This window comes from Arachis ipaensis, chromosome B10 (assembly GCF_059453495.1).
Source record: "Arachis ipaensis isolate K30076 ecotype BB chromosome B10, ASM5945349v1, whole genome shotgun sequence".
NCBI classification, from domain to species: Eukaryota; Viridiplantae; Streptophyta; class Magnoliopsida; order Fabales; family Fabaceae; genus Arachis; species Arachis ipaensis.
In genome coordinates this window covers 144,091,072-144,163,160 of record NC_142435.1, presented here as the reverse complement: position 1 = coordinate 144,163,160, position 72,089 = coordinate 144,091,072, and the positions used below count along the sequence as shown (strand labels likewise).

General features: G+C 34.1%; 3 protein-coding genes and 2 pseudogenes across 3 annotated transcripts; 3 read left to right on the top strand and 2 right to left on the bottom strand.

Annotated features, from left to right (window-relative positions):
- The first annotated feature begins 5,879 nt into the window (after positions 1-5,879).
- LOC107621333 (putative RING-H2 finger protein ATL71 pseudogene) lies at positions 5,880-6,613 on the top strand (annotated as a pseudogene).
- A 10,660-nt stretch (positions 6,614-17,273) lies between these two features.
- LOC107621334 (uncharacterized protein At5g39865-like) lies at positions 17,274-18,126 on the top strand. Its single transcript, XM_016323365.3, has one exon. The coding sequence runs from the start codon at positions 17,365-17,367 to the stop codon at positions 17,908-17,910; it is 546 nt and encodes a 181-aa protein (XP_016178851.2). The 5' UTR covers positions 17,274-17,364; the 3' UTR covers positions 17,911-18,126.
- Positions 18,127-27,574: 9,448 nt separating this feature from the next.
- Positions 27,575-31,300, bottom strand: LOC107624170 (uncharacterized). The gene is made up of 4 exons (XM_016326644.3): positions 30,754-31,300; positions 30,097-30,252; positions 29,328-29,987; positions 27,575-29,057 (listed from the first exon to the last, which is right to left on the bottom strand). Exons 1-4 carry the CDS (start codon positions 31,093-31,095, stop codon positions 27,873-27,875), a joined length of 2,343 nt encoding a protein of 780 aa, XP_016182130.1. The 5' UTR covers positions 31,096-31,300; the 3' UTR covers positions 27,575-27,872.
- Positions 31,301-45,522: 14,222 nt separating this feature from the next.
- Positions 45,523-47,213, bottom strand: LOC148581999 (uncharacterized; annotated as a pseudogene).
- A 16,815-nt stretch (positions 47,214-64,028) lies between these two features.
- LOC148581998 (uncharacterized) lies at positions 64,029-64,379 on the top strand. Its single transcript, XM_088494895.1, has one exon. It carries the CDS (start codon positions 64,029-64,031, stop codon positions 64,377-64,379), a length of 351 nt encoding a protein of 116 aa, XP_088351021.1.
- The last annotated feature ends 7,710 nt before the right edge of the window (positions 64,380-72,089 follow it).

Below are 72,089 nucleotides of genomic sequence, written 5' to 3'. Positions count from 1 at the left end.
TAAGGCATTTAGATAGATAGCAAGTAATATGCAGTCAAATAGGCAATCTCAAACAATTCGCATAGTATGCATATGATGAATGCCTGTCCCTAATGGCTGATGATATCATCTGTCGATTATAGAGCCAACCCGACAAGTCCTAGTTGCTAACCATTGGACTGTCCCTCTGTCGTGTCTCCCCAACTCGAGTTATACTCAATATAAATTTGATCATAATCATGATCCATATCCATCACCTTCACTGGTGAATATTTATGGCGGTGAGATCATCCGGGGCTTTCATAGTGCCCAGCCACCCTGACGACATAGGGTCAAAAGAGCTTCGAGTCTCAACCTGGAGCACGTGGTGGCTAGCCACTGCTTCCTCCCAGGGAAACTCTCATCTCCGATAGTGGAAGTGCAAACATTCACAATTCATTCAACAGCATATATGCATTTATACTTAGCCATAATCATGGCTCCGCCGTAACACGACAATAATCCAGTCATCCGGCTCACGGTTAAATCCATAACCATCCAATTCATTAACAATTACGGCCCTTCGGCCCATGGCATAACAAGCACTTCCACCGCCATCCTCCGCATTTCACATAATCATCTTTGATCCTCATTGATCACTCATTTTTCCATTGCTTCACTCGCAAGTTACCATATTCACTAGCTCTTTGTCTCATTGCTAGGCATATCATAATAATTTAAGACATAAGTGGTGATATCGGAGGCTTAGAAGTATGAAATTTAACTTTTAAAACTCAAAAATCAACTTTAGGATGAAAACAGGGTCACGCATACGCGCACTTCACGCGCACGCGTGGATGGCCACAACACTCATCGACGCGCAAACGTCATACGCGCGGACGCGCGGATTGAAAACTAGCCAAACGACGCGTATGCGTCAGCCGTGCATACGCGCGGGTACATTTGTGCCCCAGGCACAAAACTGACACAACTCTCGTGAAAATGGCTGGGCATTTGGTGCAGCGCATCGACGCGCCCGCGCACACCACGCGCACGCGTACGCGCCAAGTGCGCCTACGCGCGGAGGGTCATTCTGCTAAAAATTTTCTAAGTTAAAAGCTGCAGAATTTATAGATTCAACCCCCAATCTTCCGACGGACATAACTTTCTCATTTTAAATCGTTTTCCGCCTGTTCTTCTAACGGCATGGACATCCCGGATCCAATTTCATTTTTAAATAAGTTTGATACAAAATGGGGATCCATAGTCCAAGTTATGTCTCGTCAAAATATGCCCAAAAACCATGTTTTCATACAAAACCACAAGGTGCCATTTTCAAAACAAGCCATTTTCAACTATTTTCAAAATCAACCAAAACATGCCAATTTCAACCCTTTTTGAAATCCATCAAAATGTACCAAAATCAACATCAAGCCATCCTCAGCTCACACATTGACACTTTACCAAAATTCCCAAAACCACCATCCAACCATTTTAACACTTCTCAATCAAATGGCTACAGGACAAACACAATATCATGTCATACATCCTTCCTCATCCCAATTTTCAATAATACCATTTTCAATCAAACATCATTATACATACTCGTCATCATACTCACCATCAACATGGTACCACCCACCAATTCAACCTCAGTCATTCATCAAGCATATATCACAACATGTATTTTCTCATATATCACACAATCAAGGCATCAATATTCATAGTCACATATATGATCACATCATATATCTCAACCATTCAACAACATCATCAATTCAATGCCTATCTTAGGGCCTCTAGCCTAAGTATTTCCTACCACATTACATATTAGATACGAGAAACCGAGACTATACCTTAGCCGATTTCCCAAGCTCAACCGGAGCACTTCCAAACCACTTGTCCACAAGTCCTCTAGGTCTCAACACCTCCAAGAACAGATTTTTACCACTAAAAATCCCTTTTTCAAGCTTTCCAAGGTCTCAATCAAGCCCCCAATATTCACACATACACAACCTAAGCCACAATCATCATACCCATACACAACATCTCAATACCCAAACATCATAGAACAACAAATTACACTAGGGTTGAGAATCTTACCACATCCAAGGTCCAAGGAGACAAGATTAACCTTCTCCTTCAAGAGAGTTGGGTCCTATAACATCAAAAAGCTCAAAATCTCAACATTTTTGCTCATGAAACTCGAAATCAAAGCTGGACATTCGAAGAACAAAACGTGGCTTACCTCAAAATTGATTGTATGGGTTTTGTAGAGCTCTCCGTGGTGAACGCGTGTCCGTAAACAGTGCGGCAATCGGAGCTCTAGATCAAAAGTTATGGTGGTTTGAAGATCAAATGAAAGAAAGAACTTGAGAGAGTGTTCTTTCCTCCATGGCCTCCATTTCAGCGTGTTTCTTGAGTGTAGTGAGGAGAGAGAGTGCTGAAATGAGTGTATTAGGTTTAGTTTAGTTGGGCCAAGGGCCCACTTTGGGTTCGGTTGGCCCGGTTTGGCCCGTTCGGTCCAATCTTGGTCCGATTTCTATAAAATTGGTACCGAAATTCTCATCTCAATCTCCTCTATCATATTTAGCCATAAAAATCATATTTTTGACTTTCTAGAATAAATTCTCATTTATGGGTTAATTGGCCATTAATTAACCGGGTCTTACAATTAACGAGCCGAAGGAGAGAGAAAGAGCTCGTAGATAGAGAAACTTGATAGGGGAGGAGCCATTTCTCTGCCGCTGCTGCTTTTATCGCCGTTGAGGCTGCCACCATCTCTGTTGGGGAACCGTCGTTGTTGAATGAAAAGAGAGAGATTGAGCTGGCCCGAAAAGGGAGGAAGAGAGAGTCGTGATGGAGGAACCGTTCACCATCGTCGCGGCTGCTGTTGCCATCAACGAACACTACTAAGAAACTATTTATTACAGACGAATATTTTCGACAGATTTTATCCCACGGAAATATAGACAGATTTTGCGAGAAAATTTCTGTCGAAAATGAAGGAAAATGAATTAGCATAAATTATAAATAGAAAAGAGAATCTGTCGATAATTCCGTCAGAAAAATTAATTTTTTTCGTGAAAAATGGTTACCGACAGAAAATCCGTCTATATTTAAATGAACAAAAATACTGCATTTTGTTAAATTATTACAGACAAAAAATATGTCTGTAATTTAAAATGTTCCGTCTGAAAAATTGAGTTAAACATAACATTCCCTTACCCCACCCTATCGAGCTCCATTCACACCATAGAAATCAAACGAGCTTGTTCCTCTCTTTGTCAACGAGCTACTTCTTCTCTCCGTCGCATGAGCTTCTTCTGCCGCTGCCACCGCCGCTCACATCGCACGTGCCCCTCCGCTGTTGCTCTCGTCGCGTCTGCTCCTTTAGTCACCATCATCGCAGAGCCTTCTCCGCTGCTTGCTTTGGAGCTTGCCGTCGGGGGAGCATCACTGGCGTCACTACTAATGAACCGTCTCAGTCGTTGTTTTGGTCTTACTCAGTCCCACACTCCCTTCATTCTTGTCTCTAAGTGGTTCGGTCTCATGGGACTAAGTTTTAAGTAAGTTTTACATTTATAATTAATTGACTTTGCATCTATAATTATTTTAATATATGCTGCTTGAATTTATAACTTTACTTACAAAGTTACTACCAAAGGATTTGAATTTGATCTTAATAATGAATTTATTAGAACTAAATATTTATTTTTGTGAAATTCAGATTTTCAATATGCACATGAGACTGTATATATGTTTGATGAAGTTTTGCATTATTTTAAAATATTAGATTTTATTTGAATATGTGTTTTTGAAACATTAAAGTATTGTTGATACTCACTTATATATTCTGAAATTGTAAAATATATTTATTTCTTATGATTGAAACAGTATAATTGAAAAGGATATTCGATGAGAAAGTATTATTTGATTTGATTTGATTTGATACCTTATATATTTGAAAGATCAAAAATTTGTTTGTATTTAAAATTATATGTTTTGAATTGGTTTGGGAGGTTCGTATTAGAAAATTGTAGTTAACGGCAGTCATGACGTTAACTTAGATGCATTTAACTCATATCTCAGTCAGCAGGGCCGTTGCTAGCCTAACGTCTAGGTCATGCGTTAGATCTGTTATTCTATTTGGACACACAAAAGAAAAGAGCTACCTTTAGAGGTGGAGCTACCAAAATGTGAACTATTTGATTTGATTTCTGTACTGAGAACTCCCTTATTGATTCACTTATTAGTATCAACTACTATTTCTTAATTAAAATTACTTTGATAATAATTTATATGGTCTCATATAGATTATAGATGTATTGTCTAATCACTGAATTATAAAATTTATTCCTTTTTTCTCAAAAATATTTTTCAATAATAAATACTCGAATAATATCTATTCAAGAATATTAATTTACAATGAGTATCTAGTCATTGTCGAATTTGTAGATATTATATGCTCTATATATTATAAGCATAATCTAACTATATTGATTTATTTTATATTTTTATTAAAAATAATATATAATTATTTATTTTAGTACTTATAAATTTATTAAATATTAATATTTGTAACTTTTTCATTTAATTTATATTCGAATTTATTAAGCCCTTCTTAGAAGACATTTTTTTAAAGGCCGTGACAGTCTTCATGCACGTATTTGACTATTTGTATGTTGTGCATGCAATCTTGTACTGAATGAATTATCTTTCAAATTTAAGGAGGGCATTTGTTGTTAATAATACTCACTCACAGTAAACTCATCAAATTCAACCAGCTTATTACTTTTTAAGTTAGATACATATAAAGTTTAATAAATTGAGAATAGTGAATAATAATAAAGGCAAGAGGCAGAAGGAATGAATATATAGATGGAATAAGATGAATTTAAAGTGATTATTTACAAAAAAAAATGGTTAAAGTCATGCAAAATTTATAATTGTTAACATGTTTAAATAAATTTCTTACATATTAATATTATTTTAAATATTATTTATAGTTGAAAACAAAGAATTTACCATGTTTAGCTAAATTGTTTAACATATCATTATTAACATTTTAAATATTAATTTCACATAAAAAATATTTTAATCAGTTTTACGTGAGTATTATTCATGTAATTAGGCGGACAAATGGAAAAATAACATAAGAATTAAATGGGCTAATGATGCGGATTGAGCAGTTACTTATTCATAGTCACATGTTTTGTGTTGCTCTCTGTATTAATATATCTTCTCTCCATGCTTCTCGCGTGACCCTTCACACATGCATCCCATCCCTTATCCTTATTTTCCTTTTTAGTTTCAGTGATGACCCTTTTTTTCTATTGGGGATAACATCGTTGAACAAAAAAAAGTCAACTATCTCCATGCCATTTTGTTAAATCTCAACTTAATTATAATTTGACTTTAAATATTTTAATATTTAATTAAATTATAACATAAAAATGTTCAGTTATCAATATATTCACGTGAAATATAAAATATCTTATAAGTATCTACAGTAAAATACAGATGCATTTATCCTTATAAATGTTTAACATTGTGCTGACTCGGCGTTATATTATTTAACAAAGAAAAGTTTAGGGAGCTAGCAATTTTTTCAAATTCTGGCTAACCAGCAAAAAAAAAGTGAGTCATTGAATGAAATTTCACACCTCACACAATTAAAATCATTATTAATGACTATTTAATGGCTATAAATGTCAAAAGTTGCTGTCCCTAACACTCCTCGTTTAACAATAAATGATACAATATTCAACATAACATCTGAAACATAAAATATTTACATAACATTTTTGTAATTTTTTGTTTGGTTTTCTTCTTCTTAATGTATATAATATGCTAATGCTACAACATACAAGTGGCAAATATATAAAACCGCAATTGCTTCATCAATTTCATGGCTTTCTTCCACCATGACACCAATCATCAGTGGCTATCCCAATGGATCCCAATGGCTTTCTTCCACCATGTCCAATCAAGAAATGAGCAACACAACAAGTGGGGGGTACATTGGGTCCAGCAACATCACCGGCTATGGGCTATGGCTATGGCATAGGAGTCTCCATTGGGATCCTCTTTTTTATCACCACCATCACCCTAACCTATTACTTCTGCACCAGACACCATCAGCAACACTCCCTCCTGCAGCTCCTAATAGGAGACAGAATGTGCTTGAAGTTAGAATAGATGAAGAATCACTTGTGAGTTATCCAAAGTTGTTGTACTCTGAAGCAAAAAAACTGAAGAAGAATGATTCAACTTGTGCACGCTGTTCTATATGCCTTGCAGATTACAAGGGTAGTGATATGCTTAGGGTGTTACCTGACTGTGGCCACCAATTCCATATCAAGTGCATATATCCATGGCTGAGGCTTCACCCTGCTTGTCCACTCTGCAGAACCTCTCCCATTCCGACGCCTCTTTCAACTCCCTTGCCTCAGGTAGGGCGGATGGCAAATTTTTCCGGCGAGATGAATATCCAGAGAGATTTATCCGCGGTGGAGCAGACTTCGAGAGCATTTTTTTCCGCGGCCCGTGGGTGGGGGAGAGGGGTACGGATGACCGGATAAACGGGACGGAGACGGAATAAAAATACATGTCCTATGATATCCATTTAATATTAGTAAATATAAAATTACAAAAATAATCTCGTATATATATTATGTTAAGAGGAGTATTAAGATACAGCAGATTTTGTGATTTGTAATTATTATTATTATTATTTTTAATGGTATAAAATTATATCTAATGATATAAACTTATTCACTCTTCTTTAATTGATAAAGAGTAAAGTATTGGCCAAATTTTAACAAAAATATTAACCCTTACACGATCTTCTTTCTCACTCACAATTTCATCACTTCCTTCGGTCCTTTTCCGTAGTAATTCATTTGTCATATATATAACCGTAGTAATTCATTTGTCATATATATATATAGGTGAAGTCTCTGGTGGCCAAAATACTAATGGCTAAAGATGGCTAAGAGTTGACTTTTAAATAAAATAGTGACACTTGGTGGGTTTGGTTTTATAACTTTTTAATATTCTAAAAGATTAAGTGAGTGTACAATAATTACTAAAAAGTTACCTTGTGGATAGAATTGTCATTTGAGATTATCTCATGTGTTGTTGGATCTTAGACAAAAATATTATTGGGCCATTATACAAAATAAAATCAAAATTCCTCAAATATAAGGTCCAATAATTTTTTTGGTTAGATTGTAAAATAAAGTTTATTTCTTTAATAATTTGTTCCTTAATTTATTTGTATTTCTCTAAAAAAAGATAACCGTAAAAAATATTATGATACCCTAAAAATTTTATTAAGAGAACAAAATTAGTATTTTTTTTACGAGATATATTTGTAAGTTTTATTTTTTATATTTGTTTAAAAAATTGTTGGATTGTGAGAGTGTTCGTTTTTTTTTTAATAATGATACAAAAAAATAATAATGAATTAATATAAATATATAAACATTTGTAAAATTAAGTATATTAATAAAATTTTAATAACTTAATTAACATATCAAAAAATTTAATAATTAAAAAGTATCTTCTTGCTATTTTAATATGTTGACAATATTGTTTATAATATATTTAATAATAGTGTCTTCGTAAATATTTTGTGTCATTATATTTTATTGGTTATCTTTTGTATAATATAAAAAAAAGTACATGTCAATATATAATTGTGTAAGAGAAATAAAAAAACATAAATTTAAAAAAGACTAAAATTCAAACTAAACAATCACAATTTTTTTTTTAAATTTAGGTTCAAATAATGAAATCTTTTTCTCTTTATAAATTAATTATTTAATAAATTTTTGTGATTTGATTGCATAATTGATTCTGTATAAAATTTACAGTAATTTTTTTTTAATGAAATTAACCATTCCATGCAAGACTAAAACTTCACTAAATAAAGAGTTATGCTATATATACATTAAAATTAGTCACTAAAGTCAGCCACCAATATAAAATATATATTAAAATATAAATACACATGTATTATATCTATTATATACTATTAATTTTACAACCAAAATGTGTCACATGTCAATTTCTTATTGCAATTAAAATAAAATTTTTCTTTCCAAAATTAATGAATTCTTCCCTCATCTCTCACCCTTTCTCTATCTCTCTCACTCTATCTCTCTTATATATCATTATTAATTATTAATTATAAATTTGACAATCAAAATATACAACATGACATTCTCTAATTACATTCAAATAAAATTAAAATTTTAAAATTGAATATAGTTATATTATATATTGTATTTATATATTACTAACTAATTTAATAACTAAAATGTGTCATATGACACTCTCTTATTAAAATTTAGAAAAAAATATTTTCTTCCAAAATTACTAAACCTTCTTTTTACATTCTCTTATCTATCTCTCTTTTTTTCTATTTCTCTCTATCATTCGCATTCTATATATAATTTATATTTTATATTAGTAATTTGACAAATCAAAATATGCCGCCCAATATTCTTTTATTGTAATCAAATAAAATTTTTCTTTAGCTTCCAAAATTAACAATAAGTTTTTTAGTATTTCATATGAAAGAGTTTAACTTTTTAATAATAATTAATTTTAACATTCCTTATCTAAAATTTGAAAGAATTTATAACTTGTATACTCTTAAATTTAATTAGGTGTTAAGTTTGTTATACAAATAAAAATAATTAATTTTATACTTGTTATTTAAAAATAATATTTGTTACTCTATATATATAAATATAATTAGATATTAGCATAAAAAAATTTATATCAATTCTAACTTTTAATCACAGTATTAGTATTTTTTTTAAATTATATACAATAAATATTTGAAAAAAAAATGAAAACATAAATTAGAAAGATAATAAGTAGAAAAAATTTAAAGCTAAATAAAAAATATGTATATAATAAAAATTTTTATTTAAATTATATTATGTTGTTAATTTTATTTTTGGTAGAACAAAATGGTAGAGAAAGATAGACAATGAGAAAAAAGAGAGAGAAAGATAAAAAAGAAGAATGGGAATAGGAGTTTGTTAATTTTGGAAGTTAAAAAAGTTTTTATTTTAATTATAATAAAAGAATATTTGGTGGCACATTTTTTATTTGTCAAATTTCTAATATAAAATATAAATTATATATATAGTGCGAATGATAGAGAGAAATAGATAGAGAGAAATAGAAAAAAAAAAGAGGTAGATAAGAGAATGTAAGAAGGAGATTTAGTAATTTTGGAAGAAAATATTTTCTTTAAATTTTAATAAAAGAGTGTCATGTGATACTTTTTAGTTATTAAATTAGTTAGTAATATATAAATATAATATATAATATAGCTATATTCAATTTCAAAATTTTAATTTTGTTTGAATGTAATTAGAGAATGTCATGTTGTATATTTTGATTGTCAAATTTATAATTAGTAATTGATAATGATATATAAGAGAGATAGAGTGAGTGAAGGAATGAGAGAGATAAAGAAAGGGAGAGAGAGAGAGGAAGAGAAAACTCTTTAATTTTCGAGAAAAAAATTTGATTTTAATTGCAATGAAAAAGTAACATGTGGCATATTTTAGTTGTAAAATCAGTAGTATATAATAGATAATAAATATATATTTATATTCTAACATATTATACTGGTAACTGACTTTAATGTTTATAATGTGTATTTTACAAATATTAATATATTTATATTAATTCATTATTATTTTTTTGTATAATTATTAAAAAAAACCGAACACTCTACAATCCAACAATTTTTTAAACAAATATAAAAAATAAATCTTACAAATATATCTCGTAAAAAAATATTAATTTTGTTCCCTTAATAAAATTTTTAGGGCATTATAATATTTTTTACGGTTATTTTTTAGAGAAATGCAAACAAACTAAGGAATAAATTATTGAAGAAATAAACTTTATTTTATAATTGTGCCAAAAAAATTATTAGACCTCATGCTTGTGCAGTTTTGATTTTATTTTGTATAATGGCCAATAATATTTTTGTTCAAGATCCAACAACACATAAAGTAACCTTAAATGACAATTCTATCCACATGATAACTTCTAGTAATTATTGCACACTCTTAACCACCCTTCAGACTATTGAAAAGTTGTGAAATCAAATCTACCAGGTGTCATTATTTTATTTGAAGGTCAACTCTTAGCCATTTTTAGCCATTAATATTCTAGCCACCAGAGACTTCACCATATTCTAGCCACCAGAGACTTCACCATATTCTAGAGGTAAAAATTCAGGTGCAGTCAACTTTCTTAAAATTCAAATTAAATTTTTATTTAACGACCATCAATTATTAAACTTTACGTAAAGTTAAATGCACCTAAATTTTTACAGTATATAAAAGCATTTGTGCTCGCAGAATTATTCAATAAGATTCTGATTTTTATCCACTTCTATATATTTGTTTATAGTGTCCAATTTTAATATACAAATTAATTAGTATTATTATTGAGTTTGAAAATCTTTATTATTATAACCAATTTTAGATCTTGTAATAAGAGTTTAATTTTAATTTATAATATAAAATATTTTATATAATTATTCAATTACATTTTTTTTATGATCATTTATATTGTTAATATAATATTATGTAATTGAATATACGCATAAAATTATTTTATACTAATAATATATCAAAATTACATTCTCTAAAATAATATACCAATAATACTAATAACTATAAATTTCTTGCTATAATAATAATAATACCAATTTCAGGTCTAGTTTTCATGTTGCTGAAGGCAAGAACATATGACAATTACTTAAATTGATCAAATATAATAAGGGGTGCTGATTTTTTCTTGATGATCGAGTACATAGCTAGATATAAATAAATAAATAAATATATTTGTTTTGCCATGACGTATCAGTTTATAATAAATAATAATGTAGTCAACCATGGCCTTTCAGAGCTTAGATTAGTCATACATATATAGAATTCAACAAAAAGAAATTGCAAATGCTAAAAATATATCTATGGCAAGATCCCATTTCTTCACCAAGTGGCAATCTTACAATGAACAGAAATTATTTTTAATATGAAAAGAGAGATTGTGTTTTGGTTGAATATTGATATTTGAAGTATATTACAGTAGTATGGAAATCATTCAACACGCCCCCCACGTGTTGGCTAAGAAGCTGTCACGTGTCCAACACGCCCCCACGTGTTGGCCAGAATGCTGCTACGTGTCCACCACGCCCCCCACGTGTTGGCTTCTCACCCAAAAAATCCACCCATCTCTAATTACACCAAATACTCCCATTTTCAACAAAAACACCAATATTTTTTCCATACCAAAAAAAATTAGCCTACAATGAAAGCCAATAAAAAATAAAAAATTTGAAAGTAACTGAAATGTGACTGTGTCTATCAATATTGAAAGTTTAAAAGTTTAAAACAACCAATTAAAAGACATGCATACCCAAATTAACTTGACCTTGAATTGAACTAATAATAAATTAACAGAAATATTTGATAAAAAAAATTAAAAATAGTCAAAATTTATTTTATTTAATATTTATTAATTATTATAATAATTAATAAATAATAAATAAAAATAAATTTTAATTTTTTTTATCTCTTAAATATTATCATAAATTAACAAGACTACAATTTAAAATTTTTTGAATAGTTTATGATAATAATATTTATTTATTTTTATTAAATTATTAAATTTGATTTTACAATAATTTTTTACTCAACTTTTGGTACATAATAATTTATTTAAAAATTTTATATTAGATATCTATTAAAATAATCAATTCTCAATTTAAATGAGAATAGTGTTCTTTCTTAAAAATCAACTTAAAAAAGTATTATTTATCTTCTTTTAAAATTAGTTTTAATTATTTTCATAGCAATTGTATTAATTGAAAAAACTTTTTTAACTATAAATATTAGTAAGAATTAATTTTTAATTGTATGAAAAGTAAATTTTTAAATAATTATTTAATAATATATTTATAAAAAGAAAAATATTTCGATTGTATTATTAAAAAAAAATTACTCAATTTTTTAAAATATAAAACCTAAACAATAAAATTTTAAATTATATGTTATTGTTTAAATTACTATTTTAGTATTTTAATTTGTAAATTAGATATTTTAAAAATTAACATATTTTACAATAACAAAATATAATTATAATAATTATGGTATATGTTCGTAAAAAAAATTACTTGTATAAAATATATATTAAAATATAAAATATAAATTAAAAATAAATTAAATAATATATATATATATAAATACATAATAATTAATAAACAATTTAATAATTAATTTTTATATACACATAATAATTTTATTATAAAAATTATTATTATATTATATATATTTTACCACTGTTGTCAAAATATTTTAGATTTGTCACTGTCTCACTGACTATGAATACATGCATTAGCCAAAAGGTAAGTGACACAATTAGAAAAGGTCAATACTGTAGCATATTCCACATATTACTAATTAGCGGTAAACTTTTATTTATTTTGGAGAAATTATTAAAAAAAATGGTTATGTTACACCACGGCAACAGTGCCATAGTAGCTAGAATCTCGATTTAACTCTTAAAATCTTTCGATATTACGATTTTAAATGAGTTTATCGATTTTACGAAATTTATACTAAGTCTGACGATTTTACGATTTAAATCTTGTTAAGATTTTACGTTTTACGTTTTTTATTTACTTTTTCGATTTCACGTAAAATCTCGATTTTCTCTACCTTACAGTGCCACTCCCACCTAACGTTCTTCATCAATCTACCATTCAATCAACCCTTCTTTTCTATAACATATATCAAACAATAACTTTGAACTAATATATGTTTTATTGTGTTACTCTCTGTTGCATTGCAGAAGAATTGATGGAGATGGAGAGCATAAGATTCAAGCTCATCTTGCTCTTTTCTGAATGGCACCATTTCTGCAACCACAGGTATACATGCCTTTCTAAATTGTGTTACTTTTATCTGTATTCACTTTTTTCTCAGCACAGAGAGCCAAGTGTTTTTGGTTTTTGATATTTTGCATTCCATGATGAGTCAGCGGAAGCAATATATGGTGGAGAAATGGTGATTGATGTCTCATATTTTGGAAGGTACATACACAGTGAGACTACGGGTGGCAATGGTCGAGTTTTTGTCCTATTCAATTTCATCTCATCCTATAATAATTAGCATAATCTGTTCTACTCTGATTCGTAACTAGTAAAAAGTTGAATCCTAATCTATTCTGTTCTTATTTACTTTTATAATTATTAAAATTCAACAAATAAAATTAAATTTTAAATTTTGTATAACCATCACATGTATAATATAAATTAAAATAAAAACTTAAAAATATACACTATTAATAATTATTTGACTAATTATTTTATATATTATATATATATATTAAAATTATATATTATATATATATAGCAAGTCAGATATCACCTAAATTCGTCCTCGCTCTCGCCCAAGACCCCGCATTGAGATTGATAATTACCCCCTTGGTAAATAGAGACAGGGTAGATATTTGAGAATTCGGATAGTGTCATTCCTAAGTAAGACCCATGAACTTTGTGCGGAGACATCTTGTCCTGTTTCAATTGGTGATTTTAATGTTGTTTATACTCAAGTTCTACCTGGTTTCACACCTCCGGTAAGCTATTACAATCATTCTCAATGCCTAAGAATTTTAGATGAACTCTACGGTTAACTTTGTTTCCCAGAAAAGAAAAATGTTGAGTATATATATATATATATATATAGGAATCTAATAGTTAGCAGTAAGTGTATTTAATTTTTTTTCATTTTGTTTTCATCAAGCAAGTGTTTTCAATTTTCTTTTTTTATTTATTTTTATATAAATCTTAACATCTGACGAAGTCCTGAGTCATATTATTATAACTGTATTTTTCAGCATTAAAAAATTGTTCTACAATGATAATAACACTAGGCTTCTAATCTTAAATGAAACTTGCTATAATTTAGCTGAAAGAGATTTAGATTTTAGATTTATAATAGCCAAAGGGCATGTTGCAGTTATTAGCTAGCGTGTTATTTTGATTTGGTTTGTAGGGTTCATATTCATTGAAGATGAAGATGTTTGATGGAAGCAAGAATGAAGTGACGTACTTGCATTGAATTTGGTTTCTATATTGGGTTTGTTACTTTGTTTCCACCTACCATTGCTGATATATAGCTGAGTGAACTTTGGTACATGTCATGAAATCTATTATGATCAGTTCCACATAAATTAAACTGCAGAAGACCCCTTAATATTTATTCCTTGTATGATTAGCTTGCAGATACAAATAATTACTAAGGTAGCGTTTGGTGGAGAGACAGAGACGGAAAGACTGAGACTGAGAGACAGAGACTAAGAGTCAGGGATTGAAATAAATTTCAGTATTCTGTTTGGTGCAAAATGGGAGACAGGAATTGAAACAAGAATGAAACTCTAATTTAATTTGCACAAAGGGTAAAATTGGAATTAATTAATTGAAATGAAAGTATTTTAGGTATAAAATGTTATTAAAGTTTCAGTCTCCATCTCTAAAAATTTCAGTCCCCTGTGTCCCTACTTTTTAGAGGTACTGAAATACTGAAATTTTAGAGACAGAGACAGAAATTTTAGTACCAGTCTCTGAACTGACAAACACGATACTGAGTTTCAGTCTTTCAGACTCTGTCTCAGTACCTCAAAACAAACGCTACCTAATATATTTCTATTGCTTAAATTAAACTTGGTGTTTCATTCATATAGATATATATCATATGGTAGAAGATTGTATAGACACAGTTATACATACATGTAAAAAATCTCTTTGAACATATATAGCATTATTTAATTTCCTTCTTATTTTTCAGAACTATATGTAATATAAAAGCTAAGGTTACATCCATTATGAAGCATTTAAGCTTATCATCAAATTCTAAAGATAAAAAGTGGTCTGAGATGTCTTAATAACATAAAAGTTTGATGGTGAGTATGAAGGTGAGCTGTAACTGGTTCATGTAGCATAGTCCAGAAAGTTGTAGCTAGCAATGTATAAAGATGAACAAGGACGTAAGAGTTGTATGGGAATCACAAACAATGCACCCTTGGGAATGGACATGTATATAATTGGTCCCAATCATATAATGCTTTTACTTAGTATTTTTTTTTTCTCTTTCTTTATTTGCTTTCTACAATCCTGTTGGCTTCTTCCACAGTCTTTCACTTTATGTGTTTTGCGCGATAACTGCATTTGATTGCGGATTTTTTTAGGATTAAAAAATATGTATGTAGTCACTTTGCATTGCAAGAAAAAAGATCACTAATAGTAATAGCAATCTCACTAGGTAATCGATAAAGGTTTAGCCATCAATAAGTTAACAAATATTTTTAAATTAAATTTTATATTAATTAATTATCATTAATTAATAATTATTTAAATTTTACTTTTTAAAATATAAAATTAATAATTATTTAATAATTATTTAAAATTAACTTATTAAAAATTGTTTACCTATACTTTCTCTTTCCTAATAATAGTACATCAACTCTTTTAAATGGATAAAATTGCAAGAACGAATGAATGATACAAGGAAAAACATCTAAATTCATCCTCAATAATAAAATATCAGATTTGATAGTTTAGTTTTTAATAATTTTTTATTCTCAAAAAATTCTTAAAAATTATTTCTATTGAATATATTGTTCTATTTGTTATTTTAAATGGAATCAATTGTCTTGTAATAAAATTTGTTAGGAACTTATTTGTATAATATGCATATTAAAAAAATTTGTTTAAAAGCAACGAAAAGGCAATTTTTTTTAATAAAAATAATTTTTTAGGATTTTTAAAGAATAAAAATTTGTTAGAGATCAAAATATTCGATTTAAAATTCTCTAGAGATCAATTTAAGTGTTAAATTAAAAAAAAAATAAATGATGCTTGATATATAATAATACACGAAAATATTTGGTAACTAAAGAAAATCAGCCAAAAATAGCCATAATTTACCTTATTTAGCATTCATTAATTGTTACGACATTTAATTAATGCTAAATAAGGCAAATTCTATCTGTTTTTTTTTTTTTTATCTAGCATTACTCAATAATACACAATAGCCTAGGTCAATTCATATATACAGTGAGTGTGAGTAGTATAGGATAAGGTTTTGTTGTTTATATTGAAAATGTAATTGTATAATTTGTGTAGTGGTTTTGTTGTGTTGTTCCGAAGAGAGTTATACGTAGCAAATTGAATATTTACGTACACGAGTGGTGTCTAATAATGATGGGTATTGGCACACTTTGTCTCCTTTGGTGTGGTCCAAGTAAGGGCACCCCCTTAGCAACATTGGAGTAGTCTTAACCAACTGAACCAGCCTCGACCATCAACCATGTGCCAAACAGAGATTAAGGCTGGCATCATAATAAAGGGGATGGATGAAATTTAGCCACTTTATTTGGTTCTAGTTGACAATTATCCTTCCATATTATTATTATTATTATTATTCCACATCCATGATTGAGGCACCTAATGGTAGGTAATGGGTCAGTCCACTCTTAATCCATCATAAAAGATTTACGAGTGGAGCCAACCATAAAAGTCCAAAACATTTCATACACAAAAATATTTCAATGAAAAATCACTCGTTATGGGTTCATCCATCGCAGAACTGATATGCACAATTTATTATTTTTATCAATAATATTTAAAAGTATTGGTTAAAAGAATAATATTAAACAATTATACTGGCCATGAAGGTAGCGTTTGGTGGAGAGACAGAGATGAAAAGACTGAAACTAAGAGACAGAGATTGAAATAAATCTCAATATTATGTTTGGTACAAAATAGGAGACATAAATTGAAACAATAATAAAACTCTAATTTAATTTGCACAAAAAGTAAAATTAAAATTAATTAATTAAAATGAGAATATTTTAGGTATAAAATATTATTAAAATTTCAGTTTCTATTTCTAAAAATTTTAGTCCCATGTGTCTTTATTTTTTAGAAGTACTGAAATACTGAAATTTTAGAGACAGATACAAAAATTTTAGTATCAGTTTCTAAACCAACAAACATGATACTAAATCTCAGTCTCTCGATCTCTATCTCGATACCTCAAAACAAACGATCTCTATCTCGATACCTCAAAACAAACGCTACCTTAGTGTTTTGGTAAATTAAAATTGTTGATTTTAGTTTTTCAGTTATTGGTACTAGAAAGGTTGTCCCCACAGCATGCAGCAAAGAAACGAAGATGGCAGAGGATTTGAACTTTCCCATTCATCACTTTATATAAGGACGTTGATTTGGAAGCTAAAAGATGGACGCAACTTTAATTTCTTAATTCTTATACATGAGATCACAGCTAGTATAGTCTGATGACAGCAATGAAGGTCCTTCAACTCAATCACAAAGGCATGGATCTGGAGAAAGAAGAAGAAGGAGGAGGAAAGCATTGGATCATTCTGTACACGACGAGCATGAGAGGGATAAGGAAAACATTTCAAGACTGCAACAGAATCAGGTTCCTTCTGAGAAGCCTCCGAGTGAAGTTTGATGAGAGGGATGTGTCCCTTCACATGGACTACAGGGATGAGTTGTGGAATCTATTTGGCGGCAAAGTCACCATCCCTCCCAAGCTCTTCATCAAGGGAACCTGCATTGGCGGCGCTGACGAGGTTCTTGCCTTGCATGAGCTCGGCTGCCTTAGGAACCTTCTAGAAGGTGCTCCCACTATCACTACCGATCATGATCACTGCCCTTGTCTTGGTTGCAACAATTTCAGGTTCTCTATTTGCTCTTTGTGCAGTGGAAGCCGCAAACTCAGCACTATTCACGCTCATCAGGATCATGACTTCTTCTTTGTTAGGTGTCCAGAGTGCAACGAAAATGGTCTTGTCAAATGCACCATTTGCACCTCCTAATAGATTTTTAATTATTAGTATCTAACTCAAAATTAAGTAGTACTACTTCTGCATCATGTTGCTTAATTAATTAGCTTAATTAATTTGTATGTCTTGCATGTTTGGTCTTTTTCAATCTCATGTATCATCATAATAATAATGATGTGCTAATAAACTTCATTGAATGTAAAAAATCATAAGCTAGCGTGCCTAATGTTGAGGTTAAGCTAATTAAGTAGTGTGAGATCGTCTATTGGCTATTCATTATTGTCGGTAAATATTAGTGAGGAATGAAATGAAAGATTGATAATCATATGGCTTAATTTTTGAGGCAGAATTTTGTAATTTTTTTTTTGTTTTTTAAAGCTAGCTAATTAATTCCGTCATGCATGAAGCATATGAAGCATGATGTAGATTGAAAAGGAAAGAAGCAATATCGGATGGGTGGGGTATAATTAGGGAGATCACAGGGACATGCACATGGCTTTTTTCTTCTTGGAAGATAATAATGAAATTAGGAAAGCAGCAACATCTACTTTAATTTGTGTGTGAAAATTAAAAAAGGTTATTATGTGTGTGGTGGACACATCAAACTAAGCCATGTAGATTTTTTTTATTATTATATTGTTATATTTCAAGAGTTATGAGTAGACTACGTCTTCATTTATATATCTAATTATCTATCATACAAATATATATATAATACATGGAGTGATACTGTAGTAATGAAATAAAGGAAAGGAATGAATACCTCATGATGTCCCTTGGAAGTTGCTCGTTTACCAAAAAGAAACAAGTGTGGTTGTAAAAGGTGATAGTCTATGTGCTAACCAACTAAAGCTCATCTAACTAATCATGTCAATGATGCCATATATAGCTAGATAAACGGCGTAATTTAATCCTGTATGCTTTCACTATTATATAAATTAGAGTAAATTTCTATTTTTCTTTTATTTTTTCAATATTTTTCAATCGTCAATTATTAATTTGTCACATATCTGAGTTTTATTTAAAATTTTATGATTGGCTAACAAATTGTTGTATATATAAGATAAAATTTGAATGTCAGACTTTTATTATCTAATTACAAATATTCTTTTATTTGTCACGAATTCCAAAGAATGAGATCCACCATATAACCCGATGAGATTAAGGCCCAAAAATGATGATATCCACCATAGGATTTTGCCATGGGATGGATGAAACCCTAAGAAAATTGTGGCTAAAATTGTGATTTGGAACTAAGGATGAAACTTGTACTTTTTATTTTATTTTATGTTATGCATTTTTCTCATTATTCCAATTGGTTTTAAAAAGTTGAACTTTTACCATGGGTGAGTTTTTTTTTTTTTTGGTAGATTGAGGGGCCAAAGGCCCACGACAAAGGAAAAACTAAACGGTTATATTACGAGGCATAGAAGCCCCAAAAACATCATCAAAAACTATGGAACTAAATAAGGGTGAAGGTGAATTCCAGTATCTAATCTCCAGGTTCTGTTCCAGGCTATGGGTAGCAAGCCAATCTGCACATCTGTTCGCTTCTCGTTAGACATGTGTGAATCTAATTTTTCAGTCTCCATCGATAAGGGTTCTTATTCTATGATATAGCGCTGAACCCGAACCCGTCTTCTCCTTGTGACTCAAAATGCTCTCCACCACCGCTTTTGAATCGCATTTCACCCACACTCTTGAAAAACCCAGCGTCCTTGCCGCCTCCAAACGAATACACACTCCCTAGAGCTCAGCTATGAAGGCTGTGCAAAAGTCAATATTTTTAGAAAATCCTATTATCCACTAGCCTTCACTATTTCTAATCACTCCACCACATCCTGCCTTGCCTGGGTTGTTTTTTACCGCTCCATCTGTATTCAATTTTACCCAACCATCAGGGGGTCTGTCCCACTTAATATTCATGAGAGTATATTGCTTAGGGTTGGATCCATTTCGCCTAAAATTTTTTTGAATTTTCAAAGCATCTTCTTGAATAATCAAGTGTGTCATTGGAGGTCTTCTATAATGATCCTGGAAGATTTCCATTTCCTCCAACTCCATAGTTTGAAACAAGCCACCATGAAAGTGTTAACCCACTCCACCTGAACTGAGCTACCCTAATCGAAGTTTAAACTCTGCTGAATCCATTCCTTCCCCTGGATATTGAAGAATAAAGGCAGGGCATCTGGTTTGACCAATCTCTTCCACACCTTCTTGGCTTCAATACAGTCTCTGAGAACATGAATTGTATCTTCGATCTGATTGTCGCAATTACAGCAATTAGGGGAATTTCCAAGCCACTTTTGCCTCCTTGAGTTCGTTGGTAGTTTCCCATGAGCAGCTATCCACATAAAATTTTTTATCCTCTGAGGTCCTTTCCAGTGCCAAATCTGATTCCACATACTGTTCTGACAAGTTGGTAGATTTGCCAGAGCTTTATAAGCCGACTTGACCGAAAATTTGCCATCCTCCGAATGTCTCCAAGCTATATTGTCATGAGGGTCAGTTTCCTTTGGAGCAGGGATCGCGTTGATTCGAAGGATGAACTCTTTGGGCAAGTACTTTCTGAGCTCCTCCATATTCCATTTGCCATCCTGAGTAACTAAATTTGAAACCCACGCTTCTTCTTCAAAATTTGGGCCATTTGTATTTGCATGCTCAATTAGACATCCATTCATGTTAAGCCAGTCCTCCTTCCAAAATCTGGTGTGTTTGCCATCTCCAACTCTGTGAACGGTACTTTCACCTATAAAGGGCCAAATCTATTGAAGAGCTTTCCATAGTCTCGAACAATTTGCTTTGGCATAAGGGTTGAGCGTTTGATCTCCTGAATTGTATTTATGCCATAACACTTTGGTCCATAATGAAGAGGATTCTGTTATCATTTCCCAACACAACTTTGCTAGGAAATCTGTATTCATAACATCTAATTTCCTTAAACCTAACCCACCAGCCTCCTTGGGAGAACACAAAGTATTCCAATTTATGAGGTGTGCCTTTCTCTTATTTTGATCGTCGCCCCAGATAAAGCGTCGCTGTTCTTTCTCCACCTGATTGCAGATAGACTTTGGGATCTTGCTATGTTGTATCGAAAAGAAGGCTATAGGTATGATGGCTGATTGCGCTAGAACCACTCTCCCTGCCATCGATAAGCTATCTCTTTTCCATCCCTGCAAACGACCCTTCACCTTATCAATAATATGATTGTAGCTTCATTTGGTGCCTCTTCCTTCCAAGATGTATGCCCCCAAATATCTACCGATTTCCCTCATCTCTTTGAAACCAGCAAGATCAACAATTTCCTGTTTCCTAGCTGGGTTAACCTTCTTGGAGAAGAAAACTTGCATTTTTTGGCCATTCACTATTTGTCCTGATGCTTCACAAAATTTATCCAAACAGGATTTAATAACCTCCATTTGGGTGCAAGAAGCTTCTCCAAAGAGCATCAGGTCATCTGCAAACATCAAATGTGAGATGGGCAGACCATGCTTACCAATCCTGAAAGGCCTCCATTCGCCCACGACAACCTTATCCTCAATCAAATGTGCTAATCTGTCCATGCAAATAACAAAAATATAGGGAGACAAAGGGTCCCCTTGCATAATACCACAGGATGGTGCAAACTTCTCTGAAGGCTCCCCATTCCATAAAACCTGGAAACTAGTTGTCCGAATACATTGCATAATAATGTGAATCATTTCTGGAGGCAGACTGAATTCCATAAGGCATTTTTCAACAAAATTCCAATTAAGATAGTCATAAGCCTTCTCTAGGTCTATCTTTATAGCCATGGACCCTTTTCTCGCATTGGATCTTCTCATACTGTGAATAATCTCTTGGGTAATTACTATATTATCTTGTATTCTTCTACCTGGAATAAAGCTCGATTGAGTGGGAGAAATTCTTTTATCAAGGACAGATTTTAGCCTATTAGAAATTACCTTAGTAATCGTTTTGTAAGTAACGTTGCATAAGGAAATAGGCTTGAATTGAGTAACGAATTCTGGTTGATCATTCTTGGGGATCAAAGCAAGGAAAGTGTTATTGGCCTGCTTAATATTACTAGGGTTGGACCAGCAATTCATGACGAAACTCTTCGAACTGCTACCTACCAGCTCCCAATTAGCTTTATAAAAACCCGCTGGTAATCCATCTTCACCAGGGGCCTTGAGAGACCCCATGGCAAATATGGCTTGTTCAATTTCATCTGCCTCTACAACTCTTTTCATTTTGAGCATGTCACCTGGTTCCATCTCCGGATAGGTAGTATGCGTATGAAGATTACAATCTCTGTTGGGATTGGTTTCCTGGAACAGATGCTTGAAATAGGCACAGACATGATCTTTGAGATTGTCCAGGTTATCTATCCAGCTACCACCAGAATCTCTTAGCTTGAAAATCTTATTTCTTATTCGGCGAATAATGGCTTTGGTGTGATAATATCTTGTATTACGATCTCCTTCAACCATCCAAGTCTCTCTGGATTTTTGTATCCAGAACATTTGTTCTCTATCCAAGATTACCTCCAGCTCTTTGTTAAGATCATCCTCCAGATTGTCCAAGAACTCGCTTCTCTCATATCTAGGGAAATTCTGAATCCCCTTCAACCTGCTAAGTAAAATCCTCTTCTGATTGAAGATATTTCCAAAAATGTTGTGGTTCCACTGCTTTACTTTCTCCACAAACACCTTTATAGATTCATCAAGGGCCAAATCTCTGTTCCAGTTATTCTTGAGAAAGGGTTGAAACTCTTTGTGCTGCATCCACATGTATTCGAACCGAAATGGCTTATTTTTCAGAACATGACTGTTACCTGTACACTTAATCAAAATGGGATGGTGATCGGATTTTATCCGCGGTAGAGTCTCTACACAAGCCTCATGAAAACAGATCCTCCAATCAGGATTGGATATGGCCCTATCCAAATGCTTGAAGACTCTTTCTCTGCCTTGCCAAATTGGACCTCTCCAGGTAAAGCGCGTACCTTGGAAACCCAAATCCATGAACCCGCACGAGTCCATCCAGTCCCTAAAACGCCTTATCTGAGCTAAGTTGGGAGGTGCTCCTCCTTTCTTTTCACTTATGTCACTGATATTGTTGAAGTCCCCGCAGAGCATCCAAGGGCAGTTCATTGTAGGGACCAGATTAGCAATATAATTTCTCAACTCCCTTTTCCTATCTTCATTTGGATTAGCATAGACGATAGTAAGGAACCATTTCTTTAGATTGTATGAAACTGAGATGTGCAAAGCTTATTCGTTTCTACTTATCTCTTGAATTGAAAGATTGGGATTATTCCACATGAGCCATATTCCTCCTGAAAACCCATGAGCATCAATCACCAAATTGAAGTTAAAACCTATTTTTTTAATAGCATTTTGTGCAACTATACCACTGCACCTCGTCTCCTGTATCGCAACTAAGTCCGGCTTGTATTGAGACATACTCTTTCAAAACTCTAGTGAAATTTGGGCTGGCAGCCCCTCTAGCATTCCACGAGAAAATAATCATCACTATAGCAAGAAAAGAAGGAAGCTTAAGGCTTCAGTGTTCAAAGGTGTACTCTGAGAACATATAGGCCCGTTTAGGCCAAGTTCATATCCTCCCCTACGGGAGCAGCATCTCTATTACCCCATTCCATCACAGCCAAAGTGCCTTCTGCCATAACCTCATCTAAGTCTGATCCAGAGAAGCACGGAACAGTTGGGTCCGGAGGTTTTGGGTTAAGGTTTGGGTCCATAGGGGTCTCCTCTATCACTGTTTCATTTGAGAGAGTGGGTTGAGATTGAAAAGGATTTGGTATGTTTGAGGAAGGCATGGGGGAAAAGTGGGCCAAGGTTTCTTTTGGTTGATTGGCCCAGGAGACTGGACCAGGCTCAGAGTTGCTACCCTCCTGATAGTTACTCGGTTTTCTCTTAGGTGTTTGGGTTGGATTACCTTAGGCCAAGGGAATTGGCTCCACAAATGTTCTTTCCGTGGACGCTTTAGTTTTCCTCATTTGACTCCCATTAAGAAACTCTTTTGGTGCGCCGTTTGGGATCACGTTGCATGAGGACACTTGCTGACGAGGACCTTTCTCATTGTCGCATCTGGCCTGCTCATAATCTGTGCCTTGTGCCAGAACCTCGTATCTTGTCGTATTCGCCATCTTTTCCATATTATTCTTCTCCCCACGATCCTTATGGCCACTATCTCCACTCTCCTTGGCAGCATATTTTCTTGTCCTTTTTTGCTTTTGTACTATCATCCATGCACCAAAATTAGGATTCTCATTAATGACATTTTTGCCCTTATCAACCTCCTTCCTCCCTGATTCCTCCTGTCCCGCCTGAGCTCCTACCTGTGCATTCTTCTTCTCCGTTTGGGCTGAAGTCGATGGCCCCGCTTGCATACAGCCTTCATTAACATGCCCAAATTTACCGCACTTGAAGCAAACCATATGTAAGCCCTCATATTCAATGAAATAGTTTTGGCCATTCACTGAATACTTGGCATCTAGAGGCTTGTTCAGATCAATCTCCACACACAGTTGATGAGCGGATAATTTATACGCTTTTTGGCATTATTTTTACATAGTTTTTAGTATGATTTAGTTAGTTTTTAGTATATTTTGATAAGTTTTTAAATAAAAATCACATTTCTGGACTTTACTATGAGTTTGTGTGTTTTTCTGTGATTTCAGGTATTTTCTGGCTGAAATTGAGGGACTTGAGCAAAAATCAGATTCAGAGGTTGAAGAAGGACTGCAGATGCTATTGGATTCTGACCTCCCTGCACATAAAGTGGATTTTATGGAGCTACAGAACTCCAAATGGCGCGCTCTTAATTGCGTTGGAAAGTAGACATCCAGGGCTTTCCAGCAATATATAATAGTTCATACTTTTCCCGAGTTTAGATGACGCAAACTGGCGTTCAACGCCAGCTTCCTGCCCTATTATGGAGTTAAACGCCAGAAACAGGTTGCAAAGTGGAGTTAAACGCCAGAAACAGATTACAAACTAGCGTTCAACTCCAAGAGAAGCCTCTACACATGTAAAGCTCAATGCTCAGCCCAAGCACACACCAAGTGGGCCCCGAAAGTGGATTTCTGCATCAATTACTCATTTCTGTAAACCCTAGTAACTAGTCTGATATAAATAGGACCTTTTACTATTGTATTAGACATCTTTGATCAGTTTTATGCTATCTTAGACCTTTATGGGGGCTGGCCATTCGGCCATCCCTGGACCATAATCACTTATGTATTTTCAACGGTAGAGTTTCTACACACCATAGATTAAGGTGTGTAGCTCTGCTGTTCCTCATGAATTAATGCAAAGTACTATTATTTTTATATTCAATTCAAGCTTATTCCTATTCTAAGATATTCATTCACACCCAAGAATATGATGAATGTGATGATTATGTGACGCTCATCACCATTCTCACCTATGAATGCGTGCCTGACAACCACTTCCGTTCTACATGAAGATGAGATAGAATGAGTATCTCTTAGGTATCTAATACAGGGGACCCAGTCCGAGATATTAAAATCTTCGTGGTATAAGTTAGAATCCATGGATGGCCATTCCTGAGATCCGAAAAGTCTAAACCTTGTCTGTGGTATTCCGAGTAGGATCTGGGAAGGGATGGCTGTGACGAGCTTCAAACTCGCGAGTGCTGGGCGTAGTGACAGACGCAAAAGGATCACTGAATCCTATTCTAGTATGATCGAGAACCGACAGATGATTAGCCATGCAGTGACAGCGCATTGGACCATTTTCACTGAGAGGACGGGATGTAGCTATTGACAACGGTGATGCCCAACATACAGCTTGTCATGGAAATGAGTATGAAGGATTGGATGAAGACAGCAGGAAAGTAGAGGTTCAGGAGGAACAAAAGCATCTCTATACGCTTATCTGAAATTCTCACTAATGAATTACATAAGTATCTCTATCTTTATTTTACGTTTTATTTATCTTTTAATTATCAAATCTCTAAAACCATTTGAATCCGCCTGACTGAGATTTACAAGGTGACCATAGCTTGCTTCAGGCCGACAATCTCCGTAGGATCGACTCTTACTCACGTAAGGTTTATTACTTGGACGACCCAGTGCACTTGCTGGTTAGTTGTGCGAAGTTGTGACAAAGTGTGATTCACGTTTGAGAGCACCAAGTCTTTGGCGCCATTGTTGATGATCACAATTTCGTGCACCAACAGTCTTGCGAATTTTCCTCGTGATTGATTGGTCGTGTTCATATCAACCTTGAGGGTTTTTCCTATCTGGTCTCCGACTGTCCCCAGAAATCTCTTATCATAGTACTCAATGGGCAAGTCAGGAAGACGGACCCATGCCGCTATCTTATTAATTGACACACCGAAGGGATTAAAGTCTGGCGTCCATCGGCGGATAGTAAGGTAATGATCAAAAAGCATCCATGGTCCTCCTTCCAGAACATACCAGTAGTCATCTTCATTGAACAGCCTGACCACAAAGAAATCGTTTCCTAGATCAATCAAGTCTAGCCCTCCAGATTTCGCCCATATTGTGTCGAGCCTTCTCTTAAGTACCCCGTAAGAAATACTCCTTCCCAGCAGCTTGATAATCAAGGTGTGTTTCCATGGCCTTTCTAGTCTTTTCTTCTCAGCTTTATTTACCTGGATGTTGAAAATGCCATTCTGTAAACGGTTCACAGTGATGGAAGGGATTGCTCTCTCCTCCTTACGTGCCTTCCTGTAAGCCTCTCTCTGTGCTTGGCTCCACTCCAACATTTCTTCCATCATCCCCGATTCCTCTTCCTCAGAAGACTCCCCTTCGTTGGTCATTTCCTCATCCAAGTCTTCAAAGTCCTCATTATTCTCTGTGCTGCCATGGATTACCAGGTCTGCATATGTTCTCCTTCTTCCATTGGCTCCCACAAAAGTGGTCTTATCATACATCCAGTCCTCTTCTCTGGGAATCCTGGAAGTCTCTCCGATATAAGTGCCTCCATCATTTCGAAGCTTTTTCTTACTCCTTTGTAGCTGGTCAGCCTCCTCCACAGTCGTTTCCGACGGGTTCATAAGGAAAATGGGTTGTCAATACCTTAACTAAGATTTTAAATTTACCATGGGTGAGTTTATTTTCCTCACATAACCAAGGATGAAAGTATGGGCATCCTTTGGTCTCTCGAAAGGTGGAGAAAAAAAAACTAAAATCCATCAAAGAGCACACTTAAGACCAAATCCACTACTTTTTTTTTTTTTTTGGTCATGAATCCACTACTTTATCATAGCATAGCCACATTCATCAACAATGGATCATACTTATATTCAAGGACTGCTCAATTATTTTTCGTAACTATTAACCAATATGGGCCTCATACTATCATAGAAACACATGCTGAATGAAACTTGACCAAAAAAAAAACTCTGAATGACACTAAGAAAATTGGCATGATATACCCTTACACACGCACACCCCTTCCCTTTCCCAATGGGTTTCATATATCAACTTCCTAGACATAGCTAGGATTTGAACCCACTGCACCTCCTAGTAAGGCAAACATAGTTGTCACTAAACCAAACCTTGCTGGATGTTGTTTAAGAACTCATAATATGTATCCATGTAGTGTGTGTGGGTGTGTAATACATGGATATAATGTCTAAAATTGAAAACTGTCCAATCCACTTAACCAAAAAAAAAAGATAACGAATCAATTATAAAAAGTTTTTGGTCAAGTAGAATCTTTTGAGAACTACATTTATCTATCAACTGCCAAAAGTTTGTGACCTCTTGAAAATGAAACTACACAGAATCATTTACAAAGATACCCTTCACAAGAAATAAAATTAGACTAAGACACAAACCTAGCACACCACATTCATTTTTATGTGGCATCAAGAGCCTTGAGTCAGTCATAATTTGTTAAACTAAAATTTAACTTCAAATCAGAAAAAACAAAAAAAAGTTAAAATTTAAAACTAGTGACACGAGTTAGAATCACTGCAGTTTCTCCAATTTACAGTTAAGATTGCATAGTAACATCTGTTACTGTAAGAGTAAGAGTCTCATATTCTTGGATTTCTGGAAGAGCAAAAGCCTCAGGTGTCTCGGTAACCACAAGAGCGAGGGTCTCAGTAGTAGCCGCCATGGATAATGTTTCAACTGATGAAGTTGTTTCAACTGCTGAAGTTGAAGTAAGGGTATCAGGAGTAGCCATGGATGATGTTTCGGTTGCAGCATGAGACTGTACCAGTTGAGTGTAGTTAAACTCAAGTTGCAGTCTATGATGAAGAGGTGTTGATGATAAGAGACCTTTCTTGAGATCAGCTTGCAGTTCTCTTATAGGGATTGCAGCCAGGAAGTTTTTTATGTACGCTTTGCATGCTTCCTTCCCTTTACACAAGAGTTCCTTTTCTGACTCACTCTTTGACTGATCATCCATCTCTTTACCATTAACTTGTACTGCTTCAACAATTTGCTGCTCACCTTTTGGTTTCTCAGCATCATGCATCTTGTATATTAGTGTATTACTGTCAAATTTTAAGATGTAAGCCTGATTACATCCTTCATAAAGCCTCTCTCCCAATGTGTCAATGATGTAATAAGCATCATCTTCAACTTTCAAGATGAAAAAATGGTCATTCCAGCTAACAATATAAACTTGGGGTTCCCCATTGCTTGGGCACTCCTCTCCAACTCGAGTGATCTCATCCCAAATGTTATCAAAAGACATAGCACCATGCAGGAAGTCAAATCTCTCCTCATCCATCCCTTCAGGATGGAAAAAACCGATAAAGGACTTCCCTGGAACCACAGAAAGGGGGCGTATCTTTGCTTGAATGACAGTTTCCAAATCAAAATGCTTGTCAGGGAACCGCTCCCTATAGGTTTCACTGTCACACAGTTTTCTCCATTCTGATGAGCCTTCTCGAATTAGACTGTCAAACTGTGACTTTATGGGCATAAGATCATGATTGTTCTGGAACCAATCAGCAATTACAGCAACAAGAGCTGTACATGCACTCTCACCAGCTGCACGTTCACTCCGTTGATCAATTGAAGCAAAGAAGACCTGTGTCTGAAGCTTCATGTGACCATCACGACTCAGTACTTCTTTCTGCTCCCAACTCCCTACAGCAAAGTTGTCATCACCAAACTCAGACACTGATGAGCAATTTGCACACGAGTCATCCTCAGTCTTGTACAACTGGAAAACAATGTGAAAACATTAGTGTTGAATATTAGTCAAAAAAAAAAAAGAATAAGTATAAAAAATCTTCCCAGGTTAATGCCACTAATTCTTTAGTGAACATATGGCTCATCGTAAAACATTTACATTCCCAAACAGGACAACAGGACTGAGCTAAAACTGTCAAAGAAGAAAACTACTGTAGAGACTAAAGAGTTGCAACTTGCAAGTAAAACATAGTGCACATGCTAGAGGTGCAAAAGGAAACAACTGTGAGATTATTCTTACCCGAAGTGAAAAGGATTCATCAGAGCTAAGTTGCCGACGATCAAAATCTATGTCATCACCACCTTCTTCTGCATAGGCCTTCTTTAATAATGGCTCTCCCTTGTGACCTTTGGGAGATCTGAAGCTCAACTTCCTCTTCCTCCACGGTAATATGCTTCGCTTTGACATTTGAGACAAATAAGGCTCAGATGAACACATAGTTGAATCCTCCATCTGTGAACACCCATCATCTGACTTCCTGTAGCTGTAGTAAATACAACTTTCATCTTCACAATTTACCCCAGCATTTGCGTATGCCAGACTTTCATAACTAAATGACTTCCTAAAGCTGGAAGCTTCCTTCCTCTCATCTGATTCTCCTTCTTCAAAATCATCCAGTGAATCAGAATCCATGGGGTAATCTTCACTCCTAGAACACCTACTTTCGCTTCCCTCTAGCTCATTACACGCTGTTTTTGCTATTTTTTCTTTCCTAGAGGATACATACTCTGTAAAAATCTTGACTTTCCTAAGGCCAGCCTTGATTGCAGATAGCTCATCCTTTTCTGTCAAGTTTGTCTCTCCAGACTGAGTAGAGGGAGATGAAAGGGGAACTACAGATCTCTGAACTACGTCAGCACTTTCCTGCGCCGATCTTAACTCCACTAAGCTAACCGATATCTGCATAAGGGCAAGAGGTACTACGATGAATTCAAAACAAGGATTGATAAGCTTTAATGTTAATAACTATGACTGCTAAAAAAGATAAAACAAAAGAGAGGGGACATACACAAAGTGAGGGAGAAGATTCGGTAGAAACCCCAGGAATGGTGAGAGGAATGCTTAAATCAAAATCCTTTTGATCAGCTAGAGATGCAAATTCAGCAATATTCAACAGAGCAGTCCCAAGAACAGGAACCTTACTCTTAGGCCCTTGATTCAGTCCCTGCAATCCAGAAGGAAAAGTGCTGTTTAGCCAAGTAACAATGATAGATACCCTTGTCAATTGACATATAAAAGTGCAGACAAAATATATTTCAATTTGGCTAAGTATTATTATTTTCTTCAAAAAGGAAAAAAAAAAGTCAACTAAAACATAAACATTCTGATAGGAAGGAAAGTTGCAAAATTTCGTCCATGAAGGTCACCGATCATCCATCGGAAAACAATAAGTCAGTAGAGATGTTAGCAACACAAAAAGTTAAAAACCAACGCAACGTATTCAACATCAGAGTTAAAATTAATGGACACGAACCACAAAACAAACAATGATCAGTGGCGGAATTCCCAAACAGAACATGTTCTCCAAGAATTAAAACAGAGTAAATGAAATAACTTGACCAATCAAATGGTAATTCACAGGCCCATGAGTAAACAAATTTCAAATAACAGGATACATTCTCTAAACAAATCCCACAAAGGCACAAGTAAAAGGGAGTAGACTGACATTAAAAAGAGTGAGAGCGATCTCCCACGGATGGAAGGCATTGTCCTTGTTGACATTGAACGTGCAAACAGTGTGAAACTCCTCGTCCCATTGAGCCAAGGTTCTTGCAGTGTCAAGGATATCCGCTTCTCTAGTGAAGTTTCTGGAGAGTGGAGTCCTCCGTAGAGAGCCGAGAGTGAGTTTTGGACCCTTCCACCTAATCTCCACCGTCAATCTAGGAGACTCTTGGGAGTCAAACTGCAGCAGATCGCAGCCCTCTAACTTCCTAACCACCAACCGAACCTCATACTTCCTCGCAACAAGAGGCGGCCAAGGCCGCCACCTCATCATCTTCACCACCATTCCCTTTCTCCACCCTTGTTCCTTTATATTCCAACCAAGAAACAGTAGAAAAGAGAAAGAGTGAGGACAGTGTTTAAGGTTAGCTGTTTATTTATTTAAGGATAAGGGGTAGGTCACCGGATTCTCAGAGAATGGAGAAGGAGGGAGAGAATGCAGTTGAATTGGACAATTGGAATTGAGAAATACAGAAAATATGCCGTTATTTGGGTGGTTCCGTTGGAATGAAAGAGGAGAAAAACTGAAAAAAGGGAGATATGTGTCTTTTCCCAACTTAGCTAATAATAATTTTTTTTTTTTTTACCAAAGATAGAAGACTCGAACCCGCAACCTCTTAATTGAGTACGGGGAGACTATGTCATTTGAGCTATAATTCATTGACTTTTACCAAAGACAAGAGACTCGAACCCGCAACCTCTTAAATGAGTATGGAGAGACTATGTCATTTGAGTTATAATTTATTGGCCAATAATAATAAATTTAATTTACTAGAAAAGAAGCTTAAATTTTGTATAATTTTTTTCTAAAACACAAAAAAATATTTTTATATATAAATAATGTATAAAATAATTTTTAAAAATTAATTTTTTTTTATATAATGTATCATAAACTGATAAAAGAGTTAAATTAGGGTTAAAATACTGCACTGCTTGGTTGGTTTCTTAATTTAGTTAGTTAGGTGGATATTTGGATAGGATTGGATCAGATGAATAAATTTAGGATTGAGTTTTTTATTTGTTGTTTCTTTATTTTCTTTAGCAATATCCGCATGTATTGACTTTTTAATTTTTACTGTTTCACACCATATTTTTTGGATTTATTTTCTCTTTTTATGGTCTTCCTTCATTTTCTAACAAACATGTACATAGTCAGAAATTAATCCTTTTATGATGTCCATATTACTCGCATTGTTTTTATCCACATCTTCACATGGATTTATGGGTGGATAACTTCAAATATTTTCTCATTTTTATTGAATAAATTTATGAAACAATCAAAGTTTTTATCAATAACAATGAGTTGAAATCTATTTTACCCTTAAATTTTTGACCGACCTCAATTTTGATCCTTAAATTTATAGTTATCCAATTAACCCCTCTAAATATTAGATTGTGTCCACGCTTGTCCACGTAGCTATCTCCGTTAACAAAGATCTGATGTGGCACGTTAAGTTAATAGAGTGTATATGGTACCCAACTTGTTAGAATGGATGCGTGATGAATGAATAATATGGCAAAAATTAAATGAACTTAATTTGCAACTCTCTTTTTTCAATATGTTCGAGATTTTGCTAGAGAAATTGAGTTCATTCAATTTTTGCCACGTCATTCATTCATCACACATCCATTCTGACAAGTTAGGTGACACGTAGATACACATTTTATTAAACAATTAATGAGATAACAAAAATATTATTTATATATTAAAATTAATTATTATATATTTTTATATAAATATATGTATATTTTAATTTATTTTTAATAATTAATTTTACTATTAATCTAGCATAATTGATGACACAAAATATGACTTTCATTGCAACTAGCATAATTTTACTATAATTTTATTATTAATGTAGCGTGGACTTGCATAGTTTTCATATGTGTATAGCTCAATACTAGCTGCTATATAAAGTCAGCGTTTGAATAATCTATACCATAGATATAATGAACATTGAATTGGGGGAAAATTGATATACAACATTTTTTTTTAAAAAAAATATCTTTTATTATACATTTAAATATCTTTAATTAATTAATTAATAATTATATATTATTTAAATAAAGGAATATTTTGTTAATTTAAATAATTAAACTCATAAACTTTTATGATAATATAACATCATTACTATTTTATCTAATCCTAAAATTGTTATTCTTATTCATATTTATAAAAAAAAAGTTGAAGTAATAAGTATATTAGTGCATATTAACACACTAATAATATATAAAGCGTAATGTAATGTACAAGATCATTCTTATTATTGTTTTTGTACTTTTATTTTTAGCATTAAAAATAGTTGATAAAGAGTGAAAAAAATAAAAATTAATTTTTATATCATAAAAATATAAAAAAAATACAAATATTGTTTCTCATGAATAAAATGCAGTAATATTTTAATTTTGTCTTGTTGGAGTGTAGAAAGAAACTATATTTGACTTCATCTTCATAAATTGTGGGACAGGTCTACTCGTGGCATTTGACATCAACTATACCAAAAAAAAATATTATTAAATTAATTATTTATATAAAATATATATTAAAAATTAGTCAAATAGTATATATATTTATACACGAATATATAATAATTAATTTTGTGTGTACATACATAACATTTTATTTGTCAATTTGGATTGGTGTTTGCTTCTAAAGTTAAGTTTATAATCTTTTATTATTATAAAAAAAAGTATATGTATATAAAAAATAATAATTAAATTAATAATTATATATTTATATATAATATATTATTTTATATCTTTTAAATATTTAGTTTATACTTTAATATATATTATATGCAAATAATTAGTTGAATAGTTAAGAGCAGTATAAATTAACTTTAAAATTTGTCTTGTATTTAAAATTCAATAAAATCTCAAATTTTAAACTATTTAAGACGTGATATTGATGGTTTTATTGATGGTTTGATGAATTAAAAGATAGAGAAGTAGAATAAAGGTTGAGAAAGAAAGAAAGTGGGCTCTTTTCATTTTTTGAATATTTTTAAGGTTTTTTTTTTTGGTGACCGAATATTTTTAAGGTTTAATTACTCTGTTAGTCTCTCTAATTTCGCGAAATTTTTAATTAGGTCTCTATACTTTTTTTTTTAATTGGGTCCCTACACTAATTTTTTTTTTTAATTAGGTCCCTATTAACAGTAATTGTTTTAATTATATAGGAATCCAATTAAAAAAAATTGGTACAGGGACCAAAATAAAAGGAAAAAAAGTATAAGGACCCAATTAAAAATAAAATTTGGTGCAAGAACTCAATTAAAAGGAAAAAAAGTATAAGGACCTAATTAAAAATTTCGCAAAACTATAAGGACCAACAGAGTAATTAAACCTATCTTTAAAATAAAAACCTAAAAAAGTATTTGTTAGGTGATTAACCTTATGTACTCTTATTACAAAATTAATTATAACTATATATTAAATAACTAACAAACAAAATTCATTTATAAGATATGCTAAATTGACTAATTAATTACAATTGAGTTTATATGTTTATTAATAAAAAATAATCTAAATAACAGAAAATTAAAAAAAAATATTTGTTAAATGGTTAACCTCATGCATGTACGCTTTATAAAATCTATTTAGAAAACTTAAATTGTTTTTTTTAACAAAATTCTATATGAAATTATTTGTGGAAACGTTCATATGTTTTTCTATCACGTAGGAAAGTTGGCAAAGATTCGGCGGTCACCCCTAGGGGGTCACTCCTAGGGGTGTCCATGGATCGGATCGTATCCGCAAATTCGCAGTAAATATCCGCATCCGATCCGAAAATTGTGGATACAATCCGATCCGCAAATTGATCGGATCGGATCGCGGGCATCTGCTCTACATCCGCGTATCCGATTCGCGGATCCGCAGATCCGCACTATAATAATTAAAATATATATATATATATATGTTTGGTATTATATTTACTTGCTTGTATGTTTTAGTTAGTAATTATTATTCATATATTGTATTATTTTATTTTTGTTATTTAGAGAGAGTTTGATTAAAAATATTTTAGGAATAAATAAATTTAAAAGTATGAAAGAAATATTTTTATCGAATTCTTTTACATAGAAATATGATTAAAAAGAGAAGGTTTAATTATGCGGATATACTCGATATCCGATCCGATCCGCACATTTGCGGATCGGATCGGATCGGATCGGATCCGGCACTAAAAAGTGCGGATATCATATCCGATCCGATCCGATGAAAATTGTGCGGATCGGATCAAATTTTCGGCCATATCCGATCCTATCCGATCCGCGGACACCCCTAGCGGTCACATAACTTTTGGACTATTAAATGGTCCTAATAATGAAATATATTTTTAAAATTTTTTAATAATTATCAAATAGTCTTTACAAATTAATTTGTCAAATAGTCTTCATTATTCCTCTATCATGTTCATCAACAATTTAAAATAAAAGCAATAATGAAATAAATCTTCCATTAATCATGACCTCCATAAATATTTTGGCAATGCCAATCAATAAATTTTTTATTCCTTATCTGTTACATCCATAAAAGTTAAGAAAATCATATTTTGTTGGTAATTCAAACGATTGGAACAATCAATCGAGTGAATTTCGCACGGCAATATGAGTTTTTTTCAAAATTCAATCTATTGGAAGTGTTACACAATTGATTGAATTACGCAATACAATGAATTTTTTTATCAATGGATTGAATTTTGCACGCTAATATGAATTTTTTTCAAAATTCAATCGATTGAATTTGGCAGTGTTACACAATTGATTGAATTTTACACTACGCTGTATGTTACGCCATTATAAATTTACTAGCATCCAGCAAAAGAAAATCATAGTTTTTTATCTATACTGAATATAAAAGAAAATTATTTTTACACAAACAAAATGCGGAGAAATTCATTCATAAAACATAAAATAATTCGTTAGAAAAAAATCAATTGCAATTTTTTTTATTAAGTAACCAAAATATTTTTCAAAAATTTAATTTGTATATCTCTTAATATTGATCATTTTAAGGTTGGTAAAAATTATACTCAACCAAAATGCTCTTTCTATATAATCAAATTTTTTGTCCCTTCTATATAACTAAATTTTTTTGCTCATTTTAACTGACATTTATTCCAGTGCTATAGAGTACTCAGTACACACCTTAGCATTCAATCACTTTGGTGCATTAATTTCTGCAATTTGAAGTCATGGCTGGTGTCTGGTAATTAGATTGACACAGTTCAACAGTAAAAAAAATCTTTTCTTTAGAGCTTGCACTTCTTGTTCACACATTTTGCTATTTTTAAATCAAAAGGAAAAGAGAAAAATCCACCAAATAGTACAAATGAATCTAACTATAAAGCAATAAAACATATGTGAGATCAAATAAAAATGAAAATAAAAATTCATCTATAGAACTAGTTATTACTGATTCGGTCTAGTCTACTAAAAAGTCGGGTCCGGTTACGATCTACTGACCTGATGGGTCCGCCGACCCAATACAGGGTAACTCGCACATCACCTCCCATTCCACAAGAAATCTGGACAATTAGCAGAAACTTCTAGAAGGATAGACCTGATCACTAGGGGCCCACCCGGGTATATATTATAGATGGGGAGGGACCTACCCCTCCCAAAGGTACATCACCTTTCTAACCTTAATTAGCCACCTCTCTGTATAGACCCTGACTTTAGTGCCGGAGTGTCTTTACAAGTGGCCACACCCGCCGACACGCCGACGCCTCGGCCGAATGCACCACTCCAACAATTCACCCCCAGGTCCAGATCTCTTCATTCCATTGCTCCGTCTTCTGCCTTGTAGATCTACCAAGCATCCGAGCAATCGAACCATTACTTATGAGCTTATCATACCTATGAGTTTTCTATAGTAATGTTTTGCTCATCCTTAAACCCAGAGTTATCAGAAAAATAATTAGGATAGTGTGTTTGAATAGTAATTGCATAAACCTGTTTCATTAAGTTAAAGGACTGAAAAACACTTAATCCAAATTATCAAAAGACTCATCTATGAAAATTCTTAATAAAAGAATTGGAAAAATAAAATAAAAAACCATAACCAAAACTACTTGAAACATTTTTATATTGTATAGCGCAATTGAATTGATTGTGTAACACTTTCAATCGATTGTGTTACACTTCTAATCAATTGAATTTTGGAAAAATTTATATTGTGGTGCGAAATTCACTCGATTGGTTGTACTTCCAATCATTTGAATTATCAGCAAACACGATTTTTATAATTTTTATGGATATAACGGATCAGATATAAAAAAAATCATTGATTTGTATTGCCAAAATATTTATGAAGGTCATGATTAATGGAATATTTATTTCATTGTTGTTTTTATTTCTAATTGTTAATGAATATGATAAATTAATAATAAAATAATAATTTATAAACTAGAGAGTAAATTTTATAATTAAATAATATATAAAAGATTTATTTATAATTAAAATTAAATAAAGACTATTTGGCAATTATTAAAAAACTTAAAAAATATGTTTAGTTATTAAAACTATTTAATAGTCCAAATGTTATGGGAGCGTCGAATCTTTTGCCAGAAAAGTTATCCTACTTTAATGCTGCATATAACAATTTGCTTAATGCAAATGCTTATAATAAACATGGAGATTCTCCATGTGAATTAGTATGCAAATGCTATGGTAAACCCTATCTTAGACTACATGTTGAAGTATTTTGAAAATTCAGTTGGAGATCCAACTAAACCCGTATAAAGATGTTTGTCCTTCCGAGTTTTTAAGATTTAGGCCAAACATAAAGGGCCGTGTTTTAAACATTAGCAAGACACTAATGGAAGAGTTGGAAAATTTTTTGCCAAATTTTTTTAAAAGACTTCGTGAATGATTATTTTTCATTTTATTTTTCTCCATCCATAAAAAAATTAGCGTAAAATCTAATAGAGGTTACTGTCACACTTTTTTGACACTCCATGCTTCACAAAACACATATCCTAAATAAGACATAATGATTTTTTGGAGAACTTCATAAGGCTTAGACCAAATAACATGATTGAGATTATTTCTAACTCCGTAAATAGCCATCCATCCGTAGTTTTATTTGCTTCTCTACATATCCAATCAAATCACATACCAGGGTCTTGATAACAACTCCTAAATCTTGTTAACTAAATTAACAACTTCAGATTTACACTCACCAAGAGAATCATGCAAAAGATGAAGAATGTCCAGAAAATCTATTTCACACACTATGTCTCTCAATCCACAATTTCAAGCTAAAATAAGGCCTCTCCAAACTGCAAAAAGCTCATATCGGATGATGGAGCAAGGAGGAGAGCTACCATAACAACCCACAATCCAACCCCCATTAGAATTTCTAATAAGACAACCAAATCCAGCCAAGCTCAAATTAGTAAACAAACTAGTATCACAATTAACTTTAAAACTATTACTTACATGAGATTCTCAGGATAAACGGTTCCTGAAGGTACTAAAAGAAGTACACATGTTCATATATAACCTTAGATCCATGATCATGCTTCTGATGAGAGCAACCACCTTGTGATCTGTCCAATGATTTTTAGTATTGAAAATGTCATTGCACATATACCTCCACAACTACCATATTCCGGCCCCTAAAAGAGCTTTCTTACCAGATATGACCTTCTGAAACTAGGCTTTCATAGAGAAGCCTTCAACCGAATCAATAATCTGAGGATCTAGCATCTGCCAAATAACTCTGGAATATACATAATCTCTAAGGCAATGTTCTATTGTCTCTGGAGCCGCATTGCATCTCTGGTACATAACTGAACTACCTGGATGCCGCCTGAAGTGGAAAACCTCCGTTAGGAGAGCGTTATGAACCCCAAACCACACAGTTAATTTGATCTTTTCTAGAAGATTCAAGTGCCAAAGCCAGTTTTAGTTACTATTTTCATTCCAATTCAATTTATTCTTTTACAACCAATGATAATCCCCTTTTATACTATACCCTTTTATCCTTGTAGGCCACTAACTCCACCCCGGTTCTATGTCAGCCAAAGTCAAATAGTGCAGACAATGAATGAAATACTTGACTTCAAGAGGAATTGTCGATGCAAGTCTCTCCACCTCCTAAAATCTATCATGTCATAAATCTGCCACTACAAAATCAAACTCAGATATGTGAACATAGGAAACAAGATCATAAAGCCTTCCAAAAAGAGTCCACTCTTCATGCCATACAGATTGTTGTACATCCCAACATTCATCTGATCCATCCTTGAGAGCATGAAATGCTTTGAGAATATTTTTCCAAATGGCTGAAGCGTTTTGATTGTTGTTGTTGCCAAAAAAAGTTGAATTCTGGAAATATCTATGCATCATAAACTGAACCCATAACTTGTCTCTATTATTGAAGCAATTCCAAACTAATTTGTCAAGAAGTGCCATGTTAGTTGAGTAGGTATTCCTAACACCCAAACCACCCGTCTTTTTAGGAGTTATTGCAACATCCCGTTTAACCAATGACAATCCTTTTTCATTAGTTTGGCCTCTCTATAAAAACTGTCTCATAAAAGAATCTATCTTTTTACAAGCATACTTCGAAAGAAGAACAATCTGCATGTTGTAAACTAGAATAGAAGTCATTACCAATTTAACCAAATAAAGTCTTCCTACCTTATTCAACAAATACCCCTTCCAACTAATAAGCTTCTTCTGAATCTTTTCAATAACATCTTGAGTCGTCTTTTTAGAAGATCTTCATACCCAATATTCACCCCTAGATATCATCCCAAGTCCTGACAAAAGCGAATAGTAGAAACTCCTGAGAGCACGTCTTTCCTTCTCTCATAAATATTCTTTGAGCATTGAGCCTTAGATTTATTAAGGTTCACCTTCAATCATGCTGCTTTAGAAAATAACTTCATAGTCAGCATAACCTCCCCTATCTGAACTTTTGTAGCTTTACAAAAAAATAGGAGATCGTTAGCAAACATCAAATGAGAGATTTTAGGGCCATGCCCGGAGACCAACACAGGTATCCACAACCCTTTAGAAATCCGATGAGTAATAAAACAAGCAAGAGTCCCCATACAAAGCACATAAAGATATGGGGACATGAGATCCCCTTAACTCAAATCCCTCTTCGGGTTAAAATTCTGAAGTCTCTCACTATTCCACAAGATAGCCAAAAAAGATGACATCACATAGGCCATAATAAGATTAAATAGTAGCTCTCGAAAAACCAAATCTGACCAACGAAGCTTTAAGGAATCTTCAATCCACTCTGTCATAAGTTTTCTCTAAATTGATCTTGAAAGCCGTAGTCCCCTTTCTAGACTTAGTGTGTAACACCCTACCACACTGAGCTTTACGCTTAAGCCGTAAAATAAAGGTGGTGTGGTATTACAACCTATACAATATAATGTATACATATAATAGCAGAAAGATTATAACATTCTAGGAGCCTTGAAGAATAGATGAAATAAAAATCGCGAAATAAAAGCGCAACGCTCGAAAAACGAATTAACTTGCGTACTAAGAAAACTATAACTATCAAACATAAGTTAATAAAAGTAGGAATAGAGTGCCAAAGATACAAAATAACAAGCTCCTAATTCAGCCCGTGAAGTCAAGGCTGGCCGAAGAATATTTACACACACACACACACACACACACACACACACATATATATATATATACATATCCAAAATTCAAATGTACGTAAACAAAATCCTGTCTCTCCATAAGCCTCTAAGAGGATCAAAAGGAACAAGTTATGCGGAGAGAAAGCTAAGTACATATATATACATCACTATACAACAAAATAACCCGATACCCACTTCGCTTCAGAAGTCCAAATGCCTAACGAGGTGCCTCTCGACCTGCATCTGAAAAGCGACAACATAGTATGGGGTGAGAACTAGAGGTTCTCAATATGGTAAAGGTGCCACACACATAAGATATAAGGTCCTGAGAATACCAGAGGCAATCCTAGAACGCCGACACTCAGATTATAGAGCTTAAAGTATTAAACAGAAGCCGTAAAAGGTAGTTTTCTGAGAGTATCTAAGCCTAATTTAACTTAATCTTAAATCTAAGTCCTATACTGTCATCCCTCCATACCTCCATCTCTGTCAGCGTTTCATAGACAAATAAACAGATAAAGGCAAGCACAAGAATGTTACAAATACTGCAGGTAACAAATATACATTTAACATGGCAAGTACACTTAGGCACACCCAGTTAATGCACAAACAAGTAATTCAAGTAGTATGCACATGATGCATGCCTGTCCTATGGCTGATGAGTCTCATCTGTCAGTTATCAAGCCAACCTGACAAGTTCGGTTTGCTAAACCATTGGACTGTCCCCCGATGTGCATCCCATGAGTCTATGCATAGCTTTTACTCATATATATATATCAAATCACTCAATGGGGTACCATTCCCAGGAATTTATAAGTGCTCGGTTATCCTTACGTCGTAGGGTCAACAGAGTATCAAGTTTTTAACCTGGTACACGTGGTGGCAAGTCACGGTACTTTACCCAGGGAATCTCGTATCATTCAAGCTAAGTTTCATACATGATCATTCATTTAATTATCAATCCAAGTATCATACATGATCATTCGTAACATTTCACAATCAATTCATCATTTTTCAATTTTACTTCACCTCCAAGTTATCCCCATTTCATAGCTTCATCTGATTATTAGGTTTAATACTACTATTTATGACTAAAGGAATGTAAATAAAGGTTTGGAAGTTTGAAATAGAGTTTAAAACTCAAAAAATCATGTTTGCTAGAACAGAGGGCCACGCGTACGCGTGGACGTACACTCTTTTAAAAAAAATAGATTCAGTAGCAAAGCTGCAGAATTGTAAAAAAAGATAGTTTTTAGGTACAATCTTCCAACAACCATAACTTCTTCGATTTAAAATATTTTTCTCCCGTTCTTCGAATGGCATAAACTTCACGAACCCAATTTTTACTTTAAAATAAGTTGGGAGCAAATTGAGGGTCCGAAAGCTAAGTTATGCCTCACCGAAGTTTGGCCAAAAACCAACTTTTGTAAACTTACAAAACTTTTTTCTTATTCAAAACAATTCCCATGTTACCAACACAATAACCTGCACATGCTAGAACAAAAATGTCCTTCTTCCTAAACACAACAACCACCATGAAAATCACACTTCACACCAACAATAATTACATATACACATGCCAAATCCACCAACAATAATTACATATGCACATGCCAAATCCCACAACCAAACCATAGCTCATAAATTACATACTTGTATCCTCAAATCAATGATTAACAATTTACTAATTCTTTAACTAATCAGTACCATATCAATCCATATTTAACAATAAGATACTAAACCACAATATACACATACGTTCTAACTTATCCTATGGTCATCTAGTCTAAGTTTTCACAAAAAATTATATATTAAATGCAAGAAACCTAAATCATACATTGGTCATTTTCCTCGTAGCGATCAAGGCAGCCTATTAATACAAGCACAGCCCCAAAAACCTCAATAAAACACTAGTATTTAGCTTCCTCCAAGTTCCAATATCCACAATTTCAAGCTCTAATTATTTATTCACAACCTAATACACATTCATAACACATATATACCCAATTTAAAACTTAAAACATAAATTTAGTAAAATTAAAATGGAATTATAGTATCCTCACCTTACCCAAGTTTCACATAAGCAAGAGTAAACGTTTTTCTTAAGTTAATTTGATCCTAAAACATCAAAGAGTAAAGAAATTCAATATCTCTATCCAATTTTTGAAAATTTGGGGGAAGAGAAGGCTGAGAGTGAATAAGCAAGTTACCAATGAAATTGTTTCAGTAGAAATGTAAAGCTCGACGCGGTGGTCGCGTGGGCGCAAACGTGTGACGATCGGAGCTCGGATGGAGGAGTTACGGCGTTTTGAAATCACCGTAAGGGTTGGAAGTGTTTTTTCATTCTTCCCCCTTCCTCTGCTTGCTGCTACGTGAATAATGGAAGAAAGGGAAAAAGTTTGGGTTCACTTAATGTCCTTTTGGGCTGGTTTGGGTCCACGGATCCGGTTCGACCGGTTTGGCCCGTTCAGTCCAATCTTGAGCCGAATTCTTTAAAATTAGTGTCCAAATTCTCGTTTCGATGAGATCTATCATAATTTGATATAATATTCACATTTCTAATTTTTTTATTAAAAATTAATTTACTAATTTAACAGGATTTACATAGTGTTCCTCATGACATGCATAATTTCCTGTGCAACAATGATGTTCTCCGTAGTTTCTCTTCTCGGGATAAAACTACCCTGGAGTGGGCCGATGATCTCCAAAGGAAACGGTTTGACTCTGTTTACTAGCACTTTTGAAGGTTGTGGTAGGCTTAGAGAAGGGAGGTTGAATCTATGCATTCCTTTTAGTTGCTGTTGTTACCCTTTTAAAACAGATTTGCAATTCTAATTCTGTTATAACTTAGCAGCGGAAATTTATGAGACAATTTATTTTTGTCTCATGAAAATCAGAAAACAGAACACAGCAGAGAAGAGAAAAGCTAACACCAGCATGTATCCTGGTTCGGTTGCCTTGTGCTATGCAACCTACATAAAGTCTCCTCCACAACAATGGAAGAATTTTACTATAGTTAACAGTATTACATACACCAATAACACAGGATTGACCCAATCCTTTCACACTCAAGTTCTATCCTAACTTGACATTGGCTATGCTAATACCTAACTATTCACTCTTAGTGCTAACCCAACTAAGAAAGGGATACCTCACAGCTACAAGATACAAGACATAAACATACCTAAAGAAATCTGAAAATAACTCTAGGCTTTTCTCTCAAGTGTTTCACTCAGCCTTTTTTCACTCATGGCTTTTACTTGAGCTCTCTCAATATGCCTTTTCTCACAAGAAATTACAGAAAGATAAACATAGAAAAGTACATTACAATCTGTAAAACATGAAGGAGATTGACTTCATCAGCAGCCTCTTTGCTATGTGCAAAACCAGATTCGCAAACCTCAGATGCAGTTCTTCAGTATTGGCCAAATGCTTCTTTGAAAGAAAGCATTATCCAAGTAGAGGAATTTCCTAACAGAACACTGTTCTCACACTCTGGTTTTCTCTCCTTACTTTCTGAGTGAACATCAAGCTTCTTTTATCTCCTTGCATGTGGCTGAGTTCTTCTTCCAAGGTCAACACCTTGAGCCTTGAGCTTCACTAACCCACAGATTTACTTTTTCACCTTAATCCTCAGAGAAGAAACTTTCCCTCTGACTTCCTCATTTTGACCGAAAGCCACAAAACAGTAACCATGAAAATCTTCTCATGGTCAACCAAATCTGAACTATAGAAATGCAACTTGGTCCCCAAGAATCTCTTGTGACCGTGGATTTGTAGCAGTGAAGAACAGAGATCAACTTTCCCTTGAATGCCATTTTCGGATAGTGCAGAGAGTTGGGAAGAAGGGATGAAGATCTGATGCATGCAAGATGAGATGGATTACCTTTAACCTAAGCTTGATTTGGATTAGATTTTCTGCTTTAGCTTCTGCGCTTCAAGCTTAAATTTTCTCTTTCTTGCTTCTTTGGTTACTGGCTTATGGAGGAAGCTTTTCTTCTCTTTCTTACTTTTTGTGAAGTTGATTTGACTTGGTCAGAAAGTAGAAGAACGTTGCACTTCAAGAGGGAGAAGACTTCAATCTTACAAAAGAAGTCTTGCGAGTTGGATACGGGTTTGGATTGAATTTCCATAAAGCAACCCGATTGGCCCATCAGATCCTTTGGCTTTGTTTCTTTTGGGCTGAGCTTGATTATTTTCCCATCAGCCTTGCTATAATTTTATTATACCATTTGGGCTGCTTAAAAATGAATTTGGCCTGCAACTCAAAATAAATAATTAGCAATATATACTTATTAATTTAAACAACTCTAATTATTTATTTTGCCAAAAATAATGTTTGTCATCACTAATTAATTTAGTTAATTTCTTAACTCAACAATCTCCCCCTTGATGACAAACATGATTTAAGCAATAATCAAAAAGGAAGTAAATAAGTTTGAGTAAGGTTTAGAAACTCCCTTTGAATGATGTTGCTTGCTAATGTGTTGCTCCCCCTTTCCTTTTCAACAATAGCTCCCCCTGAATCTATGCTCTTTCCTTTTTGTTCCTATTTATATTAAGCTTAAAAAGGAGCTATTCAAGATGTAACTTGACTAAGGGATTCTATATAACCAGCAACACATATTCAGCCCATTATTTCTTATCATGACAACAGCCAAAGCATATTGTAAAACAAAAACAATTTGCAAAAACAAAGTTCAGTTCTAATCCGAAACAAAGTTCAGAAAAGAATTAGCAGCATCAATAAATTATCAGCATCAATCAACTGACTAATCAAAAAATCAGCAGCATCATTCAACTGAATCAATCAACTGAATCAAAATGCAAAAACAACTTTTAATAGCTATTACTCCCCCTTTTGTCATCAAGGGGCGGATAACATGCAAGATCAACAAAAACAGCACTATAAACCCTGCAAGAAAGATTAGTGCACAGCCAAGATAACTAACGAAAGAACCAAAAGTGTATCAGTGTTCAAAGTTATTGCATTTATCCAAGACAACAAGAGTATACCAAACAGTAGCAAAATAAAACAGAGTTTATGAGACAAAAAAATGAGCAGCATCAACATATTTTATGAGACAAATCCTAGGCATCAGAACCATTCCCCTCCGAGGCAGCTTCCTCTTCAGCATCAGTGGTAATGTCTTCATCATTTTGAAGGTTATCAATGAAGGTAATGAGCACAGCCACTCTATCTCTTGATTTCTTCAGGAAGTTCTCATGTTTGCTCGCCAGCTTCCTTCGCTCTTTGCTCAATTCAATCAAGTGATTCGATTGGGAGACAAACTCTTGAGCAACATCCTTGACCACATTCAGCAAAGTGGATTTCTTCCCAGTGGAAATGGAAGTACCCTCGGTAGAAGGAGCAGGAGAATCCTCAGGGACAAAGTCCTCATCTTCATCATCTAGGACGACTCTTTCAGATCTAGTGGGTCCTTTGTTCTGTTTCACTGAACCACCCCCCTTTAGGTATGAATGTCTATTTTCATATTTCTCATTGGTCAAGTCAACACCAAAATGTTCAAATATGCAAGTTAGAAACATGCCATAAGGGAGTGCTTTGTCCTTTTCACTCCTAACAGAGTCAAACATATATCTAACCATCAAGTATGCAAATAAAATTTCAGTTTTGGTAAGAAGGGTATATAAAACAAGAGTATCAGTGTAGGAAACCCTTTGATATGAGCCGCTTTGAGGCAGAATAACATGATTGACCATTCGGTGCAATTGAGCACGCTCATATCCTAGGGCTTTGTGAGTGGGTGTAATACCATCAATTAGAGAAACATGTTCACAGATGTGAGCCAATGCATCATGATAGGAATTCCAACACCTTCATCCCACTTAACCGAAGTGTAGGCACAAGGCCCAACATCAGTATACTTCAAGGCATCATTGATAGTTTCATTATTTAGAAATATGTCTCAGCCCTTAACATACGAATGCACACTTCCTTCATGGTAAGTCATGTTTGCATAAAATTCTTTGACCAACTGAGGATATACAGGTTTTTTGATTTTGAAAAGGTGATTCTAGTCTAAAAATTCCAAATTTTCAACAAAAGAAAAACCTTTCTTTTTCAAATCAGGTAAATCAGCCAGAAAAGATGGACATAGAGTACGATACTGAATGACTCCCTCATAGAAATTGTGGTTCATGGCAGATTTGAAACGATGGGGGTTAAAGTCTGAGTGAGATGTCATATAGTGTGATTTGTGAGCAAAAGGATCAATGTCTGGTTCTCTAACAGATGTGAGAGGAACTCGAGTTTTACCTCTTTGAGAACGTGATGGAACAGACCTAGACTTTGGTTGTGTGGACTCGGGTGGAGGTTCTGGTGCTGCAGGACGCTTCCCTTTGGATGAACTCGGTTTCGATGAACCTGGTTTGGATGGTGTGACTTTCGGTGGTGGCGTTGGCTTGGCAGAGGCAGGGAACCTTGGAGTGTTCTTGGTCCAAGCCATGGGGTCACAGCGAGGAGGAGAGGTAGGAGGAGAAGGAGAAGGGGTAAAGGTCCGGTCTTGAGAACGAGTGGAAGGCTTTGTGGGTAGCTTGTAAATCTTTTCACAAGGAGGCCTTTTAGGAATGGTTTTCTTCCTCATTTGGTTAGTTTCAGTCTTTTGAGGGAAGAGAAGCAGTAAAGTGAGTGGGAAGAAACCAAAGAGTGTGTGGAGAAGTTATGGAGGGAAGAGAGGGAGTGTTGGTAACCGTACCCAAAAAGTGGATTTCCAAAACCATGCAACTGCATCACCATTTGAAAAGACTTGAAAAGACATAACCTCATTCAAGAAAGATTTTATTTGATTTTTTAAAAAAATAAAAGGGAAGTTAATTTTAAAATTTGAGAAAAATAACAAAATTAACCTGAAACACCTTTTTTGGGCCAAAATTAAATCCTCTTGAAAACCTTTTGGGCCACAAAACATTTATTGAAAACCTTTTATGAAACACACAAGTCATCAAAAATAACAAACAAGATTGTAACATTCATGTTAGGGCCTAGAAGTGATATGAGATTAATGAAACACATTTGGACTACTCTTGATCTGAATATTAAGGTTGGCCCAGATTGAGGTTCATTTGAAATAAGCCCAGAACACGCTGACTTGATGGAAACGTTCATCACCTTCCCAGAATTGTCTCATGCCTGTTTATGAGACAAAAAGCTCCAGCAAATACATCAGCATTTTTCAAACAAAGAATCATAACTCAAGATTCCTAGACAAGTCCTAAGCATGCAGAATCTATCCTCAGCTAATGGTTTTGTAAAAATATCTGCTAATTGCTCCTCTGATTTAACAAATTGAATACTAATATCCCCCTTTTGGACATGTTCTCTTATTGAGTGAAATTTCACTTCAATATGTTTAGTCCTAGAGTGCAAAACTGGATTTTTAGAAATATTAATAGCACTCATATTATCACACAGTATGAAAATATTTTCAGCATTTAATTTGTAATCAACAAACTGCGTTTTTAACCATAAAAGCTGAGAACAACAAGAGGAAGCAGCTATATACTCAGCCTCTGCAGTGGAAAGGGCCACTGTTGGTTGCTTCTTACTTGACCATACATTTAAGGACTTCCCAAGGAAGCAACATAAACCAGAAGTGCTCCTTCTATCAACTCTATCACCAGCAAAATCTGCATCACAATAACCAACTGCAGAAAAATCATCAATCTTAGGATACCAAAGACCAAAATTGGATGTGCCATGAACATATCTAATGATCCTTTTAACTGCAGAAAGATGTGACTCTTTTGGTTTGGATTGGAACCTAGAACACAATCTAACACTTTGCACAATATCGGGTCTAGAGGAAGTTAAGTACATAAGAGAGCCAATCATTCCTCTATACCTAGTCTCATCAACATCTTTCTCAGTTTCTCCCTTATCTAATTTAGAATTAGGATACATGGGAGTTCCCATGGGTTTGACATTTTCCATACCAAATTTCTTAACTAATTCCTTGGCATACTTCTCTTGATGAATGAAAATACCTTTTTCAGTTTGTTTAATTTGCAGCCCAAGGAAGAAATTAAGTTCACCCATCATACTCATGTCAAATTCACTTGTCATGAGTTTTTCAAATTCAGAACAAAGGAATTCATTTGCTGATCCAAAAATAATGTCATCAACATATATTTGGACTAGAATAAAAGAATCATTAGAGTTCTTGATGAATAGAGTTGTGTTAGTGGTGCCTCTTTGAAAACCATTTTTCAAAAGAAAAGAGCTAAGTCTCCCATACCAAGCTCTAGGAGCTTGTCTTAAACCATAGAGAGCTTTAGATAGTTTGAAAACATGATCAAAATGCTCTTTATTTTCAAAATCAGGAGGCTGCTCCACATACACTTCTCTATCTATCACTCCATTCAAAAATGCACATTTCACATCCATTTGGTATAATTTAAAACCACAAAATGCAGCATAAGCTAAGAGAAGTCATATGGCTTCCATTCGGGCAACAGGGACAAAGGATTCATCAAAGTCTATTCCTTCTTCTTGGTCATATCCTTGAGCCACTAGCCTTGCCTTGTTTCTTGCAATGCTACCATCTTCTCCCAACTTGTTCCGAAAAATCCACTTGGTGCCGGTCACTTTCTTTCCACTTGGCCTTGGAACCAAAGTCCATACTTAATTCTTTTCAAACTCAAGAAGCTCATCTTCCATAGCTTTAACCCAAGAAGGGTCACTAAGTGCTTCCTTGACGTTTTGAGGCTCTATTTGTGAAAGAAGGACAATGTTTGATCCTTCATTTGCCTTTCTAGTGGAAGACCTTGTTTGCACTCCATGAAAGACGTCCCCAATGACAAATTCCTCAGGATAATTCTTCAAGAATCTCCATTCACGAGGTCTGGTGGACTTGGAGGCAGATTCATTCACCAAGGGATTCTGAACGCTGCTGACTGCAGGATTTCCTTCAGATTCATGAGACAAAATGGAATTGTCTCTTGAATTCTCAGCATTAGCAGTTTCTGGTTCAGCTTGTCCAGAACTCTCTTTTTCTTGATTTTGAGCAGCTTCACCTTCCTTTTGAACTTGATTTCCTGCATCACATTCTTCCAAAAAGCTTTGTACCAAGTTAGTATCACAAAATGTAATATGTATGGACTCCTCAATAATCCTAGCATCTTGATGATAAACCCTATATGCTTTACTAGTTGTGGAATATCCTACAAACAAACACTCATAAGCCTTTGGATCAAATTTTCCCAAATTTTCTTTGTTATTTAAAACAAAACATTTGCATCCAAAGATGTGCAAGTAATCTAAGTTTGGTGGGTAGCCTTTCCAAAGTTCATAAGGGGTTTTCTTCAAAAATTTCCTTATGATTGTTCTATTTAAAATATGGCAAGCTGTGTTAACCGCTTCAGCCCAAAGGAATTTTGGAACATTACTCTCACAAAGCATGGCTCTTGACATCTCTTGTAGGCTTCTATTTCTTCTTTTCACAACACCATTTTGTTGTGGTGTTCTTGGACAAGAGAAGTTGTGAGATATTCCAAATTCCTCACAAAAGGATTCAAACAAATTATTTTCAAATTCAGTTCCATGATCGCTTCTTATAGAAGAGATTTTCAAATCCTTTTCATTTTGAATTTTCTTGCAAAAAGGTTCAAAGGCCGAAAAGGCTTCATTTTTTTGTGCAAGAAATAAACCCAACCAAACCTAGTATAGTCATCCACAATTACTAAACCATAATGTTTACCACCTAGGCTTTGAGTTCTTGTTGGACCAAATAAATCAATGTGTAGCAACTCAAGTGGTCTTTTAGTAGAGATGTCTTCCTTTGGTTTAAAAGAACTTTTTGTTTGTTTTCCCATTTGGCAAGCATCACAAGTGATGTCTTTGTCAAACTTTATCAAAGGAAGACCTCTTACTAATTCTTTCTTTACAAGTTTGTTTATTTGAAACATACTTGCATGGCCCAATCTCTTGTGCCATAACCACTTTTCAGATTCTTTAGAGTGAAGACAAGCTATATTTTGATTCTTTAGTTCATCAAGAGTAAGTCCATACATATTATTGAATCGCTTGGCAACAAACATCACTTCATTTGTTTTTTCATTAACAACACAGCATTCAAGCTTTTTGAAAACAACTAAATATCCTAAATCGCACAGCTGACTTATACTCAAGAGATTGTGCTTTAAACCACAAACCAAAAGCACATCATCAATGAAAGTAGATTGCTCATTACCTACTTTTCCAACAACAATGATTTTACCCTTACCATCATCTCCAAAGGTCACAAAACCTCCATCATACTTATTTAGTTTGATGAAGTAGGTTGACCTTCCAGTCATGTGCCTTGAACATCCACTATCCATGTACCACATATCCTTTTTGTTCTTGGATGCTAGGCAAATCTGCATGATGAGTTTCAAGTAGCCTTAAGTATCCAAATTAATTTGGATCCTTTGAAGTTAATCCATCTTGGTTGCCCAAGTGCATTGAAATCACAAACAACATTGTAGACTTTGTTTCCTACAACTCTCTTTTCAATGAAGCATTGTGCATATGAGTGACCAAATTTCTTGCAATTAACACAATGATTTTTTCGTGTGTGTTGCTGAAACTGATGTGAGTTATATTGCTTGAAATGATTAAAGTTTTGAAATTTTCTGGTTTTTGGAGGAGATACATTTCTTTTAACAAACTGATTTTTATTAAAGTTATTCCTCTTTGCAAAAGTATTTTCACAAGAATTTTTTTGAACATTTTTACCTTTCGAATATGAGGTTTTGTTGTAAAATGGTGGTTTCTTGAAAACAGCCTCATTTTTTGAAATATAACCCAAACCTGGCCGGTTTGAACTCGGTTCAGTTCTTGGTGAAGGCTCAGTTTCACTTGTGTATACTTCATCAAATTTTTCTTCAAGTGTTGAAGCATTTTCAATACCAGATTTGTTTGGTATGGTTTTGGTATTTGATGAAGAAGCAACAAACTTTATAGAGGAAATATTAGAAAATGCATCTTCCTTGGCTATGTAGCCTAAACCAGATTTTTCAAACAATGGTCTTTGACTTGCAAGTAATTTGTCCAAGTTACTAGAACCTTGAGCAAATTTTGCTAAGTCACCATTCAGCCTTTTAATCATATCATTTAATCTTTTATTTTCAGCAATTAACTCATGTGACGGATCCACAATGTGCTTTCCTTTTAATTTTTCAAGTTCAGATTTTAGAAATCTATTTTCTTCAATGATGTCCAAAGCACATTCAGATTCCTTCACTTTTTCTTTTAAAAATTCATTTTCAGCTCTTAACACATCTCTTTCAGATCTGCATTCATTGTATTTGTCAAGCAGTTTTGAGGTGTTTAAAGTGAGATCATCAATAATAACATGCAAGTCCTCAATGGTCAAATCATAATAATTTACCTCATCAAGATTGTTGTTTCCAGCCATGAAACAGTCTTTGTCATCTCCTTCAGATTCTTCTTCTTCATTTGAGTCATTCTCAAGATCTTCCCAGGCTGCCATGAGTACTCTCTTCCTTTCCTTCTTTCCTTTGTCCTCCTTTTTGAGCTTTGGACAGTTTGACTTGAAGTGTCCAGCCTCCTTGCAATGATGGCACGTCACTTTGCTCAAGTCTATCTTGTGCTCCTTTGAACTTGAACCCTTGTATTTGTCCTTGTTCTTCATCATCCTTCTAAATCTCCTAGCAAAAAACAAAAGTTTGTCATTTGAAATACCATCACTAGACTCACTCTCTTTCGGTTCTATTTGTGACTTGAGGGCTATTCCCTTTTTCTTTGAGTCTGTGTTTGTGTGTGTGGCTTCATAGGCAAGGAGTTTTCCTCTCAGCTCATCATAGGTTATGGGACTTATGTTGTTACTCTCGGTTAGGACAGTGCCAGTATTTTCCCACTCTTTTGTGAGGCTTCTAAGGAGTTTTCTCACCAAGGTTTGTTCTGCATAGTTTGTACCCATAGCATCAAGGTTGTTGATTATGATTGAGAATCTCTCAAATGCTTCATCAATGCTTTCTCCATCCTTCATGCTAAACATCTCGTACTCTTTTCGCAGCATATCAATCCTCGTTTCTTTGACTTGTTTAGTGCCTTCATGTGTAACCTGGAGTTTTTCCCAGATTTCTTTGGCTGTCTTGCATCTAGACACCTTCCGGTACTCGTCAAAGCTGATAGCACAGTGAAGAAGGTTGATTGCTTTAGCGTTCAGCTCTATCTTCTTCTTGTCATCTTCATTCCATTCAGCTTCTTCTTTCGGAGTCACCACTCCATCAGCACTTGTTTTTGTTGGGATCTTGGGACCACTCACAACTATCTTCCATAAGTTGTAGTCAATGGATTGGATGAAGATCCTTATCCTTTCTTTCCAGTAGGAATAGTTCTTTCCGTTAAAGAAAGGTGGCCGGTTGTTTGACTGGCCTTCAGTGAGGGTGTAGGCAATTGTGGTTGTGCCCAGATTGTTCGCCATTGGATCTTTGCTCCAAGCTGTTGAGCTTGATTCTTGAGACCTTAGCTCCTGATACCAATTGAAGGTTGTGGTAGGCTTAGAGAAGGGGGGTTGAATCTATGCCTTCCTTTTAGTTGCTGTTGTTACCCTTTTAAAACAGATTTGCAATTCTAATTCTGTTATAACTTAGCAGCGGAAATTTATGAGACAATTTATTTTTGTCTCATGAAAATCAGAAAACAGAACACAGCAGAGAAGAGAAAAGCTAACACCAGCATGTATCCTGGTTCGGTTGCCTTGTGCTATGCAACCTACATCCAGTCTCCTCCACAACAATGGAAGAATTTCACTATAGTTAACAGTATTACATACACCAATAACACAGGATTGACCCAATCCTTTCACACTCAAGTTCTATCCTAACTTGACATTGGCTATGCTAATACCTAACTATTCACTCTTAGTGCTAACCCAACTAAGAAAGGGATACCTCACAGGTACAAGATACAAGACATAAACACACCTAAAGAAATATGAAAATAACTCTAGGCTTTTCTCTCAAGTGTTTCACTCAGCCTTTTTTCACTCATGGCTTTTACTTGAGCTCTCTCAATATGCCTTTTCTCACAAGAAATTACAGAAAGATAAACATAGAAAAGTACATTACAATCTGTAAAACATGAAGGAGATTGACTTCATCAGCAGCCTCTTTGCTATGTGCAAAACCAGATTCACAAACCTCAGATACAGTTCTTCAGTATTGGCCGAATGCTTCTTTGAAAGAAAGCATTATCCAAGTAGAGGAATTTCCTAACAGAACACTGTTCTCACACTCTGGTTTTCTCTCCTTACTTTCTGAGTGAACATCAAGCTTCTTTTATCTCCTTGCATGTGGCTGAGTTCTTCTTCCAAGGTCAACACCTTGAGCCTTGAGCTTCACCAACCCACAGATTTACTTTTTTACCTTAATCCTCAGAGAAGAAACTTTCCCTCTAACTTTCTCATTTTGACCGAAAGCCACAAAACAGTAACCATGAAAATCTTCTCATGGTCAACCAAATCTGAACTATAAAAATGCAACTTGGTCCCCAAGAATCTCTTGTGACCGTGGATTTGTAGCAGTGAAGAACAGAGATCAACTTTTCCTTGAATGCCATTTTCGGATAGTGCATAGAGTTGGGAAGAAGGGATGAAGATCTGATGCATGCAAGATGAGATGGATTACCTTTAACCTAAGCTTGATTTGGATTAGATTTTCTGCTTTAGCTTCTGTGCTTCAAGCTTAAATTTTCTCTTTCTTGCTTCTTTGGTTACTGGCTTATGGAGGAAGCTTTTCTTCTCTTTCTTACTTTTTGTGAAGTTGATTTGACTTGGTCAGAAAGTAGAAGAACGTTGCACTTCAAGAGGGAGAAGACTTCAATCTTACAAAAGAAGCCTTGCGAGTTGGATACGGGTTTGGATTGAATTTCCATAAAGCAACCCGGTTGGCCCATCAGATCCTTTGGCTTTGTTTCTTTTGGGCTGAGCTTGATTATTTTCCCATCAGCCTTGCTATAATTTTATTATACCATTTGGGCTGCTTAAAAATGAATTTGGCCTGCAACTCAAAATAAATAATTAGCAATATATACTTATTAATTTAAACAACTCTAATTATTTATTTTACCAAAAATAATATTTGTCATCACTAATTAATTTAGTTAATTTCTTAACTCAACAACTTTTGTAATAATTTTATAAAGAACATTACATAAACTAATGGGATGAAAATCTCTTAACGAAGAAGGAGCTTCCACTTTAGGAGTCAGAACAATGAAGGTCTCAAAATTAGTGGAATTTAAAATCTTGCCCTCAAATGCTCTCTTGACTAACCCCCACACATCATAACTAAAAGAGTTCCAAAATTTTTTATAAAACAGAGCTTGAAAATCATCTAGTCCCGAAACTTTGAAAGAATTTATGGTCATTACAACTATGTTCACCTCTTCTAACGTTACCAGTTCAACAAATTATTAACAGACCTCATTGCTAAGAGAGGGGCAGGAGAAATCTCCCATAGCATTCAGGTCAACATTCTCCCTTGTAGAAAATAGTTTTTGAAAGAAAGAATTTGTTTCCTGCTCAAGCACGTGCGTCTTAGTGGCCCAGGTTCCATCATCTAACAACAACTCATGGATCTTATTCCTCTTTCGCCTAATAACCGTCTGCAGGTGAAAAATCTTAGTATTTCTGTCACCATATCAAACTCACTGCTCTCTAGATTTTTGATACCACATAAGTTCTTCCTAAAGAAGAATATAATTTAATTCCTCTTGAATACCTTGCTCTTTCACCCTCAACTTCGGATCTTCTTCACTCTCGAGAGAAATTTAAACATCATTCAGCTGTCTCTCCAACTCCCTCTTTTTAACGAATTTGGATCCTTTAAATTTTAGATTTTTACTTTAGAGGATAAAGTGAGATCTCTCACTATTGAATACTTTCTCTCTCATGTTTTCTTTTGGTCCCACTTATGAAATAAATTGTGATAGATCATACTTTATTTTCTAAAGTAAAATTCAAAATTTAGAGAATCCAAATCCCTTTTTAACAAAAAGATGTCCAAAAATTTCTTTATTAAAAGTAAGCGTATCCCTCTAAACCTCTAGCAAACTCCTAACAACATGAGGGACTCCTTTATTCCAAGTTGTATGAACAACATTTCAAAAAATCGGATGAGTCATTTAGATAGCTTGAAATCTAAAGAAAAGGGAATCCTTCTTAGTTATTCCAACTTTTGTATATCTGGTGAGAAAGGAACAGTGATAAGAGTGAAGACGTGCCAAAACCTCATTATAAGTCTCAAAAACAATAAACAACGCTCCTGATTAATTAATAACAGTTCCATTCAATTTTTTTGCAACTTATAACCCCCTCTGACCTTCCTGTTATGATGATTTAGTAGTTTTGTATTAAATACTAAACAAACAAAATATTTAAAAAAGCATCTTATTGGAGTCTGCATTCTTTTCATGTGTATGAAAACTTTGTGATTTCAATTCACTTGTTAGAATTCTTTTTTATAGTTTGGTGGTAAAAAGTTATATAAATTTTAATTCCAATGAGAATTTAAAAATAAAAATGTTACCTAAATCGTTTTTTATTAGCAATAAATATATATTTAATTATAGTTAGTTAGTTACTTTGATGTATATCCATTAAAATAGAAATTAATTTAACTTACTAGTTATTTAATGTATGGCTATAATTAATTTTGTTGTGAGAATATATAAGAAATACACAACGTTAACTACTTAACAAATATTTTCTATTAGGTAGTTAACCCTATGTACTTCTTATGAAATCCATTAAAAAAAACTTAACTTGTTTCTTTCTTTTCTTGAACAAAAATCTATTAGAATTATTTATGAAAACACCTATATATTTTCTATCACATGTAAAAGTTCTTATTTTAATGCTGTATATAACTGTTTGCTTAACGTAGAAAATAAACATAAAAGATTCTTCTTGTGAATTGGCACGCAAATGCGACGGTAAATTCCCCTATCTGAAAATTCAGTTCGAAGTCCAACTAAATCCAGGTATAAGGATGCTCGCCGTCGTGAGTTTTTATGATTTGGGTGAAATTGTTGCGGTTATATTGCTGATGTTAATTAATAAAAAATGAGAAAGTATAGAGAATTAATGGAATATTTGTACAATGTGTACAATGAAGATTTAGGGATGTCCGATTCAGTATTAGAGATATAATTATTAGTGTTACCTTTTCTTATCAGCTTAAACTTTTGGGATGAGTGGTTTCATGACATGGTATTAGAACTCTAAATCCAAAAGGTTAAGAGTTCGATCATTAGTGAACCCTAAAATCAGTCCGGATGGTTATTCCCTAGCGGGATTCATAAAAAATAACCAAACATAAAGAGTGTTGTTTTAGACATTAACAAGACATTAGTTAAAGAATTAAAAAAATTTTTTGCCAGATTTTCTTTTTTTAGAGAACTTCGTAAACAATTGTTTTTTTTTTTCTATTTTTCTCCATTTATAGAAAAATTAAGGGTTAAGTATGGTTTTAGTCCCAAAAGTTTTGCACCAGAATCGAAACCGTCCCTCATCTAATTTTTGATTTAGAATCGTCCTTAACGTTTTTTTCGTATTAAAATCGTCTTTTTTATTTTTTTTTTGACAAAAATGCCCTCCCCCCACTCCTACCCCGTCTCCCCTTCCCCCGACCCCCACCACCACCCTGCGTCCCCTTCCCCCCACCCCGACCCCGCGTTCCCTCCCCTCCCCTTTTCCCACCACCACCACCCCGCGTCTCCTTCCCCTCTCCCCACATACGTGTTGTTTTTTTTTTATTTTATAATTTTTTTAAAGCAAGGGTAGTTTAGGAATAAAATTAAAAATTTAAATAAAAATGACGATTTTAATACGAAAAAAACGTTAAGGACAATTCTAAATCGAAAATTAGATGAGGGACGGTTTCGATTCTGGCGCAAAACTTTTGGGACCAAAACCATACTTAACCCGAAAGATTAGCATTGCATCTATGCTTGACAATTTTTTTATACTGTTATGATGGTTTAGTAATTTTGTATTAAATACTAAGCAAACAAAATATCTAAAAAACAATTCATTAGAATTAGAATTCTCTTTATGTGTATGAAAATATTGTAATATCAATTCATTTAGAATTTTTTTTCTTATTTTGGTTATAAAAAGTGCATAAAATTAACTATCTAATAAATATTTTTATTAGGTGGTTAATTTTATGTATTTTTGTGTATTTCTATTATAAAATTAATTAAAATTATATATTAAATAATTAATAAATTAAATAATTGTTAAAATGACTAACTAATTTTAATTAAATTTATATATATTGTTAGTAGAAAAATAAATCTAAATAACAGTAACCATAAAAATAATAAATCATGATGATTATATATTACAGTGTGAAAAAAGATACCTTCTTAAAAGTCAGAGTATTCATTTTTAGATAATTTATTTAGTATCATCAAAATCTTTATTTTTATACCATTATGTCCACTACCTATTGACCAGGATTCCAAGAGTGGAAATATATATATATATATATATATATATATATATATATATATATATATTTTTTTTTTTTTTCTATATGTAAATATTTCGTGGCTCATGAATTATCTTCTATCAAAAGATATAAACATGATTAATAATATATATTTTAAATAAACATGTTTATAGAAGGTCAAAATTCAAAACCCAATTAATAAGCTTTTAATTTGTAATAATGATAATGAATGCGTACACGCCGCAGAAGATTACATACCAATACTAGTCGATGAGAGACAAGTTGGTGAAAAAAAAAAGTTGAAGTGATAATACTTTTTTTTCATATTTAAATTAATTTTAGTCAATTTTTTTTATCTTTTTTTTTCATTAAGTGACTCCTAATAAAAACCTATGAAAGCTGATTTTTTTTTTTATATCAACGCGCCAAAAATTAAAAATCAAGTAAATTAGTAAACTACTCTTATAAAATAAAAATATAATAAAAATATCGATAAGGTCATTTTGCCCACGTATGTAATTACATAAAAAAATGAATTAAATGATAATATCTAACCTCACTTTATTTAATATATTTAAACAATAAAATTTTAGATTCAAGTCTTTTAACCAAGTCCAAGTCCAATTAAGTTGTTATAATCTAATTGAACTCCACGTGTCATTACCTCTAACAATCTTTTGCCTTAATGCGCGATAATATATAACTGCCTTTTCTATGCAGATTTCGTATCTTTGTTTAAATTTTCTCAGCGGTTTCTGCGTTTTCTACATTCTCTTTTTTCTTTGCGTTCTTTTTCTTTTTCTTCATCCCTGTCGCGCACGTTCTCTTCCTCCTCCTTCTTCGTGATCTTTCTCTTTTATTATCATTATCACCACCACCGGCCACCACCTCCTCATCATTCTCTTCCTCCTCCTCTTTCACCATCATCGTCGTCGTTATTATCGTTATCGTTATTGTTATCGCGTGTTTTCTCCTCATCGTAGTTCTTTTATTGCTACAATTTTTTCTTTTCTTCCTCCTCCTCTTCCTAATAATTTTGCAGCATTATATGTTTCTTCTTCTTCTTTATTTGATTTTTTTTTGCTTTTATTCTTGTTAAAAAGAATCATGAGAAGATAAAATAAGAAGGAGAAAAAGAACAAGAAGAAAAAGGAAGAGGATGAGGAATTTGCTTGTGTGTCATCATTATTAAGTAATTTCAATGCATTTTTTATTTAAATAAGGTGCACTTGGTTTGTGCTTGTTTTGAATTGAGTTTGTTTGTTTGTCGTCATCATTAAGTAATTTTGTACATTTTGGATTTAAATAAGGTACACTTGGTTTGTGCTTGTTTTGAACTGAATTTGTTTGTGTATTTGGATTTAATTTCGGTGCATTATGAGTTTAATTTCGATGAATTCTAGTCTGAACTTGTTTTAAACTGAGTTTGTTTGTATGTCGTCATCATTAAGAAATTTCAGTGCATTCTAAATTTAAATATGATACACACAATTCAAAACTCTTCTCCTCCTCCTTCTCATCTTCTGCTTCGTCTCTTCTTATTTTTTATCTTTTTCTTCATCTTCTCCTTCTTATTTTATTTTCTCATAATTATTCTTGTTTTACTTTCTCCAGAGGAATAAAACCAAGAAAAAAAAAGATGAATAACTTTCGGTCTATTTCTGCTAAGAATTCAATCGAATAAGTGTGAACTTATATTTATTCAATTAAATAAGATTGTAATACAGTATAAATATATTCATTTAAGTTTAATCTATCTCTCTGGTCAAGTGGCTCTGCAACATGACATCTCAGGCAGGCTATCACTTCTTTCGGATGCAAGATGAGATGGCAGTTTGGTTACTAAAAGAAGAAGTAAGAGCAACAGAAAAAAGAAAGGGAGAAAGAAAGAAGAACAAAAAGAAGAAAAAAATGCATCATTAAAGAATATATTAGTCTTTTTGTAGCAAAATTTTGGTGCAAAAACTAAAACATTTATGTGTTATTGTTAGAAAATTTCGATGTTATTTTTCTGATAAATTTTACACATTTCAAAACTCTTCTTCCTTCTCATCCTCATCTTCTGCTTCGTTTTTTTCTTCTTTTTCATCTTTTTTTTTCTACATGTACTCCTTCTTATTTCATTTTTTCATAATTCTTCTTGTTTTACTCTTTTAAGAGAAGTAAAAAAAAAGAGAAGAAAAAAACCAAAAAGAAAGAATAAGTGACTGCAATAACATGGAAAAGAGGACGAGAAGAAGAAACAAAAACAAAACGCAGCAACGTAGTAGCAACATCAGTAGAAGAAAGAGGAGGAGACACATGAAGATAGGAACCGTTTTTCATGATTGTTTGAGCGCGGCACACAAAATGTCTGTAAAGCGGACGTTTTGTTTCCGTTATTGAAGCACGTGTATGTACACTATGCATGTAATGAAAATGATTTTTATTGGGTTTAGGCCAACTTGATTGGATTTAGTTACCAAAAAGACTTGAATATATAACAGGAATGATATTAAATAGGTAGGTACTGATAAGTCTCATATATACTCTTGTCAATTTAAAATTCGTCACATTATTTTATACATTTTGTTTTATCCAATTTTTTGTTTTATTTTTAACAGAAAGTGTAGATATCTCAATGTCTCAAATGTGGTATCAATAGAAATTAAAAAAAAAAAAATTAAAAGATAAAAAAATACAAGATAACAAAGACAAAATTAAATTACAGAAATTTAAAAAAAAATAAAAAAGGATGAAGAAGGAAATATAAGCATAAAGAAAAAGAATTTATAAAAGCAAAAAAATATATTAAGAAAAACTGAAAGAAAAAGTATATGGAAATAATGTTTTTTTCTGAACAACCTAAATAATAGGTTAAAAAAAGAAAGTTAACTTTAATTTTAAAAATCAAATTTTGAATTAATTAGTTTTAATCATAATTTTGAATCATTTTTTTCCAAACGACGTCACCTTCCGTCTCTTTGCACTGTCCTCCCGTTTTTTCCAACCGCCAGGCGTTCAAACCTCCGCCGCTAGGCATCCATAGTGCGCCACCAATCCTTCTGCTGTCGCCGAAAGGAGAGCCGTTGCGAGGTGCCCGTCCGTCCGTGAGGTGTGTGTCCGGTCCCGAGTGTCGTTGTATCGCGTTAAATGTGCATCCGCCGCAACCACTCTCTCACAATCCTGTGCTACTGCCGCCACTGTTGTATTGGGACCTCGGTGCTCCCCGCAACTGCTGTCTTATTTTTTCATATCGACTAAGTCGGATGTTCATTTTACTGTGTATGTGGATGGTTCTTTTCTTTCTAAAGTGAATGTTTATTTGGGTATACCATTGGTATTTTACTTGATTTGCTTGATTCTGCATGCACATGTTCCGCAGGTTTCTTTTGTTATATGGTTTGGATTATATTTAGTTTAATTTTGCTTGAATTTAAGTTGGGTTTGAGTTATTCCATTTAAACATGGTGCACGGGTGATATTTTGGTCAACTTGTTAATTGTTTCTTATCAACTAAGGCGGATGTTCATTTTATTATGTATGCGAATGGTTCTTTTCACTAAGATATGTGTAACACCCTCATCACCAGAATGTTATAGTTCCAGATACGTCACTCTGATAACGAGGATATTACTGTGACATATCCATATATAACTATAATAAGTAGGAGCCTTTACCTGAAATCATTAGAGAATGTAACACTCTCACTATCAAAGTGGCGTATCCGGAAGCGTGAGATTTTGGTAGTGAGGATGTTACAATGTGGATGTTTATTTAGGTCATACTATTTGGGTAAACGAAACAAAGTGGCACGCGATGAAACTGGCGAAGACATGACATAGCGGCGTGGAAACAAGGACAGAGGTGCAACGTTGGAGCAGCGACAGAACAAGGTCTCTGGCTCGGCAACGGTGCGACGTCACTTCATGGGCTTCAAAATGGGCAGAGTAGTAGTGCGCAAAGTATGGGGTTAAAACGCAACTGCGTGGTGATGACATAGCGGTAGAGGTGCAGCATCCGAGAAACGAGAGAACTGCAATTCTCCTCGGCGGGTTAGCGACAGCGGGAGAGGGCGGCACTGGAAAGCTTCGTTTCCGGCGATAGGGAAGGCGACGGTGAGGTAATGTAGTGTAAAAACAAGGTTGACGTTAGGGGTAGGTAAAAAGAGGGTTTAAGTTAGGAAAGAAGGTAAAATGGGAAAGTGAAATTGGAAATGCGGTGGGATAATTACATTAGATGTTATTTTTATGTTTAGTGATCCTGGGATGTAGTCTATTGCTTACGTTGTTCACAATTTCCATTGTCTAGCTAGCAGAATTGAAACTGAAAAAAGTAAATTACAAGTGTTTGACTTCGGAGAAATTATTTAAAATTACTAATTTCTACTATGTGGTACTAAAGGGGTCGAGAGTGTTTTGAATTTCTAAGTGTTTTTAAAACAACTGAATTCCCTACAATGTTTGTCTAGAACCTTATTTATAGATTCGACTATACTATATTTACAATAAAATCAGCCACCAAAATCAGCTTCAGTATAAAATATATATTAAAATATAAATAAATATTAAAAATAAATTAAATTACACATATATTTAGACACAAATATATTGGTAACTGATTTTAGTGGCTAATCGGAATATACGAATATCTTTTTTGTTATACATTATCCCAGGTCAATTGACAATTATTTCTTGATACGCTACTTTTAGTAAATTCAAATTGTATTTACAATTGTTTTTATTGTCAATCGGAAATTTAAAAAACAATTGGACTGTCAAATAATTTAAACTACCTTTAATTAAAATAAATAACATAACATAAATATACAATAACATTATCCTATAATTATTTGTTCAATAACCCGTTTTTTATTTTAATTAATAATATTTTGTGCCTAATACATTCACCAATAGTCGTGCGTGATACCAGTTGTATTTTTCTCCTCGTGAAAGTTCTGTTTTATTGAAATTGAAATTTTTAAAAACCATTAATTTTAAAACATTTTTTGTTATCTAATCATTTGTCTTTATTGTAGCTAGGGCTGGAAGTGAGTCAAGTCAACTCATGAGCTAATTCGAATTCGACTCGTTAATAACTCGATAAGTTGAGCTCGTGAGCTGATGAGCCGAGCTTGAATTTGGATAAACTCAATTCATTAGCTCGTGAGTTGGTTCGATTACATACATACATACATACATACATACATACATACATACATACATACATACATACATACATACATACATACATACATACATACATACATATATATATATATATATATATATATATATATGATCTTTACAGGCCTCTTGAATATTCTATTTACTTCATTTTTTCTTTGATTTTTTTGTAGAATGCGACTTATATACACTTAGTTTATACTTTTAATATTATATATATACATATATAATAATAAGATATAATTTTTTATATATTAATATTTTTATTTAAAATTTTATAATTATTTTTTATATGATCTTGATGTAGGACAGAAATAAAAAATTCATAATTAATTAATGAGAGACAATCCAATCTAGAAATATTCTAATTGATATTAGCAATATTCTAGATTGATACTGTTAGTGATTTACTAGGATAGAATTGCTATTTATATATATATAGAAATATCTGTACAGTTGATTTTAGGAGATTGTTGCTGTAATTTAGGCATGGTAGCTGTTTTGTATAGCCTGCATATATATTTGGATATCTGTGATCAATAAAACCAGATTTGGCCATACAATTTTAGTATGGTATCAGAGCATTAGGTTCTGATAGACGTCAAAGTGCAGGCAAACCTCCGCTGCAGAAAATGGCAGATGTAAGTAAGGACGGGAAGAACCAGGGAGATGTCACCAAGAAGGGTGCTTCGCCTTATGATCTGAATGCAAATGACAATCCGGAGAATGTGATCACGCAAGTGCAATTGTGCAGCGAGAACTATGATGAGTGGGCACGAACTGTGAAAATCTCGTTGCGTGCTCGACGAAAAATGGGTGTTCCTCGATGGAACCCACAAAAAGCCAAAAGAGGGTGCAGCAGATATGGAAGATTGGTGGACTGTTCAATCCATGCTTGTTTCTTGAATATTGAACACTGTTGAACCAAGCCTGCGTTCCACCATTATGTATGCGGAAAACGCAAAGGATCTTTGGGACGACATCGAAGAGCGGTTCTCTATGGTGAACGGACCGCGAAGTCAGCAGCTGAAAGCCGAGTTAGCTGAGTGCAAACAGCATGGGATAGCCATGGGCTCGTATTATGGAAAGTTGAAAACCATCTGGGATGAGTTGGCCAACTACGAGAAGATTCCAAATTGCACCTGTGGAGGATGTAAGTGCAACATTGGAGTGCTGCTGGAGAAAAGAAAACAAGAAGAAAGAGTCCATCAATTCCTTATGGGCTTGGACGATGTGAGTTATGGGATAGTGCGCTCCAACATTTTGGCCACGGACCCCTTTCCTTCCCTCAATTGAGTGTACGCGACTTTGGTACAAGAAGAAAGAGTGAAAATGATCACCAAAATAGAGGAAGGCAGAAGTGCAACGATGGGATTGTTGGTGCAAACAGGATACAGGAATAAAGGAAGAGCAGAGATCAAACAAGTGTGCCCACATTGTGGAAGATCTGGACATGAAATTAAGGAGTGCTTCCAACTAGTTAGTTACCCAGAATGGTGGGGTGAACGTGGGAAAGGTGGGGTTGTGCGAGCAAATACTACACATGTCGCAACTGAAACAGAAAAAGAAGACAGCTCTAGGGCAGTGACGGGACTCATCAATGAGCAGTGGAAATTGTTGGTTGAAATGCTTAACGTCAAGGGAAATGAAGCAGAAAAGATGACAGGTAATAAGAGTTATTTCATGGATTATAGATAGTGGAGAAACTAACCACATGACAGGAAACTCAAAGAATTTAAGGGAACAAAGGGCAGTAAAAGCTTGTGCGGTAGGGCTGCCGAATGGGAAAGAAGTTATGGCAAATAAAGAGGGAACTGTGACCCTTGACGGAGGCCTCAAACTGAAGAATGTGTTGTGTGTACCGGAGTTGAAATGCAATTTGATCTCGGTGTCGCAAATGACTGATGATGTGAATTGTTTAGTGTTGTTCACTAAAATGTTTTGTATGATGAAGGACCTCACTTCGAGGATGCTGATTGAAGCGGGTGAGCGAAAAGATGGGCTTTATTTCTTTCATGGGATTCAAAGAGCAGCAGCGTGTCAGATTAGTGTGGGGAATCAAGTTGAATTGTGGCATAAGCGTATGGGGCATCCTTCCTATAGAGTCGTTCAAATGCTGCCTGCCATAAGTAGTGATTGTAACCTTGAAAGTTTAAGTAAGGACTGTGAAGTGTGTGAAATGTCAAAACAAACACAAAACAAATTTCCTTTAAGTGATTATCGTGCAACAACTATTTTTTATTTAATACATTGTGATTTGTGGGGGCCTTATAGAATACCCTCCTCTTGTGGAGCTTCTTATTTTTTGACAATAGTGGATGACTATTCTAGAGCAGTGTGGATATACTTGTTGTGTGAAAAGAAAGAGGTCTCTAAGGTTCTAATTAATTTCTTTGCTCTCGTTGAACGACAGTACAACAAATGTGTGAAAGGGGTCAGAAGTGATAATGGAACAGAGTTTATGTGCTTAAGTCCATATTTCTTGCAATATGGAATTGTTTACCAAACATCTTGCGTTATCACACCACAACAAAATGGAAGAGTAGAGAGAAAACACAGACACATTCTTAATGTGGCTCGGGCATTGCGATTTCAAGGAGGACTACCCATTTGCTTTTGGGGTGAGTGTGTACTAACTGCTGGACACTTGATCAATTTAACACCTTCATCGATTCTTCAAGGAAAGACACCGTATGAAATGGTGCATGAAAAGCCACCAAGCTATGATCATTTGCGGGTTTTTGGATCTCTCTGTTATGCACACAACCAACTCACCAAAGGTGACGAATTTGATAGTAGAAGTCGTAAGTGTATTTTTGTTGGATATCCTCTTGAAAAAAAGGGATGGAGATTGTATGATTTAGAAAGAAATGTTTTCTTCATGTCTCGCGATGTAAAATTCATGGAAGATACATTCCCCTTTGCTTCCCTATGTAATTCAGAAACATCCAGTGGTCCTGTCCAGAGTATTGAGCCCAATGCATGTGATGACCCACTACTTGGGCCTAACTTGCACGATGACTCCACTTTTGAAGAGAGGGGGGGTTCCTCCTTGAACCAAGATGAACAAGACGCACGCAGTCCTGCTATAGCCGACGATGACCGCACTGTTGTTGCCTTGCCCTTGCGCGACACGACGCACAACCCTCCTTCCTCCTCTAATGGCAACGCATCCTCCTCCACGGTCAATCCAGAACCTTCTGAAGTTTTATTGGGCAGAGGGCATTGAGTGAGACAACCCTCTATATGTCTTCGCGAGTATATCACCAACACCGTCTGTGTTGCTAGCCCATCGATTTGCTACCCTCCCCAATCGTATCTCTCAGGTACGTCCTATCCACTCAGTAATTATGTATCGTGTGCACATTTTTCTGCTACCCACCGTGCTTTCCTTGTGGCATTGGGCGATGAACAGGAGCCCAGGCACTTTAATGAGGTAGTTCGCATGTTCGTTGGAGATGAGCCATGGCTGATGAAATGAAAGCTCTTCAAGAGAATGGCACCTGGGATATCACCACCCTGCCTCCTGGTAAGAAAGCCCTTGGGTGCAAGTGGATTTACCGTATTAAATATAACTCGGATGGGAGTGTTGAACGGTTCAAAGCATGTTTGGTCATCTTGAAAAATCATCAAGTTGAAGGGATGGACTTCAATGAGACTTTTGCACCAGTGGTGAAAATGGTTACTATTCGCACTGTACTCGCTGTCGCTGCTGCTAAAGATTGGGAACTTCACCAGATAGATGTCCACAATGCTTTTTTACATGGTGACCTTGAGGAGGAGGTTTACATGAAGTTACCGCCTAGATTTCTTGTACAAAACAACGATATAGTGTGCAAGCTCCATAAATCTCTCTACGGATTACGCCAAGCTCCCCGTTGTTGGTTTGCCAAAATCTCCACTACCCTTCTCCAATACGGTTTTCAGCAGTCCTCTGTAGATCATTCACTGTTTGTTCTTCAACAGGCTCAGGCTCAGGCTCAACTTGTGGTGCTCGTATATGTTGATGATCTCATCATAGCTGGTAATAATTCTTCAGTTATTCATCAGTTCAAAAAGTACCTTAATCATTGCTTTCACATGAAAGATCTGGAAAAGCTCAAATATTTTCTTGGAGTGGAAGTTGCTCGATCTCCTACGGGAATCTTCCTTAACCAACGGAAATATGCTTTAGATATTATTATGGAAACTGGGTTGCTTGGTTCACGACCGTCCTCCACTCCTCTAGAAGAAAATCATCGTCTTGCTTTGGCGGATGGGCCGCTGCTTCTTGATCCTGGTCGCTATCGCCGCTTAATTGGGCGCCTCATTTATTTGTGTTTCACTTACCTCGAGCTGTCTTACAATGTACATGTTTTGTCCCAGTTCATGCAGCAGCCCAAAGAAGAGCATTGGCAAGCAGCGCCTGCACGTGGTTCATTATCTCAAAGGACAACCCGGTCAAGGAATTCTCTTACGACGAGGTAGCAATCTTACCTTAACAGGCTTGTGCGACTCTGATTGGGCAAGCTGCCCCCTTACTCAACGGTCACTTACAGGATGGTTTATCCTCCTTAGCAACTCTCCAGTGTCCTGAAAAATGAAGAAACAACAAACAGTGTCACGGTCATTTGCCGAGGCAAAGTACCATTTCATGGCCAACATTACGTGTGAACTCAAATGGTTGAAGCAACTCCTTTCTGATTTTCAAATCTCACATGGTCAGCCCATTCGTCTCTTTTGTGATAGTCAAGTTGCACTCCATATTGCCAAGAATCCTGTCTTTCATAAACAAACCAAGCATATTGAAGTTGACTGCCACCTAGTTTGGGACGCCGTTGCTCAGAAGATCATCCTTCCCTCCTATGTTCCCACTCGCATTCAGTTGGCAGACATATTTACCAAAGTCCTTGGATTGAAACAGTTTACTTTCCTTCTTGACAAGTTGGGCATTCAAAACTTGCATGCTCCAACTTGAGGGGGGGTAATGAGAGACAATCCAATCTAAAAATATTCTAATTGATATTAGCAATATGTTAGATTGATACTGTTAGTGATTTACTAAGATAGAATTGTTATTTATATATATAGAAATATCTGTACTACTGATTTTAGGAGATTGTTACTGTAATTTAGGCATGGTAGCTATTTTGTATAGCCTGCATATATATATTTGGACTTCTGGGATCAATAAAACCAGATTTGGCCATACAATTTTAGCATTAATAGAAACACAATATATAAATTAATATTTTTCAATACATATAAGTTATAATTTATTGATATAGAATTATAGGTTACGTTTTTGTTATTTAAGCCAGCTCATGAGTTTTTAGTGAGCCAAACTTGAGTTTAAGAAATAGACTCGATTGTTAATGAGTTGAGACGTGAGTCAAATTCAATTTTCGTGAGTCAAATTTGAGTTTAATTTAACTCGACTTTCTTTCGGTCTTAATTGTAGCAAGTATTTGATCTTCTTTAATCGGTTGTCAAATGTTAAAAAAATATTTTAAAATTTTGAATTAACTATCTCACCCATAATATAAATTAAAAAAATGAAATTTAATGTAATTGACAATAATATTGCAAAAAATTTGCAAAATATTCTCATAGCGCAATTTAATGGCTGAGATTGTAACTACATGAAGAAAAATTTCTTCCAGAAATATGATATTAAAATGCGGTAGAATATATAGAATAAAGGCTGAAAAATTTTAACGTTGTATATGCTAAAAAATATCTTCATATATAGGGTGATTAATACATAAATGAAAATATGCAATTTGTAAGTAGAGTTAGAAATGAGTCAAGTGTCAGTGAATTGAGCTTATAAATTTGTGAGCCAAATTGAGAGAAAAAGAAATTATAATTATGAAAATATAAGATTTTATATACGTATACAATTTTATACGCATATATAATTATGAAGAATATTAGAGGGAAGTAATTTTGGTATTTTGTAACCATTAATTGGTCATCAATAATGTTTTTAATGGTGTGAGATTACATCTAATAGTGGGAGATCGCTTACTTTTATTTTGATGGTTAAGTGGTGGCCAGAAAGCAGAAAATACAAAAGTTGCTGTCCCCCTAGACTTTTCCTATAATTATAATAGAGAATATAAATTATAAGGTGAATGTTATCCTACCCTCTTTAAAGTAACATGTAAGTTACCATCTCTGATGTGTCACATTTTAATTGGATGTTTATTTTAACCTGAGTTACCTTCTCCACTCTTTCGTCGTCGTTGCGTCTCTCAAGCATCACCGTCTTATTGGTGTTTCGTTTTCTCTTCCCAAATCATTTTTTTTTTTTGAAACAAAATAAGCTCAACACAGAATAGTGGAGCAATGGACTCTAATAACAAGTGCTACATAGAAATATACAACTCCTGTCAACTACCGAAATGATCACTATCAGTCCATTCTTCATAGCTCAGAAATGTCCGCTTTATTACTATGTCAACACCTGCTTCTTTATTATTGAAGATCCTCGCATTACGTTCCACCCAGACATTCCAGATCACTGTGAAAAACCCAATAAGCCACCTTTTCTGCTCCTGTTTTTGCTTATGCCTACCAGTCCAACTCTCAAACAGTTCCCTAATGGTACCAGGAATAGCCCAATCCTCCCCAAATCTCCTCAGCCAACTGCACCACACCTGCCATGTAATGTCACATAGAAGAAACAAATGTTTGACCGATTCTACCTCCTTCTTACAAAGAACACAGATATTATCATTGGGCATAATAACGCCTAGCCTACTTAATCTCTCTTTGGTATTCACTCGACCAACAAGCACGAACCATCCAAAAAGCTCAATTCTCGAAGGCACCACTCCTCGCCAGACTGAACTTGTAAAGCTGTAGCTCGTTATCTCATCTGACAGAATCTCTTCCCAAATCATTCTTTTAGAAAAGGTACTCCAACTATCTCTAATTGTGTTTACTCATCTCTACTCCTTCGTCGTCCTCATTACGCCTCCAAAACATCACCGTCTCATTGGGTGTTTTATTTTCTCTTTTCAAATCATTCTTCTAGAAAAGGTACTCCAACTTTCTCTAATTGCGTTTACTCCTCCCATTGTACTCCTTCATCGTTGTTATTACGCCTCCCAAGCATCACCGTCTCATTGGGTGTCTTGTTTTCTCTTCCCTAATCATTCTTCCAGAAAAGGTACTCCAACTCTCTCTAATTGCATTTACTCTTCTCCACTCCTTTGTCGTCATCGTTGTGCCTCTTAAGTATCACCGTTTTATTGGGTGTTCCATTTTCTTCTTCTGTCAGGCCGTCTTCCAAGATATTATTAACTCTCATGACATTAAAATAAACACCCAATTAAAATATGACACATTAAAAAGGGTAACTTATATGTTATTTTAGAGAGAATAGAGTAGCATTCATCAAATTATAATTGATAAAGATATAAGATTTTATTTATATAAAATTATAAATTATATTCTTGTAAATTGAGTTAATTTATAAGTTTTTGGTAAATTGAGTTTGAGTTTGAGTTGTATAAATAGATTCGATTGTAAATAATAAGTTGAGTCATAAACTGAGTTCAATTTTTGAGTCGAATTTGAATTTGACATGATTCAGCTTAGCTCACCTCTAACATTATTTGTGGGTAAGAAGCTCTTTTTGATTGAAATTTTATTCTGGTAGCATAAAAATACAATTCAACAGTAATACAGTTAATAATTTTTTGTTTTCAGTATTTTTTTTTTTGCTTCTAACAAATTTTGACTATTTATTTTTGTTCCATTTAAAATATAAAAAGTGTAAAATGAAAGGTAAAACTAGAAAAAGGGAGAGAAATGGACCCAAAGAAAGCAACACCAATTGATAAATGATAATGATATCCACAAATGACAAATATTTCACCATCTCGCAATTGCTTAACAACCAATAATACCTCCCATTTCCAACACCCAAATAATTAACAAAAGCCATGGATTTTTCCCTCTAAATTGTTCACACAGAATATTAAGATAATCTGAGTCAACAGAGCATACACACATCATAAACCTAGCTATATCAATAACACATGACCGAACCAATCAACAATATTTCTTAAAAAACAAAAAGTATGTATTACAATTTTTTATTTTTTTAATATGACCCCATTCCGAAGTCATTTTTGTATGTCATTTTCCCCAATATGTTTCTGCCACCTAAGGAACCAAAGATTTTGTTATCCCTTGCCGCCACACCCCCTCCACCTCCCACGACGGCTCGTTTACTTTTACTATATATGAAATATTTATTTAAATATGTTTTCGATTTTTATATTATAGTAGTAAAAATAGAAGTTTCCATAAGGCATGAATATGAATACGCCAGAAATTAAATTAAATAGTGTAAGACAAGGGTGAAGGTGCAAATGGAATATAATGAGTGAGAGATATTCGAATCATTCAAATGCATGCCGACAGGAACATATTCTTTGCTCGCAAGAAACCAACACATTGCATGTGCTGCAATTACTTGTTACCTCTTCTATGTATATATATACAATTTATTCCTCTACAAGTGAACCTACGTACAAGTTACAAACCAGCATCTATTGCATATTGCTGCATGTATATATAGTGGAAAATGAACAAAGAGGGCAAAATTATGCTAAACTTTTTATTCACTTCTTTTGTTTTTTTAAATTAAAGTTTATTAAAAGTTTTTAGATGTCGCTTGAATCACCAATCTTGGCGAGGTTAACAACTCCACGGTTGGCTAAGCCAATGATGCACCTCTTACTCTCAAGAGCTAAAAAAATAAGCACACAGCTTATTTCATATTCGAATCAATTTCAACTCTATTTCATAAATAAAAGGTGCATGAGTTATTTATACTAGTAGGAGAATGAAAAGCCTTCATAATTTGAACGATGCGGGACTAATACATAACACAAAGTTTACTATCCTAAACAATATGAGACTTGTATTCTCTTGTTACAATTAACTAATATAATTAATATACTAATTCTATTTGTTTTCGCATCAATTAATCATCAAAATAGCTTTCAA

Coding starts and splice junctions, on each gene's coding strand:
- LOC107621334 (XM_016323365.3), top strand. CDS start 17,365: ATGACAGCAATGAAGGTCCTTCAACTCAATCACAAAGGCATGGATCTG.
- LOC107624170 (XM_016326644.3), bottom strand. CDS start 31,095: ATGGTGGTGAAGATGATGAGGTGGCGGCCTTGGCCGCCTCTTGTTGCG. Junction 30,253..30,753: donor TCGCTCTCACTCTTTTTAAT/GTCAGTCTACTC, acceptor TCTGGATTGCAG/GGACTGAATCAAGGGCCTAA. Junction 29,988..30,096: donor AATCTTCTCCCTCACTTTGT/GTATGTCCCCTC, acceptor GCCCTTATGCAG/ATATCGGTTAGCTTAGTGGA.
- LOC148581998 (XM_088494895.1), top strand. CDS start 64,029: ATGTATGCGGAAAACGCAAAGGATCTTTGGGACGACATCGAAGAGCGG.